The sequence below is a fragment of the Dipteris shenzhenensis genome, chromosome 10 (assembly GCF_047967505.1).
Source record: "Dipteris shenzhenensis isolate YYH24624 ecotype China chromosome 10, Dip_SZ_1.0, whole genome shotgun sequence".
NCBI lineage: Eukaryota > Viridiplantae > Streptophyta > Polypodiopsida > Gleicheniales > Dipteridaceae > Dipteris > Dipteris shenzhenensis.
This window is the reverse complement of record NC_141605.1, coordinates 5,381,848-5,453,936: the sequence shown is the minus strand read 5'-3', so window position 1 is coordinate 5,453,936 and position 72,089 is coordinate 5,381,848. Positions and strand designations below refer to the sequence as shown.

Here is a 72,089-nt window from a genome sequence, read left to right as displayed (position 1 = left end):
TGCAGAGGGATGATACACATGTTGAGGTTCAAGTTCGTGGTTCTCATGTGGATGATGTTCTTGGGGTGCACTGTCGATTTATCGATTACCATGCACGTAGTATCATCGCTACACGCAACCTTCTGATGGAGAGCAGGCCTTCAGGACAATTTACTATAAACAGTTCTGGTGGTTTTATTACAAAGTTTGAGCCTTTACTCTAGATAGGACAGGAATTTCATATACTTTGCACTACTGTGCTTTTTTGGTTTGTGATTTGAGTCTGACAGATAGACTCTAGACTGAGGTTGTTTTATCTACAGGTATTTACTGAGTGCTACACTTTCAGTTTTCAAAGAACTACTTTGTTCTGCTTGAAATGATGTTACAGCAACATTAGTTTACAGCCACACATCAATGGAACTTTTTCAGTACTTTGGTCAAACTGTTTCTAATAACTCTGCAGTCTTTTCAAATGCTTCTGTATAAAGTAATATTTTTTATTGATGTATGGAATGGATCTGTCATTGAACATAAGAATATAAAGCTTTTTATTTTGAAGTTCTTTAAAGTGTCAAAACACTGTTGCAAAATTCAGTGTGTTTACTTACAATTCCAAATAGTTTGAAAGACATTTACAGTAGCTGCCTTTTCTTTGCAAAAACTACGCTGTTCTAAAGATGAAATTTCTGTATTTATTGTTTCAATATTAAGAGGAGCCTGCTCCAATTATCTTGAAACAGAAATTTTTTCTTTTAAAGCTCGATTAAGCCTGCAGAATTAAATCAGACCTGTGTATGGAACTTTGAACAAGCCAATTGAACTATGATGTTTTCTAGTGTTACAACAGAGTTTCAAGTTTTGTAATTCCATGAGGACATTAAATCCTTTTCTTCCATTGTTTGAAACACAGCCAACCCATTCTTTTGTTGCAAACACTTACTATGCATCAGCACAGCAAATGGCTATATATTCTATGGGTAATGGTTTGGAGGGACTTCGGTCTTTGATATTAATTCTATGAACATTTGATAGCTTGGACAATGGTTGGCTCATTTTTCTTTAAGTAATTCTGTCTCTAACCAATCCAGTGACGAAATTTACTGAAGCATTTAATTGCTTGGAGAATGGTTCGCTCATATTTCTTTAAGTAATGCACAGTCTGTAGCCAATCCATCCTGGCAATCTGCCTACAGACCGCAACTACTCGTGACTTCTTATTCAAGGACAAATCAGTTTCTAAATTGACCAAAACCAACTCATTGAGGGAACATTTCACAGCATTCCTCAGAGGACCTCAAATCATACATAGGTCTTCTAGCTTGCACTTGGCATCCTGATCCTTCTTTGACTAGATTCTTGCTTCATTGACTATGGACATTGCCAATCTTTTAAGAGACTTTAATGTCCAAGCTAATCATGTTTTCAACAATCAATATCCTTTAAACACGAACATTTTAAAAACCATTAAAGAATTCTATCCTGCTCATGATTATGATACACTGCTTGAACTCCTATACGAAGATGTCCTTCAATCGATGCAAAAAGGAACAACTATTTGGCAAATGTTATGGACACCAAATAAAGAATTGCAAAAGAGGTTACTAACTCAACAAGAAATTTCTCTCCTCCAAAATTCATCAACCTCACTAGCATTACTATTTGATTGCATAGAAAGATTTTCTAGCATATTCCAGCACCCTTTCACTATTCAACTAAGCAAAGATGCTACTATAAAGAATCTTCTTACCACACAACACAACCCTACAATTTTGTTATCACAAGGTGAGTCTGGATGGTTAATTGCACCTTTGCTCCCCACCAAAGTAAAGCGTGCGTACATACAATGGTCCACACAGGAGGAGAAAAGTTTGTGTGATTTGATTGCAAACAAAGCAAGAATCTCAGCTGAAAAATTGGCTATCATGTATGCCCAAGAACACCAACAAACAAGACACTCGACCAAAGCAATCTCAAACAAAATATACAAGTTGCGATCAAATGAAATGAAAACACAACTGACATTGTTGTCACCATCTTCTTTAAATCAAATCGGCCATACTTCCAGTTCCCCAAGAACTGAGAAACCTTTACCAATGAATCTCAACCTACTCAATATCGCAAGAGGAAAAGATCCACCAACTCACTCATACAAACATATATTCTGACAATAAACAATACACCGAAGCTCCCATGCTCTTCTTGTGTTTTGCCAATAAACAACTGACTCTTACTGATTCATTACATGCATTCCTTCATACCTGTACAGCATTGATTACCAATGTACCTATGAAAGGAGAACACTTATGCTCCCTTTGCTACAACACATACAAAGCTGGAAAGCAACCGACATTTCATGTGAGAAACATGCAATTAACGTGCATATCAAAATGTGTCTCGCTACTTGACAGACTTGAAGAGCACTTGTTTCCATAAGGATTCCTTTCGCACAAATAAGGGAGTTAACATACGAAGGCCAGTACGGCCTGCATGGTAGTGTTATTAATGTGTTTGCAGATGTTGAAAGAGCTCAACATTCATTACCAAGGTTTATAGACGACAATGTTGTGGTTATGGTTGCTATCAAAAGGAAATTACAATATAAACACAACTACATGAGTGGCACCGTTCATCCATCTCTAACCATGCATGCTCTTCTTGAGTTGTTACAAACTGCTATGTACAAGGAAAACAATATAAATCAAGTATGGATGGAGCATATTTCCATGATGCAACAAATGGAAAGTAATAATGAAAACATAGAACAAATTGAATCTATTGATATTAACACAGAAGATGATGTTGACACAGACACTTTGATTCATGGCATATACAGCAGCCCACAAGTTGTTGACTACGACGACAAACCTTTAGTAATCGCACCATCTGAAGGATTCCCACACTCAAGCTTATTCAAAGGCAAGCACTGCGAGGAATTGGCCTTCCCTGCACTGTTCTATTGACACCCACGCCTATACACAATACCAACTACAACACCCTACCATCAAATCGTTAAGTGGGAATTGATGAACAAAGACCATTGATTTGCAATGAACATTGAGAACTTGTTCTTCAAAACAATGAAAGTTCTTGTCAAACAAGTGCTTTCATCAACATGGGTCCGTTCAAGAAAAGGTCAGCTTAGGGATAGAGATATAAGGGCCAAGGAGGCATTGCTAGATACAAATATTGAGAAAATCCTCCAATCAAACATAGGATACGACGACTTCACACGTCTACATATGTCAGCTGACTATAAACAGCGCTTGAAAAAAAATGCATTTGCCATGCTGAGACAATTAGGAGCACCCACCTTCTTTGTTACTCTTTCTGCTGCTGAAAAAAAGTGGGAACCATTGGTGAATTGCTTGCAACAGCTACATGAACAGCATTGCGCACACAAAAAAGACGATGTACCAATTAATATACGTGAATTGATATGCTCTGATCCTGTCACCACCGCCAGATACTATATGCACAAATTCCAAGCGATGAACACATTGCTTCGTCGAGAACCAAAAATACTAGGCCACATACAAGATTACTTCTTCATTACTGAGTTCTAAAACAAGGGAAGCCAACATGACCACGACGTACTTTGGGTCAATGAAGCTCCTTTATATGGCCAATCAATAGATGATGCTATTGAGAGTTTCATAGACAAATACATTTCCACAGACGAGGAAAAATTGCAGGAGTCACATCGTGAGTTCCAAACACATAGACATAGAAAAACATGCACGAAATGTAGCAAGTCTTGCAGGTTTGGTTTCCCAAAACCATCGATGTGAAGGACAATGATTTTAACCCCTCTGCCAAGAAACGACGACCATACTTTCAGCAAGAGACTATTCAAACAAATTTCAACGTTACTCTTGGAGCAATCTGTATCAGAATTTTATTCTTAAAATAAGAGTCACGGAAAAGGAATGCGTGACCGCGCTTCGAAGCAATCTTTCACAACCCACAATCTTGCTACAAAGAAAATCGTGTGACATTTACACTAGCAACTTCAACCCTCAGATGTCAAATCTATGGGGAGCAAATACAGACATGCAATTCATTCTAAATCCTCATGGGGCTGCATCATATTGCACTTTGTACATCACCAAAATTGACAAAGAAACAAACGATGCTGTCCAATAGGCATTCAGGCAAAGTTCGAGATGCAAGCACCTGCAGCTGAACGTATAAGAAAATTTGGGAACACAATTTTGAACACACAGCACATTAGCTCGCAACAAGCTGTGTACCTAACATTATCTTTACCTCTAAACAGCACAAGTAGAGAATTCGTATACATTAACTCAAACACAGCTCAAGAGCGGGACACTGCTTTTAAAAAGATGTGCACAATTGGAGAGGATGGAACCTACGGACAATAACATTTTCTTTGATGACATAATAATGAAGTATATGAAATGGTCGCTTGCATTGCAGGACATTTGCCTTGCAACTTTTGCCAGCAACTACACATTGAGAGGAAAAACAGAAAAACAAAGGAAAAAATTAAGGATTATCCGCTTCAATAACTACAATAAAAACAAGGACCCAGAGAACCATTATAGGGAATAATGTCTGCTATATCTACCATTCCTGAGCGAGGAACACAAACTCACGGACAATTGCACAAGTTGGCACGATTACTACAACGAAAACATAGAATTAATTTATAGCAACTACCTTCTCTTCAATAGAATCATATTATGCCCTACGAACGAATCAAAATCAGCGTCAATAATAGCATCAACATCATCAAACATTTCTCAAACACCATCGGTACACAAATATGACATAGGCATTGATATCACGTCAAACCCAAATCAACGACAAAACAATAAAAACAATCAAATTAAAATAGACATTCTTTCAAACAACACTTACTACGCAAATTTTAGACAACTCAACCAAGAACAGAGAATGATTGTCGACGACATTATGCTTGAAAAAAGAGTAAATCCCAACGAAAACATACATCTGTTCTTATTGCAGGAACAGGCAAGACATTCACATTGATGCTAATTGTACAGGCTTTGCTTCGCAATTACTTCCACAAACAAACAAGCAATATAGAAACACCAAGAGTACTCCTACTTGCATACACAAGAAGAGCAGCATATCAAATAGGTGGAAGAACAATCCACGCTGCACTTCATCTTCCCCTACTAACCTCCAGCTACACAAATCTCTCAGGGGAGAAACTACAAGAGCTATCTCTACAATACAAAGATGTCGAATTAATAGTTCTCGATGAAGTTTCACTCATTGGATTGAATACTTTTATTGCAGCAGACATGCGAATGAGAAATAAAACACAACCACTTAGAACCATTCGGAGGCATGGATGTGCTCTTATGTGGCGACCTCTGCCAAGCAAGCCCCACAAAAGATTCATGGATATTTAGGCAGCACACGTCGTCATTTGCACTAATAGCGAATTGCTGGAAAGATTACATTAAATACTACGAATTGCAGCAACCAATGCGACAAGAAAATAAACACTTCCTCCAAATACTCAATAGAATTCGAATTGGGATTCAAACGTCAAAAGACCTTAAATTACTAAACAACAATTTCTTAAGGGAACCACACAACAAAATAGAAACACCACACCTACTTTACACAAACGCAATGAAGGATACACACAACAATCTGGTCTTTCAAATGCTACAAACACAACCTCACATTTTCAAAGCAGTAGACATATGACATAACACATGCAACAAAAAATTAGCAATTCCTTAGGACCCCAAATCCACGGCAGGATTGCACACTGAACTGAAACTAAAAGAAGGCATGATAGTAGAAATATGTGCTGGGAACCTAGATGTTGCTGACGGAATCATGAATGGAGCAGACGGCATCTTCAAGAATTCTAATATCCAAGAGGAACCATTTGTCGTGTGGGTGGAGTTCCAAAACAAGAACATAGGAATAAAAGCAAGAATGCAAAACAGGAACTTATATGAAAAAGGAATCAATACCCAATGGACACCAATACTACAAATTAATAGAGAATTCCAAATTGGCAGAAACCACCTGAACTTCGTTTGCCGAAAACAATTTCCTATTCAACCAGCTGCAGCTAGAACTATACATCGTGCACAAGGCCTAACAATGGAATCACTCGCATTTGATCCAACAAAGATAAAAAATCATGGTCTCACTTATACAGTGCTCTCGCCTGTGCGTGACCCTCAGAATCTATTTCTATTATCAAAACTGGAGGAAAAGTCGATATTACTATCCTGAATGAGATAAACAAGCTGCAAATAGAAGCCCGGTGGAAATTCCTGCATACACAATTTCAAAATAAAGACAATGACACCATCAACATACAGTCATTGAACACAAGATCGGCACATTCGCATGCTCAAGATTTAATAAATTCAAAAAATTTAATGTCTGCAACTATCATTTGCCTGCAAGAAACACACCTTCAAAAAGCTGACGACATACAAATTCAAGACCTCACATCCTTCACATGAGTAGGAATTTCAACATACTTCAAGCAAAACATATCTGTTCAATACACAAACGAATTCTTCAATGATGGATGTCAATGCCTATTGACAATTTTCATAATTGCACGGAAAAACAAAATTGCAATCGCAAATACTTACAAACCACCACAAACAAACATCAAATCTTTACTGAAAACAATCGATCATGTATTGCAACAAATCCCTAACCAAACAATCACATACATTGTCGATGATCTTAACATTGACTACAACAAAAAAACTAAGGCAAAACAAACATTAGATGAATGCATGCAATCAATAGTGGAACTACCTAGACAATCAGTGGAACTAACTAGACAATCAATACTGGAACTAACTAGGCATATTGGTCAGATCACTCAATTCTGTATGTGGAGACACAACAGATTTAAAACCAATCCCACTTCCACAAAATTTAGGGCAGGCCTGATGAATTACATTCACCTTGTTCCAAGAGGGAGGTTTGATTTGAAGCTCTTGATTAGACAGGAGCAAAGTTTGAAGCTTGGAATCGTGAGGACACAGATCGCTTGCAAACGTTTGTTGAGATCGTGCTCCGACCGGCACCAAGCGTTAATCGACGCGCAGAGGTGTTCAGTTATGGCTTTTCTAGTGCAAGATCGAATTAGCCAAGAATGCTACGATGAGACGCTCTTGATCTCCACGACGAGAGGCACAGAAACAAGTCAAATCGCAAGCAACAAGCTTCCATCCATGGCCTCCCAATCCTCATCCCCTCTTCTCGATCCTGCAAGCTCCAGCCTTCCCCTCTCTTCTGCTTCCAAGACCTTTGCCAACCTCATCCTCTGCATCGTCGAAACTGGCGTCCTCGGCCTCCCCTACACTCTCAAGTGCGTTGGATGGCTCCTTGGTATCCTTATCCTCGCTTTCAGCGGCCTCGTCGCATACTACGGCATGATGCTCATCGTCTGGGCCAAACGTAGGCTTCAAAGCACTCGTACCGACCTCACCATCGCAAGCTACGGAGATCTCCTCTTTTACACCTTCGGCAGGGCTGGAAGAATGACCGTCGATGTCCTGCTGCTCTTGAGCACGATAGCCTGCGGTATCTCCTATTTTACTTTCATCAGCCAGAATCTAGCATCCATAGTCTCGACGATTCAAGGAACTGGCGATGTGGTTGCAATCGAAGCGAGTGGCCTGCCTGCTGCCATCGCGCCTCACATTCAAAGTCAACTCGAAAGTCTTGCACTAGGCTTGAGCTGGACATCGAGCTCTATTTACGCATGGCTGATCTTCCCCTTCGAGGTAGCTCTGGCTGCCATTCCTTCCATCACCTATTTAGCTCCTATGAGCGCCGTGGCAGACTCATTGAACTTCTGCGCTCTGGTATCGTTGATGGCATCGGATGTTGTGGCTATCAGAACGGCAGGTTTTCAAGCACTGAGAGCGATCGGGGAGTGGATTCAAGTACCTTCAGCGTTCGGAGTGGGGATCTACGCATTTCAATCAGCCGGCATGATGATTCCGATCGAAGCGGCGATGCAGAAGCCGGCCAAGCTTGGAGCAGTGCTGGGATTGTCCTTCGTTCTCAGCGGGGTCTTGTACTGAGAACGGGGTCTTGTACGTAGTGTTCGCAGGGTTAGGGTACGGGGCTTTCGGAGACGACACGCAGCAGATCATCACGCTGAATTTGGAGGAAGGCGTGGAGGCCAAGTTGGCTCTATGCGTGGGGCTCTTCTTCGCGTTCCCGTTGATGTTGAATCCGATGTGCGAGGTAGTGGAGAGGCGATTCTCCAACAGGAAGCATTCGCTGGTGTTGAGAGCGCTGGTGGTGGGATTGATCTGCTTGTTGGCCACGACGGTGAAGAAATTCACGGATTTCCTTTCGCTGGCTGGGAGCAGCATCTCTACTTTGCTCGGGTTCATTATCCCTGCAGCTGTGCATCTCAAAGTCATTCAGGAAAGTGAGCAGCGGGTTCCCATCCTGGAAATTGTCGCCGATTGCTTCCTCATCGCCTTCGGAGTGCTGTTCGGAGTGGTCGGCACAACGATTTCTTTCCTGAATCTCCTCTGATCAAAGACTGCAGCTTGCCACAGCTTTGATAATTAGGGGCAATGCCACATATACCTGCAGCATGAATTGGTAATGAGAGAAGAAATCGTGCTTCCAAGCGGTCAGTCCTAGCAGCAATCGGAATGACTCAACGGATTGGTGATGTTCACTCAGTCAGGTCCTGTCCTGGTGGAGTTGAATCTCCCTTCTCAATCTGCTCAAGGCATTGGCTGGCACTCTAATTCTCTCTCTGTGTCAATTGCACGGAGAAGAGGGATTGCTGTTCGGAACAAATTCTGTTTGAACGAAGGCTGCTTGCCTTCATAGTAACGTGGTAATTGAGGGCATGCCACAGATATATGCTTGGTATTAGCTCTCCTTGGTCTTTAGGAAGGAAGAACAATGAGGGTTCTCTTACCACTCGCAATTTTGTTTGAGGAGGAATCAAGGTTCCCCCCACTGGGATGAACGCTTGCGATCCAATGACTTTCATGCCACAAATTATGTGAATCACGAAGGAGGAGTTCACAGATTTTTAAGACCCTCCATTCTTGTTTCCCCAAGACTTTCACACCAAATCACCATTTGAGGGTGACTTGGGTTGTTGGACCCCCCCATACCCAAGCATCCATTACTCCACCAGCCCATGTTGTTACTCAGGCCAAATAGCAAGCAGCTCCCCTTTTGAGGTCAAGTTGCAGGTGTCTATGCCCTCACCATCTACTAGAAAGTTGCAATTTGTTTAGAGATCCATTTGTAGTCCCCTTTCCTTGCATATGTATGATGTTTGACTATAGAGAGAGGAGTGTCAGGTCCATCCCCTCTACCATGCATTGACAAGCACATTGGTAAGAGACTCACTACCTTGTCGATCCTACCTAGCCCTTGTCATAACTTGTTACTACCAAAAAGGTTGACTCATTTGTATCCCTATCCTCTAGTTTATTCCCTCTCAAACAAAATCCTCGGGTTCAAAGACATATCACAAGGGGCAAGGGGGTGTTGTTCCATGTACTCCCTAAATAGTGTATTTCCACACTAGCAAAAGGCAATTGAAGACAATTTAAAAAAGAGTATCCAATCACATCTCACCAATAACAAAACAGTAGGGAATGAAACCAAGTTATCATTTTCACTCCTTGGCCATGCCAATTGCCCCCTTCACTCTTGCACCTAATGTTGTCCACTCATGCATTGCCAAGGCCACTTGTAAAGAGAATAGGGTGCATGATTAACTCTAATTAAGTCCTTGTATTAAGAGCATGATTTTCTAGTTTCTTCCTCTAGATCTCATAGATTTCTCATGGATATCTTCTTTAATAATCACTTTCCCTTTTCTTACTCACTTTTCGAAGTTATTCTTTCTCACTTTGGACTATCATGGAATGAGGTTTTTAGAAATGAAAAAAACAAAAGATTTATCTAGAAAGGAAAATGCAATATCTACTTCCTTGCTATTTGTTCAAGGTCTTGGAATTTGAAGTTGCTGTTGAATCGATCCCTCGATCCCTTTTGATACTTGAACCTACCTCTCAATCTTGATCTTTGAGCATGATAGAGCTTTGATTTGAAATGGAAAATTTTAGACAATCTCTTCATAAATGAAAGGAAGAGGGGTGGAATGGCCTTTGTTTGTGTGGTAAATATATCGGCTTTTATTATTAAAATCCCTTCAAAATCTAGCCATCTTAACAGGGCAAGTTGCTTGTGGCCTATGCCAAAAGACAAGCTTAGCACTTAATAGACATATCAAGCCAAGGATGGATTCAACTCCCTTATATGAGACCCCACGCGAGTCCTTTCTCCCATCAAATGCCCCCAAATTAGCACGGATAAATATTCTTCACATGGCCAAATACAACTTCTTCTCTTAAGCCCACCCTCACCCCCTGACAAAACACCTAATTATTCTGAGCATTCAAAAATGCCAACAAGAGTGTGGCACAGATATATTGCCTAGCAAGCAAGCAACAACCCCTTGGTTACCAAGACCACCAACTTCCAAATAGCCACCAGACTAGCCACTACGGGCCAAATACTTCTTGAGATTGAACATGACCATACTAGGTGAAGCACATCCTACACAACTTTCTTGCATAAGGGCATAAGGACTAAAATTTGACCACCGAGCCATTTTGGAAGCCATGTATGCATCACTTTCCACATCAAGAAGCTCGCTTACCTGCCTGACAGCCCTTCCAGATCTCCATAGTTCTTTGTTTCCATCATGTAACAAATTTCCTTAACCTCCACTTTTCATTTAGCCTCGCAAGCAATGTATGACTTTCCATTAGGTTCTTGTAAAACGATTGAGCCATTAACTTCCCCAACCTAGTGGACCCCAAGCACCAATTGTTATCCCTCCACGCTTCAGAGCACACACGATTGGTTGACCGACTACCCTTAAGCAACCATTAGCTAAAACCTCCTCCACCAAGGTAGTCTCCATGCCACATAGGCTATACCGATCCCTAATAGCATATACAGGCAACAGGCTCTCTTGCTATCCCATAATTGTAACGAAGTCCTCACACCTTGCAAACCTCAGGTCAATCCAGGCCCATGCTCTACCTTGCAAAGTCACTGCCCAACTCCACCATATCCATCCCAAAAGGCTAGCATCCCCATGTAATCATGATCTACCTTTCCGCACCTACCATTTTGTAGAAGCCAAATCCCAACTGGTCCAAGGATGCAAGAATGTAGTCCCATTTTGGACCCAATTGTAGGCCTGATCAAAGTTAAATCCTAGCAAAAGACACTTTTGTCTTGTCTTAGCAACAAATAAGAAGACATTTAGGATGTTTTCAAAGACGTCTCTGGATCTCACAAATTCATTCTACACCCTATCAACCATAGTCAATGCACAACTCTCTAATTCTCTATTTTATAAGATGTATTTAACGTGGAGATGGGCTTGTAGTTCCTAACTTTCAACCTCTTTTTCCTTTTAGGGAAAAGCTTAATCAGCCCATCATTGCAGAGACCTCTGAAAGCTTGCCCATAGCCATCACCTATTTGACCATTTCCATAAAGTACTTTTTCAACACATGCTAGAATGCACTATAAAACTCTATAATCAGCCCATCTGGGCCTAGTGATTTATCATTTTATAGCTTCTACGGTGCTCCCCAAAGCTCTTCTTCTGACAACTCTCTTTCCAACCTAGCCCGCTGACTTGGAGAGAGACTCTAGGCATAATCTCAATCTTTACTTCAAAAAGAGCAACATTCTTCTCTCCCTTGGCACCCACAATACTAGCAAACTCCTTACAAAAGACCTCAGCAATATGCCAAAGCTCCAAAACAAGATTACCTTCCATAATCCGGTCCACCACTTCCATGGATGGGTTTCTCTTTACAACTTGAAAGAAGAACTTTGAAGGGTAGTCTCCCAAAGAAAACTAGTGCTGCCTACTCACGATCTTGGTTCTCTACACACTTTCAAATTCAACCAACTTTATAGCATCCTCCAATTCCACAATGAGCTAAGCTAAATAGGGATCTCGAGGAGAGATATCCAAGGCTTTCAGCAGTTCACTCCTACAATCCACAAACCATTTGTTAGCAACTTTTTTCCAGATCTAATTCTAGTGTCTCATAATCTGGCCACGTGTACCACAATCCCAATTGACCTATCCCATCTAACACATGGATCAGGAAACCCAGATAAGACTTTAGCCCATTCCCTTCGGATTTACACATAGAACCCTTCATTGCTATATGAATACTTCTATGAGAGTAAGAAAAATGAAACTATGGAAAACAAAAATATGGAAATAGATACGCATCTCGTTATCCTTCCAAATCTTGTTAAGCCCCAATCAACTTCTTTTGCTTCCTATTCAATCGTTGGTCTGATAACTTTGTGGTTCAAAAGAGATTCCTCGCCAAGCCTCTCTTTCATAGTGACCTCATCATATGCAACTTAAGAAAAGCAATTAAGTAAAAAGAAAGAAGAAGGATAAAAGATGTATCGAGAGATGCCTTGGTCATCTCATCACAACGCGTGTATGCTTGATTGTGTCTACTAAGTTGATAAGAGAAATTGTCGATTGTTGTCAAAGTAATAACATGCATATAGTGCATCTATTTGTCCTTATTTCATCTCGCAGCTCTCGATTCTTGATGTAGTCCTATTTCTTTCTTCCAAATTAAATAGCCGTGGTCTTTCGCTTAGGAGAGCGACATCCATGTTGCAACAATTTTCATACGACTTCCATTCTTGAAATCACATGATGCTACTATTACTTCAAATATCATTGATTCGATAAGAATATGAATCTTTTCTATCCTCATGCCCTAAGATTAAGTCATCTCTGGTCATGGTTGTTCATCTTCCTATCCAAAGACTACTTCTACCAATTCATTGAGAGTAAGCAGTGAAAAGAAACAACCATAAATTTCTTACCTCAAGTCAAAATATAGTGATACAACCACTCCAAATAACCGGCACATACCCTCTGAACAAACTTCCTACCCTCTGAACAAACTTCCCTGGGCCATTTTTGTCAATCACAATTGTAGCGTTGATTTTTGAAGCATCTTTGATTATTTTTGCATACAAACTCAAAACCTAGCAATCAAGTAGTCAAAATGATCAAGAAGAACATTCAGAGAACAAACGTGTCATCATATTGGAGAAAATCATGTCACTTGCCTCCCATAGTCATGCTAGAGCATAGCTAGGCCCTCATACCACTGTTACAAAAGTTGAAATTAGACGATCACAAACTCACAATTTACCAAAACCATAGAAACCAAGAACAAGGAAACAAGTGGGGGAGAGAAGAGAAAGAGAGAGCGACACTGCATGGGGTCCAATCTGCCCCCCCCTAGATGGTGACTCTTGCTTCCCCATTTAGAGTATTTATAATTGTAATTCCAAAATGCAAAGAGCCAATAATATTACATCAAAATTATCCCTTGTCCACAACATAGCTCCACGATCTTAAAATATCACAAGGCTTAATAAGCCCTCATCCACAATTAATAAAATAAATTAGCCCACGGCTTAGTATTCATTACTTTACAATATGGCCCATGGCCTTTGGCAATCATTCGATACTTCAATCAATCAAAATCGCATTCACCATATCTATTCCTCATTATCCAAATCATCATTTGTACTCAAGCCACCAAAATTTTCTCTTTACTAAAATTTTGTGAATAAATTAAAGTGGATAATAAAATGAGTGAGCTGCATGAACACAGGCGCATTTGAGTGAAATGGAGTGCATTGATAAAAAGGCATATGCATAATGTCGTCGACACACAGAATAAACCCATTCTAGCAAATGCCACTTTAGCATGAAACTATGAACCACATCCCACTAGGCAACGTGATTGGAAGTCAATTAAACTAATTGATTGATGTTGATACACCATCATTACACTCATACCTCATACTTCCTCACTCATTAGCAAAATATATACTATACCATCAATTAAGCAATCACAACCCTCTAGTTCCTCTATGGAAAATGCAATCGACCTGTAACACATTATCAACCACCAGAGAATCAGTGTCAAATATGAGTATTTCGAATGTAGTGCTTGTGACCTCTCGAAGTTTCTCCCATTCCAATTGATTGCACTATCAAATATTAGTCCCCCTTTAGGTGAAATTGGGACCCTCATGATTGCACTATCAAATATTAGTCTCCTTCAGGTGGAATTGGGACCCTCATGGGCTATGTAACCTAGGAATACTATGCTACATCATCAACAATCTCACTTTCTCACCTTACCCCGCCATTTTCAAATTATGACCATTAAAAAAAACTTGGCAAACTTATTGAAGGTCCCTTGAAAACCCTAAGCAATGATCAAAAGCAAGAAAGATCATGTTTGGTTTAGAGATAACAACTTTGTGAGCCAAATGTGAATGTGAAAGCATGTAAGAATATGAACATTGCAAAGACCTAACCAAAGAATTATTGACAGCCATCTAAACTGAGCCAATGGAATTGTCACCATTGAACATCATAACTTCAAAATAAACCTTCCACAAAAATCTACCCCACTTGTAGCTACTTTTTCCCCACGTAATACTTTTAAAATTTTATATACTTGAGTACTAAGCATCCCTAACAACATTTGAATTTTTAGACCTAGTTTTCTCATACAAGTGAGGAGATTGCTTAGGAATTTATTGTGGGTTGGGGAAAATGGCTTGGTGGACACTAGAGCTAGAGTATCTTGGGACACTATCATCCATCCTATAGCACGAGGAGGTTTGGGTATTCTACATCTTGAGATTTAGAGTAGATTGCTCCTGATCAAGCTTCTAGTGAGAGGTTTGAGTCCAGGTGACTAGCTCTAGAAGCAATTTTTCCTACATAGTATTCTACAGTGTACTCCTGGGACTAGTCAGTGGTGGTCAAGAATTGTCAGCTAGATATCCTTGGTGGATCATCATACTTAGCGTACTTCTTCATCATTTATATCTGGGATTATTTTTGTTCGAGACTCATTTGTGTAGTTCCTTCCACAGAGAGGAGATAGCTAGACAAGCAATTTTCCATAACACCTTGGTACAGTATCAAGGTGTTTAGCAGTGAGCTTAGATCTAGACTAGCAAGATGGCATGCCCAGGTTTTACAAGTATTGGATATTGGTTCAAGGAAGGTCAAGAGATCACAGAGGAGACTATTATGCATACTTATGGACCCCTCCCACATGTCACTACCACTAGACCCCAGATTATGAGAGCCATTCCTCGTCCATGGAGAGAGTGTCATTGAGCCTCAGGAGGATCCTCAACCTATTTTCAGTTAGTTTGGATACTTTAGTGAGCTTGGCATATGTGTAGGTGTGAGAGTAGGGCCAACACCTTTCTTATATTATGCAAATACTTCTCACATACTTATGCATATGTAGCCAATAGACTATCAAGATCTTTACTAGTAGAGGATCACAGTTATAGACTACTTGGGGAAGAAATGGTCACTAGATCTCTCCCAATCAGCTATCAGAGAGGAGCCTAGTTGGAGACATTGGATGTTTCAAGGAAGACTTTTAGCAAAGTTGGATTGGGGTCTGAGGGAGTGGTCTTGGCTAGTGCCCTTTGCTTAAGATCCTTCCTTTTTCAGTATTTGACAAGGACTTGATATAAGATCTAGCACACAGATATTCATAATAAACCCACAGCACGTAGTCATAGGGGATTACTACGTAGCTTTTTTGGGGATCAGTAAAGCTAAGAAAGTTTCATACCTTATCTAGCTTACAATTCATAGGGGCATCCCAATGGCTCATGGTTATAGCAAATGGGTAGACCTTCTCTTTGTATGAGATGTCAACATGCCAGAGGAATCTTGCAAGCATTGCTTATGGAACTGTCACATTGCTAGGGTGGTTTGAACTATGTTGTAAGATTGTTCTCTTATGTCAAATTTGAATCTTTTATTATGACATGGGGAGTAGCTATATGGCATAGAGGGTCTAGTGCGTTTGCTTTATATGAGCCTCGGGCTGGTGACCATGCATTCTTCATGCAACGTTGCCTGAGATGTGGTCCTATAGCATCATAGAAATGTAATATTTTTTTTTAATTCCTATTCCACCTCAAGATTCCTTCCCTTCTTCACAAGCTTGCTTGGCTTGGTGGGTGGTATCCAGCATTACATTGTGGTGGATTTGGTGTTCAAGATGTGCACATGTTTTAGGCAGCCAATCATCTACTTCGGCTCATATATTGGCCTCTATTTGGGCAGACCTTATTTTAACCATCATGAATCAGTGGGAGAGACGTATTGGATCTTCTGTAGTAGCACAAGAGATATTGATCTCATTCATGAGGACTTGGGATTGTTCCCTTTTTCTTTCATTTGACACCACTTGGGATGTTGTGCCACTATAGACCACCCCCTTAGCTTTCTAGTCCAATTGTAGAGGTCAAAGGTAGAGTTCTTACTCTCCTAACTCTTGTATAGATTCTTTTCTCTTGCCATGCTGCTTCCATCATCTATCCCCTTGCCTTGAAGTGTGGGAAGCATTGAGATCACGCTCAACGCCACCCCTTTGCCTCCTTGCTCCCTACCTAGTCCTCTTAGCATTGGACTCTCTTGTTGCCATTCATTGTGGTGGTTGGTCGACCCTTTCCTCTTTCCCATTTAGATGAGCCCTTGGTCCTCTTGGTTGCCGCCCTTACACACTATTTGACATAATTCATCTTCATACTTGGGCATTGCTCTTGCTCCTCTTGGTCATCAGCACTCTTTGACCACGCCGATTTGCTTTCTCTCCAGACCTGGACTTGGCTTAGATGGTCTGTAACTATTTTGTTTTGGGTTCAAGGGCAACAAATCCCTCTACCTTGCACTGTTATTTATCTCCTCCCTTGTTTCCTTTGGTAAGGGCATGAAGCATCTTCTTCCCCCCTTTTTCAATCAACCCCGGTTGCAACATTGGAGGGATTTTGATACTCCCGTCAATGCACCGAGAAAGGGATAGGTAGATTCTTTATTTGCAAGTGTTCAGCCATGCTCCAACTTCTTCTGCAATAGTTGGTAGGGGATTTTTATTGTTCTTGACAGGCTGGGGATTGATTGTTTCTCCCTGCGTATGCCATTTCCTAGTTTTTTTGTGGAGTAGGTGGGATGGAGATTCCCACCCCTACTATAATTGCGTCTTGGCTGTTTTGAATGGAATATATTATTGTTGTATAATCAAGTCTCCAACACAGACATGATGCTAACACCTGATCCTCCATCAAGCAGCATGTTGGAACTTGCTTAGCCCCTTAGCATTGATGTGATCATTGCAATGTTCTCATCATACACTGGTCCTTCCAAGACATCTGGCTACAGGTTGGGTTGGGCGGCACAAATTGGCATACTGGCAATAGTCGGATCACAAAACATCGATGTTGCTTTTGATGGAGAGACCTCCATTGGGATTGGTCTAGCCCACTCATTGGATCCAAAAAGTTGTTGGTGGAAGATTGGAACAAGGTCCAACAGTTGCTAAACTGACATCATATTAACCTTTGAATCCTTCAAAATTCCTCCCACATTTTGAAGCTGGCAACAAAAGCCGAGTCACCACTCATATCAAGCTTCATTGTCACATTCTTGGCCACAATCAATCCATGCTGGGTTAGTACCTTTGTATCGCTGAGTAGGGACCTTTTTGTATCTTACGTATGTTTGAATTACGGAAGTACTCCAACTAGAGGTTGCATTTCTTTGACCCACTCTGTCACTGTGGCACAAACCTCTTCTTACTCATTCCTTCCAATCGATTGGCTCTTTATCTTTCTTGATATAACACCCATTTAGCAATGCAAGACTCAAAGGAATCCTCATTGCCCTTGTCATGGCATTATTCGTGGCAACATCATTAGTGGACCTTTCATCCAACTCATCCCAAGTGATCATATGCATTGCATTTAGATGAGGAGCAAGAACCAAGTTTATTTGGGCACAAAGATGCTCCTTGTCTTCCTGATGTCATTCGTACAACTCACTTGAACTTACCATGACCAACAATGCAACAATAATATAACAAATAATCTACCCAAGGGAGCTACTATTAGAGGTCTATTGCCAAGGGGAGTAGGGAGGGTTGTCAACTACCTATGGGTGCTGACAAGAGCCCCAACTAGAATTGAGACAATAGCAATGGTTAGAATGCATTGGTCACGTGCATTGCAATCTGACATATAGCACGCCATAGGTGGTTGAGCCCACATTCTTTAGGGCCATGCTCATTGTTGTGGAATTTGCTCCACCAAATGCCATGTTAAATGTGCAAAGTAGCCCTTGAGGAGACGACGAGCCTTGGCACCGACTCCTCTAGAGTCACCATGTCAACCTTTTTACTTGGACGTCTTGCAACTTCTTCCTAGGACCATCCCCTCTTTTTCTTCACTTGCAAAAACTTGTTTGAACCATGTGAAATTCAAGCTCTAAAGTGACCTAAGATACATAGTTTATAGACACAAATATGTTGATAGAAATTTGAGTTAACAAATTTGAGTTAACGGGAGAAATGTATATGCATGTTTTGTACCCAAGTACATTGTAGTGAGATGTGCCTCTCTTGCTTGGGCTTCTTGTTCAGAATGTTAAATGTATGGTTTTGATTTATTATGCCTAAAAATGATCATGTAGCCATTTGAAGAAGAATCATAGGACATATATATTATTTACTTAGTGGTATGGTCATGACCTAGATAAAAAAGATGGGGAAGGTGACATCAAGAAAGGGAAGATCAAATTTGGGAACATCTAGAGAGACCGTATAAGGGAGAGCGACATGCATTGAATTGACTAAGGAGACAATATTTTACATTGCTAAAAAGAATCTCATTCATAGGTTACCTTGTACCCCGAGCAAAAGGATAAAGATAATTGGGAAGATAACATCAATAAAGATTAAATTTAGGGAATTGCTAGACAAATCGTATAAGGGAGAGCCACATGCATTGAATTATTTAGGAGACAGTCTTTTACATTGCTAAAAAGAATCCCATGCATAGCTTACCAAACTCTCAACTAGAATCCTAATACTGAGCCAATTTATTATTACATCGCTTGAGACATTTCATCTTCATTGGTCTTCATTCTTTCCAAGATGATGAAAACTCTCATCATTTAGCATAATTGGGAACTTCGATCCTAATCAAAGGTCTAGCACAATTTATCAAGACATTGGCAGTCGACTTTCATGCAAGTTGGGATCGTTGTCACATTACACACAACATGTAAAGTTTGCCACCTTGAAATTACTTTTGTCTCAAAAAATAAAAGTAGACTAATTCCACTTCATGCTGCCTGAACTTCTTTCAAACCTAGGCATAGTAGGGGAACTTGAGGTTCATAAAATCTGTGAGAAGCTTGATGGCCAAGGTGATGAAAAAGGCATCTACAAGGCTCCCGGGACATGGTGAGATCCCTGAAGACCTTTCATTATGGAAGTCATACATCAGGGGTAGTTATTTCTTCCAGAAGTCAAATACAAATTCAACCTCAATAACTGCCTCAAGATGTGCTAAATGGCTACCAACAGATTCTTGTCCCCTGTGCATGCATGTAACAGGGCAGCTATGAACCAAAAATGAGCTATTCTTCAGCTACTGCTTTCTGACCCAAGACAGGGATGTCTTCATAGAATTTCTGAAACAAAATGCAATGTAACATTACAGCACTGATCTTCAATACTTAAAACATTGACAGATCAAAATTTTGACAACATACCCCTTTATTACTGTAATACCACAATTTATTGATACCAGTATCAACCACCTGCAATAAGCGAGAACCATATCATCAGTTTGACAGGAAGTAGTGCAGTCTTCTTTGAGATTGCCCTTTTCTTACAACAGAAACTTGGAAGATGTGAATAAAGATATACAAAAGAAAGAGACATATTCTCACGCACAAGGAAAATATCTGTTGGATGATGTATAACAGTACAATTTATAAAAAATGGCCTTTACTCTTGCATTTCAATTACAAGCTCACACCATTTTGATGACAACCTCATACGGATTATACTAGGCATGCAAAGCAGCAGTAGGACAAAGCGCATTTGTACCAAATCTCTGGACTCTTAATGCAAGAACTCACTTGTATAGTCTAGAGGAACTTCTATCTTCAGTCGCGTTCTCAACATGCTCCTGAGAGCTTTTACTAAGGAGCTGATGGAGCAGTTCTTTGACAAAGTTGGTGGGCCACAGCGTGTCATTGAAAGGGGGTGTTGGAGAAATAGGGTCAATGCCCCACCTGTAAGCCCCCAAATGAGGAGACCTCAGGGGTTTGACACCTCATCATGCATATGGGCTGTAGGGAGTGGGGGTGAGGCTGCCATATGGACAGCAGCATAGCTGCCACATGGCTGTACCTAGGACAGGAGTCTGAAGATACCTGGGCTAGTACAGCAGCAGGTACAAAAGGAACTACAGCAGGTACACATGAGTTGGAGCAGTGCACAGCATCCCAAGAGAAGAAGGGCTGCAACTGTACACCAGATCTGGAGCAGCAAAAGTAGATGCAGTCGGGAAGGTCCGGCCCTTAGGAGCAGACCAAGTCTGCAGCAGAAAAGCTGCTAGGTCAGCAGGTGGGACAGCATTGGTTGGCTGAAAGACTGGTTGGATACTCTGTCAGATCTGGGTCAAGCGGGTCTGTCTAGTCCAGGTTGGCCAGATCCATTTCAGGTATTCACAGGTGCAAGTTCTGAACATCCCCTGCACACTGCAGCCTGCAGACTAGCACCCTGCAAGAGAGCAGGGTGTGTGAGAAGGAGAGAGTGAGAGAGCAAGAGAGCTGAACGTCAGATTGCAATAGATGAAGTGAAGTAGTACAACAAGAGGGAAAGGTTTTGTCTAAGTGACAAAACCTTAACCTTCACTAACCGTAGTTAGTGAACTAACTGTGGTTAGGGGGAAAAACCTCAAATGCGAGAAAAGTGCCCCTAACCTACTTATTACATTACATTGGTCACTACTAGAATATAATAATAATTCTAACACCCCCCTGCAGTGCCAATGTCATGTACAAGGAAATGATCAATCACCAACAAGAGATAAGGCACTGCGAAATGCCTCAAACTTTTCACGTGGAAGTGCTTTGGTGAAGATGTCTGCAACATTGTCATGTGTTGACACATAGATCATACTGATCTCTCCTGCATGCAACTTCTCTCTGACATAGTGATAGTGAACCTCAATGTGCTTCATGCGAGCATGAAACACATGATTCTTTGCCACTCCTATAGCACTCTGACTATCAGTGAGAATCGGAGAAGGACCCTCCAATGAAAGATGAAGATCAACAAACAAACGATGCAGCGAAACACATTCAACTGTCGCTGTGAAAGCTGCCCTGTACTCAGCTTCACATGAGGAGGTAGCCACTGTAGATTGTTTCTTGCTCAACCAAGAAATGCAAGCATGTCCTAGAAAGAAACAATTCCCACTGGTGGACTGCCTAGTATCATAGTCTCCAACCCAATCTGAGTCACTGTAAGCATGCATCTGCAAGTCACCCCCCCGGAAAACATCAAGCCAAAAGACTTTGTACCTTGCAAGTAACGGAAGATGCATTTTACAGACTGCCAATGCATAATCTTTGGGCTGTGTATATACCTGCTCACCTGAGAAACTGAGAACTGAATATCAGGTCGTGTATTGCAGAGATAAATGAGGCATCCAACAGCCTGGCTATAGAGTGTGACATCAATTGATTCACCCGCATCATGCATTGTAAGCTTCAGCCCCGGCTCCATGGGAGTGGACATAGGCTTGCAATCATGCATGTTGAATCTGTCCAAGAGCTTTTGAACATACTTGGACTGAGACATAACAATGCCACGTTTCTCTTGAATAAACTGGATCCCCAAAAAGAAATGTAACAAGCCCAAGTCTGACATATCAAATGTAGCTTTCAATTGGACTTTGAAATCTGCAATTACTTCCTCATTTGATCCGGTGAGCAGCATGTCATCTACATAAAGAATGATGACCAAAATATCCCCCCCATCCTTCTTGATGTAGAGGGTGCTCTCAGATGGACTATTGTGCAGCCCCTTGCTGGTTAGAAAGGCATCAATTTTTGCATACCATGCACGTGGGGCTTGTTTCAGCCCATACAAAGCTTTATTCAGCTTGCATACCTAGTGATCATTTCCTGAAATTTCAAAGCCCGGAGGTTGTTTGACATAAACCTCTTCCAACAAGTCTCCATTAAGGAAAGCTGTTTTAATGTCCAATTGATGAACATTCCATTCAAAATTTGCAACCATTGCTAAAACTGACCTGATGGTGGTCATTCTGGATGTAGGAGCATAAGTCTCCTCATAATCTATGCCCTTTTTCTGAGCATATCCTTTTGCAACTAGTCTTGCCTTGTACCAATTAATGGACCCGTCTGACTTTCTTTCGACTTTGAAAACCCAACGTGTACCTATGGCATTCTTACCTGGTGGCAAATCCACGACATCCCAAGTCTGATTTTTATGAATGGACTGCAATTCATTGTGCATGGCATTCATTCAATGCACATCATCCTTTGCTTCTTCAAATGTCTCAAGCTCCTCCTCATCAAGAAGAGTACCTGCATAAGCTGATTCAACTGTGAAAGAGCCCCCCCCATGTGCCTTACTGCACTACGAGTTCTGCCAGGCAATGGAGCCTCAAGCTTACTCTCCCTGAGAGTCTAAAGCAACCAATGCAGGACTGTTTTGGCTGCGTGTATCTCTTGAATTTCTTGCCAGACAACTTCATCCACACCCTAAGGTTGTACTAATTCAGCTGGGGGCTGAATCTGTACTTGTGGATTTGGCCGAGGTTGCTGTAAATTCTGAGTTTCAGCAGGGGAATCTGGTGGAGGTTGCTGTAAATTCTGAGTTTCCCCTCAAACACATCATCTGAAGAGGCTGGAATCTGAAAATCAGCATGTGTATATGAAGAATTTTCAGAGAATATAACATCTCTACTAACAAAAATCTTGCGTGTAGCAGGATTGTAGAGACGATAGCCTTTGCTTTGTGAACTATATCTCACAAAAATGCATTTGAGTGCCTTATCTGACAACTTGTGTCTGAACTCCACAGGCACGTGGGCATATGCAACACAACCAAAGACTCTGAAATGGTCCACTGAAGGCTTTCTCCCATGCCATGCCTCATAGGGAGTGATTGTCTTCAAAGCCTTTATAGGAGCCCGATATAGTAGACACACATGAGGCCTTCCAACCAAAACCTGTGAGGCAACTTCTTACTTGTGAGCATGCATCTGTCCATTTCCATGGCAGTGCGATTCTTCCGCTCAGCTTTGCCATTCTGTTGAGGTGTAAACCTCACTGTAAGCTGATGCATGATGCCTTTTTCTTTCAAAAATGTCTCAAATTCATGAGACATATACTCCCCCCCTCGATCTGTTCGAAGTGTCTGTACTTTGAGTCCTGTCTCATTCTCAACCATAGCCACAAAGTGTTTGAAATGCATGAACACTTGCCTTGAGACCATAGACAAGTGTAGTTGGTAAAGTCATCTATGAATGTAACGAAATAGAGATAACCCCCAAAAGCAGGTGTCCTCATGGAACCGCAAACGTCACTGTGAATAAGCTGTAGTTTCCATGTAGCTTTCACTGCACCATCCTTTTTGAAGGGAAGTCTTTGCATTTTGCCAACAATGCAGCCTTCACATGCATGAGGAGGAGGCGACTCCAAGGGAGGCAATGCATCAACCATATCATGCCTCTGAAGTGTCATTAAGCTGCCATAGTTCATGTGCCCATACCTGGCATGCCATAACTCCGCATTTTGCATCGCAGCAGTGGGAGTGCTAACTGATAATGCAAGATGGGATCTTTTTTCATATAGGTCAAGCTGAAAAAGACCCCGATACAAAGTGCCAGACAACATCAAAGCATAGTCATTTTCTTTGTCTCTGACTGCACACTTGTCATCATCAAAAACAACCTGAAATCCTCCTCTATTGAGTGAGGACACTGAAAGAAAATTCTTCTTTATCCCTGGCACATGAAGTACATCTAAAATTCTGAAATCTGTGCCATCAGTGGATGTGAGAATAATGTCTCCCACTCCACACACTGAATAAGAAGAATTATTCGCACAAGTTACCTTCTTCTTGGTGGGTGAAGAATGCAAAGTTACAAACAGACTCTTCTTGGAAGTGATATGCTTTGAAGCACCACTATCAAAATACCAAGTATGAAGTGTCTCATCAACACTAAAGGAGCATTCATCCTTTGAAGGATCGTAACTGCAAGTCAAGAAAGCATATGGGTCATCATCATTAGTGGCTGTAATATCAGAACTACCGGCTGAAAAATCTGAAGTGCAAGATAGAAAGGCATAGTGCTCTTCAACCAAATTGGCTGCAACATCTCCTCCATCATGAGAATGTGGAACTGATGCATCTGACACAGCCATACCGGAATCCCTTTTTTTCTCTTTGGCTATGCGCTTCTTGCACTCTCCAATATAATGACCTGGCTTCTTGCAATAATGACAGATGCTCTTCTTTTTCTGCTTATTTATATCACCCTTTGCCTTATAAGAAGGCTGCCCAGAATCAGCTTTATGCTGATGTGTGGGCTGATTGGCATGTGGCTTTTGCTGCCCTTTACCCTTGGGCTTGAATTTGGAGAGCATAGCATGCTCGCCAGCCTGGGTTGCCATATTTCTGTGAGTTTGTTCCTCCTGCAACAGAAGTCCTACCAACTCATGAAAGGAGAGAGGATTGCTGCCCCCCCTCAATGACAAATTCAACAAGGTGTGGAAACCGAGATAGGACTCAAGAAGAGAGTTCAGAGTAGTGGTGATCATCTCTGAATCCGGAATGACTTCATCAATATTCAACAATTGTTCCTCGAGGTCCTGAAGCTTTGTGAGGTGAGAATTCATGGAATCTCCCTCCTCCATATGTGTATGGGAAACTTCTCGCTTCAGAAAGGAAACCCTGGCATCATTTCTTGCTACAAACATACTCTCTAGTATTTCCCAAGCTGCCATAGATGTCTTGCATGACCGAATATGAGGTAGAATGAACCTCTTGACAGAAAGAGAAATTACTGAAAGAGCTTGTGCATCTCTAGAGTCCCATCTTTTATGTTCTGCTATGGGAGCTCCTGGAGCGACTAGCTGTATCTGGTCTTGCTTCATCCCCATTGACATTATCCCAAAGATGTCTGCCAACCAAGATATTGCGAACCATGAAACTCCACAAGAAGTAGTTGGTGCCATCCAACTTATCCTCCTGTGTGAGAACCCCGAACACCTCATTCTTGAGTTCAGAGTAGTGGTGATCATCTCTGAATCCGGAATGACTTCATCAATATTCAACAATTGTTCCCTGAGGTCCTGAAGCTTTGTGAGGTGAGAATTCATGGAATCTCCCTCCATATGTGTATGGGAAACTTCTCGCTTCAGAAAGGAAACCCTGGCATCATTTCTTGCTACAAACATACTCTCTAGTATTTCCCAAGCTGCCATAGATGTCTTGCATGACCGAATATGAGGTATAATGAACCTCTTGACAGAAAGAGAATTTACTAAAAGAGCTTGTGCATCTCTAGAGTCCCATCTTTTCTGTTCTGCTATGGGAGCTCCTGGAGCGGCTAGCTGTATCTGGTCTTGCTTCATCCCCATTGACATTATCCCAAAGATGTCTGCCAACCAAGATATTGCGAACCATGAAACTCCACAAGAAGTAGTTGGTGCCATCCAACTTATCCTCCTGTGTGAGAACCCCGAACACCTCATTGGAGTTGTTCTGAGCCATTTATACCAGAAAATATCAAAAAATACAGCAGACTGACCAAGTGAAATCCCTTCCTGGGATATAAAATGAACCAGTAAAATCTGCAAATAAAAAAACTGCCCACAGTGACAAATACTGTCACAGCCTGTCAAAGGCTCAGAATGCACTTCAATTATCCTGCAAATGCTCTCCAAAACTGCCCAAAAACACTGCAAAATTTGCCAATGTCTGCAATGTCACTCAAAATGAGTCCAAAATTGCCTGCAAACTCCCGAATTGCTTTTTCACTGCAAAATTGCAACCCACTTGCAAAAGCCCCAATTTCTTGAGGGAAATTGCATCCAAAAGAGGGCAAATTAACTGAAAGCCCCGATTATGCAAGAAATTGTAGTGCAAAACCAAAAGCCCCAAATTTTGGGGAGAAATTGAGCTGAAATTGGGGCATATTCACAAAAAAAGCCCCAAACTTTACCAAAAAGGCCCAAATTTCTCCAAATGTGGTCACAATTGCCCACAGAACTCCTTGAATACACAGCCAAACAATGGCTCAATGCAAAAAACCGTCTGCCAAGCAACCAACTGCAAATGTCTGCCCACGAATACAAAGTGCCCCAAATTTTACAGCCAAACAATGGCTCTGGGCACTAATTCCTGGCAAAGACCACCTGCTCTGAAAATCTACAAATGTACCTGCAACTTTACGAAAACCTGCAACTGTACGGAATGCAGGACTGTGTACGAAATCCGTACAGTGTATGAATACCTGTACGGTGGCTGGACAGCACAGTACAGCCACACGTGCGGCGCAGCTGTATGGTCGAATCTGCAAGTACGGAATGCGAGTAGGAACTTAAGGTTGTACAAAGCTAACAAAGCGTACGGATGTACGGACTGCGCTATACGGAAGCTGCTGCAACGTTGTACGGAAAAACTGTCGATCCGTACATTGTACGGACTTCAAAGTGTACGGACGAATGTTGCGCCGGATACTTGTACGGAATGGCAATGCATGCTGGTACGGGGCAATACGGACGAAGTGACACCTGCAGTACGAAAGTCCGTACGTTGTACGGATGGAGAACTGTACGACGCACGTACAATTGGTTGTACGGACGACGAGCTGCTGGACAACAAGCAGGAAGAGCTTGCGAGCAAGGAGCAGGGAGCTGGGCAGGAAGCTAGGAGCAGGGCTGAAAGAAGTTCCAAGTATTTGGGTGGAACCCTTGTGCACCACATTGCCTCGACTTATTGATCGAGAACATAGGTGAAATACAATGGGTTGATTCCATCTTTTGCATCGCACGAAGCATGGTAAAATTTGTGAAGAAGAGGCCAAAAGTTTTGAGCATGTTTCAGGCCAATAGCAATCTTGAGCTACTGCAGCTTGCAACCACTAGATTTGCATATATGTATATTCTGCTTGAGAGACTCCTGTGAGTTCACGGGGAGTTGGTACACACTGTGTACTCAAATGAGTGGCTGCAGTGGGATGTGAGAGAGAGCCGTAAGGCAAGAGCTTTTATTCATGCTGTCATGAGAGAGGAGTGGTGGGTAGAGGTTGAGGGTTTGATCAAAACTCTGTCTGATCTACACAGTGCCACATGGGTAGCACACAAAAAGGGCAGAGGCTGCCACATGGGCAGCACACAGTCTGCCATGTGGGCAGCTGTCAAAACAGGAATCCATGGGCCTGCAAAAGAGGTGCACAGGTGGCGGCATAGGCAGGCTGAAGGCACACAGGTGGCAGGCTGTCTGGCAGAGGAGATGGCGCAGGAGCGCGGGGCAGACCAGCAGATTGGGTCGGCCACATGGAGGCCAGGTGGAGCAGCAAATGGGGCTGCTAGTGGGCAGTGGCATGCCTTATATAGGGCTGGGCCCTTGCCTAGATTGGAGGGCCAAAGGCCCTAGAAGTGTGGGCCAAAGGGCCCCGGTTTTAGAGCCCTCAAAGGGCTGGACCAGCAGCAGACTGGTCGGCCAGTATGAAGCAGACTGGTCGGTTTTTATGACAGGCCCCTAGCCCTATAAAAGGAGGGCCTCCAGCCCTCATAAATTATCATCTGGAGCAGCAGAGCCTCAGCAGTCTGGAGCAGCAGATCAGCACTTATAGGGCCTACATCCAGGAGGTGTATACGAGGCTGAAGAGCTGCAGACAAGCTGAGTTAGGGCTGCACACCTTGGCTGACATCCAGGGCAGCAAGGTGTAGAGTCAAGTCACGATGACCAAGTCTACAGCACACAGGCTCGAATCTAGAGATAGCCAGCAGATAGGAGAAGGACCTTGTGGTAAGATCAGAGGACCACACCATTGGTGGGACTCTGGATATATCTCTTTTGTATTGTGTCCATAGCTTTGGACGGAAATATATTAGTTTTGGTGTCTTCTATATCTGGCCAGTTCATTGTCTATTGATGAGTCTGCACATCTATGTGATGCACATTAAGTAAAGAAGTTTGTGATTCCACACCCACACGCACACTGTGTGAGCTCCTGGGCATTACTATCAGTCTTCCGCTGTGCGTACCCTCTATTGGGTCTTTTCTAACATGTTCGATATCAATGGCGAAGCAAAAGGTGAGAAACTAGGCTGAATCTGCCCCAGCTTGAGGTATTCTTTCAGTGTCTTCACAACCTCCGCTTCTTCGGTAAAGCTTAATCTATAGGGAGGCCTATTTACATGCTCTACCTCTGGGATAAGTTCAATCCATGAGGCAAATCATCCTTAAAACAGTCAGAGAACTCTGCTATCTGATCAGTCAACTTGGTCATCTCCCCATCTTGGATAACATCAGTGCTAGCCAATGGACCATTAAACAGCTCTACCGATGCTGTACAAAGAAACACAAACTCTTCTTGAGTTTTCCGAACTTCCATAACCGAAACTGACGGTCCCTGGGGTAAATCCTTTCACCTCGTAAGACATACAGCGCATCATTCAACTTGAACTGATAAATATGCTTTTTCCTATCTATGGCTGGATTCTTCTTAGAATGCCAAGCCTTGGCCCTTACCCAGGGCTATATCTACGTGAGGCAGTTGGGTCATTTCAAAGTCCAGCTTCTCCGCATAGTCCTGTATTCGAAGTTCCAACTGGGTAACCCTTTGGTCCCATACTTCAGTTGAACTTTTGGCTCCCATCTTGACTGTATATGCATAGTAAGATGGGCTAGTCTTTAATTTCAGCCTCTTTACAAGCTTGGAGTTAATTACATTGTGTGTTGACGCCCAGTCAAACAACACAATGACATCATGATTGGCTACCTGCCCCTTCATCTTAATTAACTCCGTATCGCTAAAGGTTGTATACCCCGTTGCTGTAGGCCATCCTCTGGTGGTTCTAGTGATGCCCTATAGGCCATGGTATGTGCCTTGTAGGCATAAATAAAGACACTTATAGTGTTAGTGTCTTTTAGGCCACATAGGACACTTAGTCCTATGTGACACCTAGGACACTTAGTCCTAGGTGTAGGTTCTTGTACCTTGTACTCTTTAGTTTTAGATAATTCAAGTGTGACGTGATGAGACTTCTGCGACCCTTTCATACCTGCACTCTCCCTCTTTCGTACGATCCATCAGTGGTATCAGAGCCACGTTCGACTCGTGCTCCTGCCCCCGGATTTGTGTCGCTCACAGCTTTCAACAGCCTCAGTTGCGCTCCATCCATACAGCCCGTACGACTGTACAGACTTCCACACGGATCACCGTACGTTTCCTCTGTTTGCTGTCCAAGGCTTCCTGAGCTCTTTCGTCGCCACCAAGCGTCTCTTTGCTGTTCCCAGACTGAGGCGACTCCTCGTAGGCTTCAACTGCAGCAGTTTCGAGGTTCTACACAATACCATGGCCATCAGTCGTCACTTTTGTACTTCCCTTCAGTAGACGCCTAGTTCAAGCGACGCTTCAGTGGATCCAGGCACCCAGCTTCCATGAACCTTCAGTGACCTCTTCACAATCGTCTGCAGAGTCGTTCTGCTATCGCGACCTGTTCAAATCCCCACACAAGACACCTGCAGTTACGCACTTATTTCGAGGTGCCTAAGGGTAGTTCCAGTTACGCTCCAGTCGTTTTTGCACTTCAATCTGCTGCATCAGCTTCATGGCCCGTTATACTCCATCTACTGAGGTCTTTTTAGTCTCAGCTTTATGCTCAAGGGACCAGAAGATAATACACAATCAATATTTGCAGTCTTTTACGGCTTTTGGACAGTATTTGACTATCATGTTGGGGTAAAGGCACATTGCCACCCCTTTATTAAAGATATGACACCTATGACTGTCTTAAGACAGTCATAGGGTGAAAAACCTAATCCTAATAAAACCTATGAGTTTGTGGTGTGGCTCATCACTTCACACCCGCATCTTTTGTGTCACCATTCTCTCACTCTCTCCCCCTTGTACTTCTCCCTCTTACCTTCCCTCTCAACTCTGGTATCAGAGCCTACCCCTCCCTCTCCACTCCGTCTACCCACTCCCCCTACCTCTTTGCCCTAGTGGCCAGCAAGGCAGCAGCGCAGGGCAGCGTGGGCTGCAGCGGGGTAGTGCGGGCAATAGCAAGGGCAGCAGCGCGGGCTGCAACGGGCAGCGCAGTTAAGCAGCGCGGGGCAGCGCATCGCGCAGGCGCACGCGTGGGCGCAGGCATCGCGCCATTTCGCGCGCCATACAGTACAGTACGGACGTACGGCCGTCCGTACAGCCGTACGAACACCGTACAGGCGACCGTACCGTACGGACGCCGCCGTACGGACTGTGACAGGGAGCTGCGTCAAGGATTTTCGACAAGGAGGTGCATTTTTTGTTTTGGATCTGCGTCAAAGGAGTGCATTTCGAAATTTCTCCTTGAATCCGTACCCTGCACAGGTACAGCAAGTACATTTGTACCCTACACAGGTACAAAGGTACAAAAGTACAGCAGGTACATCAGTTTTTCTTTGGGGGAGAAAGAAAAGGAGAGAGAGCACTCTGCTCTTCATTCAGGATCATTTTCAGTTCTCCAAACTGTGTTTAGAAAGTACAGCAAGTACCTTCGTGTCCCTAGTGCTTGAGGTGACTAGTACCACAGTGTGTGGTTGATTGCACAGTTATCTTGTTTCGGGAAGGTAATGCCTTGATTTTGCAGAGGACTTTTATGCTTTTGCTGAGTGCAAATCTCAGCTTTTGGGTGACATTTTCAAAGGGCTTTTGCCTGGAAGTCTATGCAGTGTATGCCTTGAGGCAGTGTGGAGCCAGGGAGCCCACATTGGTCTTCTTTCCGCAGTGTATTCAATGACATTTCTTGCAGGTCACATTTTGTGTACGACACCTTGGAAAATCTCAGTTGAGCCACGCTTGGCCAGGGCGCATCGAGTTTACTCGGTCCCTAACTGTCCATCGTTGACAGTGCTCAAAAGATTTTCTCTTCAGTGTCTGTACGTTGGGATCTGTGTTGTTATTGTGTACACAGGGCTGTTTATGCATTGCATTGTCAGGTGAAAGTGCCAGGAGAGCACTACTTTTTTGTATGCTACCTCAGTTTTGAGGTGTTTTTCACTTGGTACCGGTGTCAAATCAAGAGGCTTTTGCCCAGATTTTGCTTGAGAGCACTTGGGTTACTGTTTGAGACCTTCAGATGCCTTTTATCCCTTTGGCAGAAGGGTGATTGCTTGGGATTTGTCCCATTTTCTGTTGCAGGTTTGTGACAGGCTGAAGTGTCTAGAGCCTCTTTTACAGTGAACAAAACAGTGTATGACAAGTGGTTTATGCATATAAAATCAATGCAATACCTCATCTGAGGTGGGAGAAGTGATCAGGACAGCAGTGTTTTATGCTTCATCAGATGATGATGCACTGTTAAAGCACCTGTGGAACAGCTGCAGCATTCTGAAATTACTGTTTTATGCCTATTTGAGCACGGTACAGTGTGTCAGAAGGTACAGTAACTGGAGGGAAATTTACTGTTTTGCTGCAGATTCTTTTGACAGTAAAAAACAGCACTATTGTGAGTGCTTCTGGCTCTTGATAGAGCAGGTTTTTTCTGAGAAATCAGAACTTTATTCAGTCATTTTTTGACTTACAGGGAGTCAGGAACTTTCCTTATCTGATATGGCATCAGGGGGAAGTGAATCTTCAATTCTGAACATAAAGAAATTGGAAGGAGCACACAATTATGCATTATGGGCAGAACAGTGTTTGAATGTACTTCTGCTAAAGAAGATTTCTAAGCCCATAAGGGTGAAGGGTGTCAAGCCATCTGACATGGCAGATGATGAATGGGAAGAGCTTGATTTGTCCGCAAGGGCAGCTATCATGCTTACTATTTCTGATACTCTTGTGTTCAATGTTCAGGCTGAAAAGACCTCTTATGGCCTATGGCAGAGGCTAGCAGAGTTGTATGCCCAAAAGAGTTCAGCCAGTAAGGTTTATTGGTTGAGGTTGAAGAAGCTGGTTGATCTTCGCATGAAGGAAGGTACAACTATGACCTCACACTTGAGTGAGTTCAATGCCATCTTTACACAGCTGATTGCACAGGGTTTGAATCTTGATGAGTTCAAGGCTACCTTCTTGTTGTGTACCCTCCCTGAGAGTTGGGACACTTTCAAGACCACCCTGTCAAATTCAAATGTCATTCTTATGTATGCTGATGTGGAGAGCTCTCTCCTTATGGAGGAGATGAGCAGGAAAAATAATATGGGCAGCAAGTCTTCAAATGCTTTGCAGGTACAGGATAGAGGCAGGACTCAGCAGAAGGGGAGATCTGCTAGTAAGTCCAAATCCCGCAGTCAGTCCCGTGGCAAAAAGGATATTGAATGCTTTTATTGTGGCAAGAAGGGACATGTGAAGTCTAAGTGCTTCAAGTTCATACGGGATCAGAAAGCCAAGAAGGCTGAAACAAAGGATGCAGGCAGTGGAAGCAAAGGCAAAGGCAAGGCCAAGGCAGATGACTTGGATGCAATGACTGTTGCAGCAGAGGATAGTGACAGTGACAGACATGATGTTTTATGCTCTTCTGCTGTAATTGCACATACTTTGGTTATTGATGGCCATGACATGCACACCTGGCTCTTGGATTCAGGTGCTTCTTTTCATGTTACTCCTCATAGGGAGTGGTTTACTTCCTACACAGGTACTCATGGAGTTGTTCATCTTGGGAACAACTATGCATGTCAGATTGCAGGGATTGGCAGTATACAGATAGTATTCCCTGATGGACGCATATTTATGCTTGATGGTGTCCGCCATGTGCCGCAAATCAAGAAAAATCTGATTAGCACTGGCTTGTTGGATGACAGTGGTTACCACACCACATTTGGGGATTCCAAATGGGTGATTACTGATGGCCAGGTTGTAGTGGCTGAGGGTTATAAGAGTGATACCTTGTACCCTCTTTATGTTTCCAGTGTGGGTAATCATGTTGTTGCCATAACCGAGCTGCCAAAGGTTTCATTGTGGCATAGCCGGTTGGGACACATGTCTGTTAAAGGAATGCAAGAACTGTCACGTTTGGGTTATCTGCCGTCTCTTTCTTTTTCAGATTTGCCTACTTGTGATCATTGCATATTTGGCAAGCATTCTGTGACTCCTCATAAGAGGAGAACTCCCCAGAATAGAGCACCGCTTGATCTAGTGCACACTGATTTGTGTGAGATGCCACAGTTATCACTAGGGGGTGCAAAGTATTTTATTACTTTTATTGATAATGCCACACGCAAAGTGTGGGTCAATTTCTTGAAGCATAAGAGCGATGCCTTAGATGCTTTCAAGAAGTTTGTCACTCAGGTTGAGAATCAGACAGGTCGTAGGCTGAAATGCCTCAGATCCGATAATGGGGGTGAGTATGTGTCACATGCTTTTGTATAGTTTTGTGAAGCTAAGGGCATTAAACAGGAACTCACACCCCTCATAATGCATCTCAAAATGGTGTAAGTGAGCGGATGAATCGAACTATTCAGGAGAAGGTTCGATGTATGTTGTCTTATGCTGCATTACCCCATGGCTTTTGGGCAGAAGCCATGGGAACAGCAGTTCACATTATTAACAGGTCGCCAAACAAGGCTTTGGAGTTGAAAGTGCCAGAGGAGGTGTGGTCTGGCAAGCCACCTTCATATAAGCACTTACGTGTGTTTGGCTGCGAGTGCTTTGCTTATATAAGCAAAGAACTGCGCACCAAACTGGAGCCAAAGTTTTTCAGATGCATCTTCATGGGTTATGGTGACGAAGGTGAAATGGGGTACAGGTTATGGGATCCCGTTAAACGGAAGATTATACGCAGCAATGATGTCATCTTTAAAGAGGATAGTGTACACAAGGAACCCGTGCAACCTGTGGAATACAGGAGGGTTATTTATGATGATGTTGGACAGCAAAGAATGCCCATTTATATGCAGCAGCAGGCTGCTGCAGATAACCCTGTTCAAGAGGGTATACAGGCTGAAAATCAGCCAGATAATTTTGCCAATGATGCACCACTGGATATGCCAGCAGATGGGGCTGTAGAACAGCCAGATATGGTGGTACAGCCACCCGTCATGCATGACGAACAGGCTGGACAGCAGCCTAATCCGGAACATTTTGTTAGGAGGAGCACCCGTGTACAACGGCCTCCTGCTAGGTTTGTTCCAGGAGCCAATAATGTGGCTGATTTTATCATGCTGACACATTGTGGTGAACCTTCCAGCTTCAAGGAAGCTATGGGAAGAACAGAGAAAAGGAAGTGGGAGAAAGCCATGCAGTCAGAAATGGACTCCCTACTTCAAAATGATACATGGGACTTGGTGCAGCTACCTGCAGGCAGAAAGGTTTTGCCATGCAAGTGGGTTTACAAAGTCAAAGTGGATTCAAATGCTTTACCGAGGTATAAGGCCAGATTGGTTGCCAAGGGATTTAAGCAAGAGAAGGGCATTGATTTTGATGAGATCTTTTCCCCTGTAGTCAAGATGACTACTTTGAGAGCAGTGTTAGCTCTTGTTGCTCATGAGGACATGGATTTATGTCAGATGGATGTGAAGACTGCTTTTCTTCACGGAGATCTCCATGATGAGATCTATATGAGTCAGCCAGAGGGATATGCTGTTAAAGGGAAAGAGCAGCTTGTGTGTAAGCTCAAGAGGAGCTTGTATGGACTCAAGCAGGCGCCAAGAGAATGGTTCAAGAAGTTTGATGCCTTCATGTAGTCCCAAGGGTATCATAGGTGTGAGACCGATCATTGCTTGTACACCAAACGGGCAAAGGATGGCAGTTTGATGCTACTCATTCTATATGTGGATGACATGCTGATTGCCAGCAAATCTCAGCAGGAGATTAGTGCTTTGAAGAAACAACTGCATAAGTCTTTTGATATGAAAGACTTGGGTGATGCAAACCATATTCTTGGTATGCGTATTATTTGTGACAGGTCCAAGGGACTTTTGTTTCTGTCACAGAAGGAGTACATTGGCAAGGTACTGCAGAGGTTTAAAATGGAGGGGGGGAAGTCTATTAGTACCCCGTTGCCTCCACATTTAAAACTCAGCAGTAAGGACAGCCCCAGATCAGATGATGATAAGGCTGAAATGGCCAAAGTTCCGTATGCATCTGCAGTTGGTTCTTTGATGTATGCCATGGTTGCCACTCGTCCGGATATTGCTTTTGCGGTGGGAGTCATCAGCAGGTATATGGCAAATCCACGCAAGCGGCACTGGGAAGCAGTGAAAGGTGTCTTGAGGTATCTCAAGGGTTACCAAAGACTTGTGCATATGCTATGGTAGGCAGGATGCATTGGTGCATGGTTTTACAGATTCAAACTATGCAGGGAATGCTAATAACCGGAAGTCTACTACCGGTTACATTTTCACATTTGCAGGAGGTGCTATATCATGGGTGTCTCGGTTACAGAAATGCGTTGCACTATCAACTACTGAAGCTGAATATGTTGCAGCCACTGAGGCTTGCAAGGAAGCAATATGGCTTACTCGGCTGGTGGGAGATTTGGGCATTACAGGAGATATGCCAGTTTTGCATTGTGATAGTCAGAGTGCTATCATGTTGGCAAAGAATCCGGTCTTTCATCAGAAGACCAAGCACATAGATGTGAAATATCATTTCATCAGGGAGGTACTGGAAGACAAGCGACTTGAGCTTGTGAAAGTGCATACTGATGATAATCCTGCAGATTTGCTCACTAAGAGCTTGCCTACAAAGCGGTTTGCACATTGCCGCCACATCATGGGATTAGGATGAGACCATTCTTATTTTATGGTCTTGTATACAGTAACTGTATATTGCTGTAATTTTTATTCTTTTCTCCCCTTAGGCACATTGGCCTTTAGGAGGGAGGTTGTTGGGGTAAAGGCACATTGCCACCCCTTTATTAAAGATATGACACCTACGACTGTCTTAAGACAGTCATAGGGTGAAAAACCTAATCCTAATAAAACCTATGAGTTTGTGGTGTGGCTCATCACTTCACACCCGCATCTTTTGTGTCACCACTCTCTCTCACTCTCTCCCCCTTGTACTTCTCCCTCTTACCTTCCCTCTCATGTCAAACCCTAATTACCAACAGAAAAATTGAGGGCTTTTGACATCTGGACCTTCAACCTGTCAATACAATATTTTGGACAAGGTTGACAACTGAAATCTTTCCAAAAATTGAAGTTTTCAGTTAACTTCAGGTTCAGGACTGTCACATTGTGCCACGTCATCACTCACGTCAACAAAATTTAGGGCTTTTGTGTTGGGAGCTAAATTTCAGCTGGTGTTTGGGACAGTAAATCATACTTTTTCAGTTTAAAGCCTTGAGGCTATACATTGGGTCACATTATCACACATTGAGTCACTTTTGCAGGACATTGAGTCAGATTATCCTTCATTGGGTCACATTTGCAAAAATTTCAGCAAAATTTGGGGCTTTTCTGCATTTGCTCTCTTTTTGGCCTATTTGCCCTCATTAAATTTGGGGCTTTTGCCAGATTTGCTGTTTTTGCAGTGAACATTGCCTGTCACAGTCACATTTGGGTCAGATCTGCATTTGCCCTTTGATTTGGGTCAGAAATTTGTAGATATTTGCTGTCTTTTTGGACAGTCACCTTTTTGCAGTGACAGCCTTGAGGCTTTTGGGTTTTCAGGTTTTTTTTCAGGGTATCACATTTGCTATGGCTGGGAACAATCAAGATTTATTTGGAGTTCTTCGTGAAGATGGTAAGTTGGATGGCACCAACTATCCGATGTGGTCTTATCTCATCAAACATATTCTTGTTGCAAAGCCTTTGTGGAATATTGTTTCTGGGGCTGATCTGAGGCCAGCCAATGCTACAGTGGTTGCCTCTACTGCTGGTCCTTCTGTAGGGGGTACTCCTCCTGATGCCTCTTCCTCTAGCACTCCTGCTGCTGCTCTTCCAACTCAAGAACAGTCAAGATGGGATGCAAGAGATGCAAATGCACATTCATGCATTGCTTTATCATGCAAGCGAATCATTATTCCACACATCCGGCCTTGCAGGACAGCTAAGGATGCTTGGGATAAATTGGCTTCTCTCTATCAGATTCGCAATGAAGCTCGTGTTGCATATTTGAGAAGGCAATTACAAGAAGTCAGTATGAATGAAGGTGAGTCTATGGATGCATACCTGACAAAGGTCAAGGACCTCATGGAACAGCTTGCCAACATTGATGAGGTGGTGCCAAATTCACAGCTTGTTAGTACCACATTGAATGGACTGCCAGATACATATCAAGGGTTTGCTACAACCCTTCGATTAGTGGCCATGGGTAATCTAGACCACTATTCTTTTCATCAGCTAGTTACTTTGCTTTTGCAGGAAGAGCAAAGTAGAGCTAATAGACAAGCCATTATTCCTAATCATGCATTTGCTTCACAGCAGACAAGAAGAGGCAAGGCTTCCAAGCCTATGGGCAAGCCAAAATCTGCGCATAGCAGCTGCAATTCCTCCCATGCATCTAAAAATACAGCAAATAAGTCAAAGAAGAAAAGATGCAACTATTGTCGCAAGCCTCGACATGACATTTCAGAATGCAGGAAGCGCATTGCTTCCGAGAAAAAGAAAGCAAGATTGACAATTAATGCCTCACATGCTATTGAATCCCATGAGCCAGAAGATGCTTCACATGCACATGCTCTTCAGGATGATTGGGCATGGGCTGTCCATTGCTCATTTGATCCCTCCAAAGCTGATGCATTCTTTACTGCTAATGGTAATTTGATAGTGGTGCTTCCAAGCATGTCACATCTTGCAGACAATTGTTTCATTCTTTAGCTGATGCACCTCGAGGGGGGACTATTACATGTGCTAATAATGCTTCATATGCTATAAAAGGAGTTGGAGATGTGCAGCTCACATCCATTTCAAGCCATCCTGTCACTCTGACAAATGTTCTTTTTGTGCCTGGCATTGAAGTCAACTTGATTTCAATTTCAGCAATTGCTACTTCAGGTTTCAAAGTGATTTTTGATGGCTACAGATGTCTAGTTTATGATCTTCGTGATGACAATGCCATAGTTCTCACTAGCACTTTGCAAAAAGGGCTTTATCACCTTGATCATCATTCAGCTGCACTTTCTATTGAAGCATTGGCTATTTCAAATTCACAGCTTGCTGAAACTCATCTTTGGCATGAGAGAATGAGCCATCTCAATTATAGAGCTCTTGCAAAGCTACATTCACAGTAGATGGCAAATGATGTACCTCAGACTCACACATTTTCCAAACATGTGTGTGAGGGTTGTCTTTTGGGTAAGATGCATCGATTTCCTTTTCAAAAGAATTGTCCAAAACTCTCACAAAGGAAATTGCAGCTAGTACACAGTGATGTCTGTGGCCCAATGAGGACAAATGCCATTGGGGGGTATAAGTATTTCATGACTCTCATTGATGATTTCACAAGATATTGCTGGGTATATCCTTTAAAGGCCAAATCTGAAGTTTTCTTATGCTTTCAGAGATGGCTGAATATGGTTGAGAATGAATCAGGATGCAAGCTTGTCACCCTCAACACAGATAGGGGGGGAGAGTATATGTCAAAGGAGTTTGATGCATTTCTGTCTTCACGGGGCATTATTCACTCATGCACTACTCCTTACACTCCTCAGCAAATCCTGTTTCTGAAAGGAAAAACAGGTCCACAATGGAGATGGCCAGATGCATGCTTAAGGCCAAGTCTTTGCCCAATAAATTTTGGCTTGATGCAGTAATGTGTGCCAACTATGTGCTGAATAGATCACCTACACGGGCATTGAAGACTATTACACCTTATGAAGCATGGAAAAGCAGGAAGCCTTCACTTTCACACATGAGAGTTTTTGGGTCTCTTGCATATGTTCATGTACCATCTCAGCTGAGACATAAGCTTGATGACAAGGCAATCAAATGCATATTTATTGGTTATAGCCAGGAGAGCAGAGGATATCGGTTATATCAACCAAATACTGGGAAGATTATTGTCAATAGAGATGTAATCTTTGCTGAACATTCAGCTTCTCCTCTTGTGGACTGCAAAGCAAAGCCAGATGTTGACATGTTTGATGCCTTTGAATCTTGGTTACCTCTGCCATCATCAGAAGAGGATTTTGACCAGCAACATAAGCCTCCTGCAGGCCCTCCACTAAGCAATAATCAGCCACAACCTCATGCTGATTTGCAGGTTTCTCTTCCGGCACAAAATGATCCCACTATTCATGATGCAGTTATTGAAGAAAGAGCTGTCAATAGACAGCAAAGGCAAGTTCCCAGATGGCTTCTTGATACATTGAGGGACAGGAAACAAGATCAGCCTTTTGCTGCCCGGACAAGATCAGGGAATAGACAGCATGGTCACTTTCTTGAGTTTGCACTCCTTGCTACAGCTTGCAATGAAGAGCCTCTGTGCCATAAAGATGCTTTTGACAGCAAAGAGTGGATGGATGCAATGAAAGCTGAGTTACAATCTATTGCCAAAAATGACACATGGGAATTAGTAGATCTCCCTCCCGGCAAGCATGCCATTGGAACGCAGTGGGTCTACAAATTAAAAAGGAAATCTGATGGCAGCATAGATCGATACAAAGCCCGTCTTGTTGCAAAAGGGTACACCCAACAACAAGGCATTGACTTTGAGGAGACATTTGCTCCCACATCCAGGATTACTACCATTAGATGTGTCATTGCCATTACAGCCCATCATCATTGGCAAGTGCACCAGCTTGACATCAAAACTGCTTTTCTTCATGGGGATCTGCAGGAAGAAGTCACTTTCAAGGCTGATTTGCAGCAGTCTTTTGAAATGTCTGTGAGGGAAAGAGAGGGGGTGGAACGTTGAGAGACACAGTGAGAGAGAGACACAAGGGAGTGTGGGTGTGTGAAAATGTGTTGAGCCACACCACAAACTCAAAGGTTTTATTAGGATTAGGTATTCACCCTATGACTGTCTTAAGTCAGTCATAGTGGTCGTAACATTTTAAAGGGTGGCAATGTGCCTTTACCCCAACAACCTCCCTCCTAAAGGCCAATGTGCCTAAAGGGGAGAAAAGAATAAAAATTACAGCAATATACAGTTACTGTATACAACACCATAAAATAAGAATGGTCTCATCCTAATCCCATGATGTGGCGACAATGTGCAAACCGCTCTGTAGGCAAGCTCTTAGTGAGCAAATCTGCAGGATTATCATCAGTATGCACCTTCACAAGCTCAAGCCGCTTGTCTTCCAGTACCTCCCTGATGAAATGGTATTTCACATCTATGTGCTTGGTCTTCTGATGAAAGACCGGATTCTTTGCCAACATGATAGCACTCTGACTATCACAATGCAAAACTGGCATATCTCCTGTAATGCCCAAATCTCCCACCAGCCGAGTAAGCCATATTGCTTCCTTGCAAGCCTCAGTGGCTGCAACATATTCAGCTTCAGTGGTTGACAGTGCAATGCATTTCTGCAACCGAGACACCCATGATATAGAACCTCCTGCAAATGTGAAAATATAACCGGTAGTAGACTTCCGGTTATCTGCATTCCCTGCATAGTCTGAATCTGTAAAACCATGCACCAATGCATCCTGCCTACCATAGCATATGCACAAGTCTTTGGTACCCTTGAGATACCTCAAGACGCCTTTCACTGCTTCCCAGTGCCGCTTGCCTGGATTTGCCATATACCTGCTGATGACTCCCACCGCAAAAGCAATATCCCGACGAGTGGCAACCATGGCATACATCAAAGAACCAACTGCAGATGCATATGGAACCTTGGCCATCTCAGCCTTATCATCATCTGATCTGGGGCTGTCCTTACTGCTAACTTTTAAATGAGGAGGCAACGGGGTACTAATAGACTTCCCCCCTTCCATTTTAAACCTCTGCAGTACTTTGTAAATGTACTCCTTCTGTGACAGAAACAAAAGTCCCTTGGACCTGTCACGAATAATCCGCATACCAAGAATATGGTTTGCATCACCCAAGTCTTTCATGTCAAAAGACTTATGCAGTTGCTTCTTTAAAGCACTAATCTCCTGCTGAGATTTGCTGGCAATCAGCATGTCATCCACATATAGAATGAGTAGCATCAAACTGCCATCCTTTGACCGTTTGGTGTACAAGCTGTGATCGGTCTCACACCTATGATACCCTTGGGACTGCATGAAGGCATCAAACTTCTTGTACCATTCTCTTGGCGCCTACTTGAGTTCATGCAAGCTCCTCTTGAGCTTACACACAAGCTGCTCTTTCCCTTTAACAGCATATCCCTCTAGTTGACTCATGTAGATCTCATCATAGAGATATTCGTGAAGAAAAGCAGTCTTCACATCCATCTGACATAAATCCATGTCCTCATGAGTAACAAGAGCTAACACTGCTCTCAAAGTAGTCATCTTGACTACAGGGGAAAAGATCTCATCAAAGTCAATGCCCTTCTCCTGCTTAAATCCCTTGGCAACCAATCTGGCCTTATACCTCGGTAAAGCGTTTGAATCCACTTTGACTTTGTAAACCCACTTGCATGGCAAAACCTTTCTGCGTGCAGGTAGCTGCACCAAGTCCCATGTATCATTATGAAGTAAGGAGTCCATTTCTGACTGCATGGCTTTCTCCCACTTCCTTTTCTCTGTTCTTCCCATAGCTTCCTTGAAGCTGGAAGGCTCACCACAATCTGTCAGCATGATAAAATCAGCCACATTATTGGCTCCTGGAACAAACCTGTCAGGAGGGCGTTGTACACGGGTGCTCCTCCTAACAAAATGCTCCGTATTAGGCTGCTGTCTAGCCTGTTCGTCATGCATGACGGGTGGCTGTACCACCATATCTGGCTGTTCTACAGCGCCATTTGCTGGCATATCCAGTGGTGCATCATTGGCAAAATTGTCTGGCTGATTTTCAGCCTGTATACCCTCTTGAACAGGGTTATTTACAGCAGCCTGCTGCTGCATATTAATGGGCATTCTTTGCTGTCCGACATCATCATATACAACCCTCCTGTATTCCACAGGTTGCACGGGTTCTCTATGTACACAATCCTCTTTAAAGATGACGTCATTACTGCGTATAATCTTCCGTTTGACGGGATCCCATAACCTGTACCCCATTTCACCTTCGTCACCGTAACCCATGAAGATGCATCTGAAAGACTTTGGCTCCAGTTTGGTGCGCAGTTCTTTGCGTACATGAGCAAAGCACTCGCAGCCAAACACACGTAAGTGCTTATATGAAGGTGGCTTGCCAGACCACACCTCCTCTGGCACTTTCAACTCCAAAGCCTTGTTCGGCGACCTGTTAATTAGGTGAACTGCTGTTTGCACGGCTTCTGCCCAAAAGCCATGGGGCAATGCAGCATAAGACAACATACATCGAACTTTCTCCTGAATAGTTTGATTCATCCGCTCACTCACACCATTTTGAGATGCATTATGAGGGGCTGTGAGTTCCTGTTTAATGCCCTTAGCTTCGCATAACTGTACAAAAGCATGTGACACATACTCACCCCCATTATCGGATCTGAGGCATTTCAACCTGCGTCCTGTCCGATTCTCAACCTGAGCGACAAACTTCTTGAAAGCATCTAAGGCATCGCTCTTATGCTTCAAGAAATAGACCCACACTTTGCGTGTGGCATCATCAATAAAAGTAATGAAATACTTTGCACCCCCTAGTGATAGCTGTGGCATCTCACACAAATCAGTGTGCACTAGATCAAGCGGTGCTCTATTCTGGGGAGTTCTCCTCTTATGAGGAGTCATAGAATGCTTTCCAAAAATGCAATGATCACAAGTAGGCAAATCTGAAAAAGAAAGAGACGGCAGATAACCCAAACGTGACAGTTCTTGCATTCCTTTAACGGACATGTGTCCCAACCGGCTATGCCACAATGAAACCTTTGGCAGCTCGGTTATGGCAACAACATGATTACCTACACTGGAAACATAAAGAGGGTACAAGGTATCACTCTTATAACCCTCAGCCACTACAACCTGGCCATCAGTAATTACCCATTTGGAATCCCCAAATGTGGTGTGATAACCACTGTCATCCAACAAGCCAGTGCTAATCAGATTTTTCTTGATTTGCGGCACATGGCGAACACCATCAAGCATAAATATGCGTCCGTCAGGGAATACTATCTGTATACTGCCAATCCCTGCAATCTGACATGCATAGTTGTTCCCAAGGTGAACAACTCCATGAGTACCTGTGTAGGAAGTAAACCACTCCCTATGAGGCGTAACATGAAAAGAAGCACCTGAATCCAAGAGCCAGGTGTGCATGTCATGGCCATCAACAACCAATGTATGTGCAATTACAGCAGAAGAACATAATACATCATGTCTGTCACTGTCACTGTCCTCTGCTACAACATTCACTGCATCCAAGTCATCTGCCTTGGCCTTGCCTTTGCCTTTGCTTCCACTGCCTGCATCCTTTGTTTCAGCCTTCTTGGCTTTCTGATCCCGTATAAACTTGAAGCACTTAGACTTCACATGTCCCTTCTTGCCACAGTAAAAGCATTCAATATCCTTTTTGCCACGAGAATGACTGCGGGATTTGGACTTGCCCGCAGATCTCCCCTTCTGCTGAGTCCTACCTCTTTCCTGTACCTGCAAAGCATTGGAAGACTTGCTGCCCATATTATTCTTCCTGCTCATCTCCTCCATAAGGAGAGAGCTCTCCACATCAGCATACATAAGAGTGACATTTGAATTTGACAGAGTGGTCTTGAAAGTGTCCCAACTCTTAGGGAGGGTACACAACAAGAAAGTAGCCTTGAACTCCTCATCAAGGTTCAATCCCTATGCGATAAGCTGTGTAAAGATGGCATTGAACTCACTCAAGTGTGAGGTCATAGCTGTACCTTCCTTAATGCGAAGGTCGACAAGCTTCTTCAACCAATAAACCTTACTGGCTGAGCTCTTTTGGGCATACAACTCTTCTAGCCTCTGCCATAGGCCATAAGAGGTCTTTTCTGCCTGAACATTGAACACAAGAGAATCAGTGAGAGTAAGCATGATAGCTGCCCTTGCGGACAAATCAAGCTCCTCCCACTCATCATCTGCCATCCCAGATGGCTTGACACCCTTCACCCTTATGGGCTTAGAAATCTTCTTTAGCAGAAGTACATTCAAACACTGTTCTGCCCATAATGCATAATTGTGTGCTCCTTCCAATTTCTTTATGTTCAATATTGAGGATTCACTTCCCCCTGATGCCATATCAGACAAGGAAAGTGCTTGACTCCCTGTAAGTCAAAAAATGACTAAATAAAATTCTGATTTCTCAGAAAACCTGCTCTATCAAGAGCCAGGAGCACTCACAATAGTGCTGTTTTTTACTGTCAAAAAAATCTGCAGCAAAACAGAAAATTTTCCCTCCAGTCACTGTACCTTCTGACACACTGTACCGTGCTCAAATAGGCATAAAACTTTTTTACTGTCAAAAAAATCTGCAGCAAAACAGAAAATTTTCCCTCCAGTCATTGTACCTTCTGACACACTGTACCGTGCTCAAATAGGCATAAAACAGTAACTACAGAATGCTGCAGCTGTTCCACAAGTGTTTTATCAGTGCATCATCATCTGACGAAGAACAAAACACTGCTGTCCTGGACACTTCTCCCACCTCAGATGAGGTATTGCACTGATTTTATATGCATAAACCACTTGTCATACACTGTTTTGTCCACTGAAAAAAGCTCCAAACACCTCAGCCTGTCACAAACCTGCAACAAAGTTCGGGACAAATCCCAACCAATCACCCTTCTGCCAAGGGGATAAAAGGCATCTGAAGTTCTCAAACAGTAACTCAAGTGCTCACAAGCAAAATCTGGGCAAAAGCCCCTTGATTTGACACCTGTACCAAGTGAAAAACACCCTCAACAATGAGGTAGCATACAAAATTCAGCGCTCTCCTGGCACTTTCACCTGACAATGTAATGTATAAACTGCCTGTGTGCACAGTAGCAACACAGATCCCAACGTACAAACACCAAAAAGGAAGATCTTTTGAGCACTGTCAACGATGGACAGTTAGGGACCGAGTAAACTCGATGCGCCCTGGCCAAGCGTGGCTCAACTGAGATTTTCTAAGTGCTGTACACAAAATGTGACCTGCAAAGAAATGTCACTGATACACTGCGGAAAACGAGACCAATGTGAGCCCTGGCTCCACACTACCTCAAGGCATACACTGCATACACTTCCAGGCAAAAGCCCTTTGAAATTGTCACCCGAAAACTGAGATTTGCACTCAGCAAAAGCATAAAAGCCCTCTGCAAATTAAGGCATCTGACCTTCCCGAAACAAAATAACTGTGCAACCACCACACACTGTGGCACTAGTCACCTCAAGCACGAGGGACACGAGTGTACTTGCTGTACCTCAAACACAGTTTTAGAACTGAAAAATTCCGGGAATGCATCAAGAAAAAAAACCTCGTTGTACTTCTGTACCTGCGTGTACTTGCAAGTACCACGCAAAAGAGCAGAGTGCTCTTCACTCTTTCTCCTTCCCCAAAAAAAAATTTCTGTGCCTGCTGTACCTGCAAGTACCTGCTGTGCCTGCACAGTGTACCTGCTGTACCCTGTACTTGCGAGGGCACGGATCCCAAAAAAAAATTTCAAAATTTATGTACCTACGAGGGCACGGATCCCCAAAAAAATGTCGAAGGTCTGGCTGAGGGTACAGCCGGTACGGCTGTACCTGTACTTGCACGCGTCCGTACAGCCAGTACGGCTGCCTGTCGCGGCGTCCGTACAGCCGGTACGGCTGGCTGTACGGCTGGTCGCGGCTGCTGCCTTGCAGCCGGTCGACTGGCTGCAGCCGCTGGCTGCGGCTGCCTGGCTGGCTGCGGCCGCCTGGCTGCTGGTAGCAGCTAGCTGCTGCTGCAGCTACGGCTGCTTGCGCGCCTGCTGCGCGCGGCGGGTCGCGCACCTGCTGCGCGTGGCTGCGCCCTGGCTTGCTGCTGCCCTGCTCGCTGCTGCCGCGCCCTGCTCGCTGCTGAGGGCACGAGGCCCGAGGGGAGAGGGAGGGGTAGACCGGAGTGAGAGGGAGAGGAAGGCTCTGATACCACTTGTGAGGGAAAGAGAGGGGGTGGAACGTTGAGAGACAGAGAGAGAGAGAGAGAGACACAAGGGAGTGTGGGTGTGTGAAAATGTGTTGAGCCACACCACAAACTCAAAGGTTTTATTAGGATTAGGTATTCACCCTATGACTGTCTTAAGACAGTCATAGTGGTCGTAACATTTTAAAGGGTGGCAATGTGCCTTTACCCCAACAATGTCAGACATGGGACAGCTTCACTATTATTTGGGCATTCAGTTTGCTCATGTTGGGGGGGGTATCATGATGTCTCAGTCCAAGTATATTGGACAGCTCCTTGATCGTTTTCAGTTTGAGGATTGCAAGCCAATCTCTACTCCAGTGGACCCTGGCTTCCAATTCTCAGCTCATGATGGGAGCCCACCATGTGATATCACTCTTTATCAGCAGGCTGTTGGTGCCTTATTTATTTATGTTACACCAGACCTAACTTGCAGTATGCAGTATCTCAGCTCAGCAGATTCATGCACATGCCCAGTTCACAGCATTGGCAGGCAGTGAAGAGAGTCTTCAGATATCTCAGAGGCACTTAGGATTTAGCCCTCTTCTATGGTGATCAGGGTTCACTTACCATGCATGCTTACACGGATAGTGACTGGGCAAGATGTTCCGACACCAAAGTGTCACATATTGGCAATTGTTTTTTGCTTGGCAATTCATGTATCTCTTGGCTCAGCAAGAAGCAACCAACAGTTGCCACGTCTAGCTGTGAGGCTGAGTACAGGGCAGTTACTTACATATCTTGGTATTCGCCAGACATCCTCCACTATTGTCTACACTGACAGCCAGAGTGCTTTGACCATTGCGCATAACCCAGTGTTTCATGCGCGTACCAAGCATATTGAAGTTCACTATCATTATGTTCGGGAGCGGTTTGTCAGTAGGAGACGTAGAGTTGTCCTATCTTCCCACACAAGACAACATAGCAGATATGTTTACAAAGGCACTTCCTCGTCCCAAGTTCGAAGTCTTTCGACAGGCTTTACACTTGGTTCCCTTTGTTACATGATTTGACATCCCTTGTACATTCATAGGTGGCTATATCCTTTTGGATGAACATGTGCCACCATGACTAGAAAATACCAGGTATTCTGAGACGTTTCCAGAGTACTTCAGCCAATCGCATGGAGGGGGGTTTGTAGGCCATCCTCTGGTGGTTCTAGTGATGCCCTATAGGCCATGGTATGTGCCTTGTAGGCATAAATAAAGACACTTATAGTGTTAGTGTCTTTTAGGCCACATAGGACACTTAGTCCTATGTGACACCTAGGACTATAGTCCTAGGTGTAGGTTCTTGTACCTTGTACTCTTTAGTTAATTCAAGTGTGACGTGACGGGAGTTTTGCAACCCTTTCGTACCTGCACTCTCCCTCTTTCGTACGATCCATCAGTTGCTGCGAGCTTTGATAGGATATTATTAGGTGCACTGTTTACTAGCTTAGCAAAGACACACATAACAAAACAGGTACTAACCTTTGAGAAGATCCCGCTAGCTAAATCTGCATCTGTTTCTTCTTTGGGACTTCCCTCCATCTCCACATCGCATTCTGATCACCATCTCATGTTGGGGTTAAGGCCTTGTGCCACCTCATATACATTTTTTTTAATTACAGGTTACAGTGTGAACACGGTTCACTCTGAACCGGTTCCACCCTAATGCCTATCCTAATATACTCTTGAGGGTTGTGGTGTGCCCTAGTCTCTGGATTCACACCCACCATTCCTGTGGTTAGTCTTACTCTCTCCTCCACGCGTTTCCGCTTCAACTGGTATCAGAGCAAGGTTCGGAGAGTGTGGTCGTTGTTGAGAGAGTCTCTCGTTCTATAGCTCGAAGCAAGCTTTGTGCACTCTCATGAAGCAAGCGGATTCTGGAGAAAGTTAGAGAGAGTCTTTCATCTTCGCCTATAGCTCGTGAAGCACGCTTTACGCACCCCCATGAAGCAAGCTTTGCGCACGCTTTGCTGCCGCTTCCTGTGATGCCCTGCAATGGCTCAGACCGAAGAAGCTCGATGATTTGAACTCCTCGTTCGTGAGGTCCGCAAAGCGGGTGAGGCCCAGCGCTTTGAAGATTTCGAAGCGTCTTTCTTCTCCGGAGCCCTATCAGCCACGTAGTGCTTGCCATGCCTTCCGTTCCAGGCGTCAAATAGCGGAGCCCTATCAGCCACGTTCCAGGCATCAAATAGCGAAGCGTCTTTCTTCTCCGGAGCCCTATCAGCCACGTAGTGCTTGCCATGCCTTCCGTTCCAGGCGTCAAATAGCGCGGAGAGCCTGCTCTCTGACTCGAGGTCTTCAGGGGAGTAAGACAAGTGATCGGCTGCCGCAAGTGCTGCTGCGCAGCAGAGCAACACACAGAGAAAGAGCGCCGAAGCCGGTCTGGCCTTCACTTTCTACGCTACAGGAGTGAATCCCCGTTCTAAAGAGAACGTCTACAGCTTTGCTCCTCTCGCTTCAACTATGGAGCAAACCATCTCATGGCTGGCCCATTCGACGGAGGTTCGATGAACCCCGCGTTTTCTTTTGGCCCGGCATTGGTCAGCTGGAATTGGGAGCACCACTGCATATTCTGGGCAGAAACTTGAGGATTGGGTGCACATCGTGGTGCATTCTCCGAATTTGGAGAAATTGCATGCAAGAAATTTGGGGCTTTTGACGCTAGAGTGCTTGTACGCACTTGTGGGTGCCTATTTGACGAAATTTTCTTCAATAGACGCCAAAACAAAGGGCTTTTGCTCAAATTGGTGTTATTGGCCGCTGTAAACAGTTTTGAAGGGGATTTACATGTCTATGTGTCAAATGCAGTGACAAAAGACGAGATTTTGCAATCAGTTTTGGAGAGTGGACAACATTGCATTAAGTCACAGCACGTGACTTTGAGGCTCTCTGTGCCTTAGGTGTATTTATTTGCTTCTACTTCAGCTTATCATTATGTCTTCAAGCAAAGAAGGCAACTATTGGAACATCGAGAAGTTGGAGGGGAATGCAAATTTCTCTTATTGGAAGAACCAAATATATAATGTGTTGGTCCAAAAAGATCAAAATATGCCTATCAAGTATAAAGGGATCAAGCCCAATGAAGTTAGTGACCTTCAGTGGGAAACCATGAATGAGAAGGCCAAGAGTACCATTCTTTTGACCATCTCAAAGAAGATCTACTTCAATGTAGAGAATGAAGCCACCGCTTACAGCATATGGAAAAAACTTGAGTCCCTTTTCGAGAGTCAGAGTGCAGCTAGTAAAGTGTTTTGGTTGAAGAGGCTTATGAAACTAAGCATGAAAGAGGGGACAGCCCTCTCACTTCACCTCAATGAGTTTCACTCTATATTCAGCCAACTCACAAATCAGAAAATGAATTTTGATGATGAGGTGAAGGCCATTTTTCTCGAGTACCCTCCCTGACAGTTGGGATACTTTTGCTACAGCCATAAGCAATTCAGCCCCTGCTTTCACAGGATTGTCATGCCAAGATGTGGAAAGCGCTCTTCTGCAGGAAGAGGTGAGGCGTAAGAATAGCAGTGAAAATAAGAATGCAAATGCATTGGCTGTGGGCAGAGGTAGGCAGCAAAATAGAGGGGAAAACCAAAATAAAGGGAAATCTCGCAGTCAGTCCCGTCCTCGGAAGGACCTTGAATGCCACTACTGCCATAAGAAGGGGCATATTAAAAGGGACTGTTTTCAGCTGAAAAACAAAGGCAAGGATAAGGAAAGAAAAGAAGAGGACAAAGATGTGAAAAGAGATGCCAAAGACACCAAGGGCAAGGCTAAACTTGAGGAGCTCAATGCAGTGATTAGCAGTGATGAAGATAATGACGATGTCATACTTGTTGCCTCCTCTGGTGATAGTTCTTTTCTTGTGGCCAATGATGGCTCATATGCACAGGATTGGCTATTAGACTCAGGTGCATCCTATCATGTTACTCCTCATGAGCAGTGGTTTGCTTCGTATGATGCAGGGAAGAAAGGATGCGTGAAACTTGGGAATGATTATGCCTGTGACGTTGTTGGTATTGGGGACGTGCATCTAAAATTCCCAAATGGTTCTGAATTTGTATTGCACAATGTGAGACATGTGCCACAGCTCAGAAGAGCTTGATATCCACTGGGCAGCTTGATGATGCAGGGTATCTCACCCAATTTGGTCATTCTATGTGGAAGGTGCTTAAGGGAAATATGGTTGTGGCCAAGGGCTGCAAATCAGGCACCTTGTATCCACTGTATGTTGAGGGTGTTGATGCTAATGTAATCCATGTGACCGAGCAGCCACACACTTCATTGTGGCATAGCCGGTTGGGCCATATAAGCCAGAAAGGAATGAAAATATTGTCTTCTTTGGGTTACTTGCCGAGACTTAATTTTTCTGATTTTTCAGCATGTGATCACTGTATTTATGGCAAACATAAGCAATCAGCCCATAAAAAGGCTGGAAATGTTAAGCAAGAAGTCCTAACTTTAGTACATACAGATGTATGTGAAATGCCCAATCTTTCTTTGGGCGGTGCCAAGTATTTTGTCACCTTTATTGATGATGCATCAAGGAAGATATGGGTCTATCCCATTAAGCATAAGAGTGATGTGTTCAAAGTCTTCAAGACTTGGTTGGCACTTGTTGAGAATCAGACAGGAAAAAAGCTCAAATGCCTCAGGTCTGATAATGGAGGGGAATACCTCTCAAGGGAATTTACTACATTTTGTGATGAGAAGGGGATAAAGAGGGAGTTGCCCGCTCCCTACAATCCTCCACAAAATGGCGTGGCTGAAAGGGCAAATAGGACCATTCAAGAGAGGACTCTTAGCATGCTCTCACAAGCAGGATTGACCCATGGTTTTTGGGCAGAAGCTGTCAAGACAGCAGTACATCTCATCAATAGGTCACCCAACCGGGCCTTGGATTTGAAGGTACCCGAGGAGGTGTGGTCCGGAAAGCCACCCTCTTACAAACATCTCAGGGTGTTTGGCTGCCAGGCCTTTATGCATATCAGAAGGGAAATACGCAGCAAATTAGACCCAAAGTCACGCAAGTGTATCTTTCTTGGGTATGGTGACAATGGAGAGATGGGTTACAGGTTGTGGGACCCTGAATCTCACAAGATTGTGAGGAGCAATGATGTGATTTTTCGAGAAGATAGGATGCAAAAACAGCCTATCAATACCATTGGAGTGAGAAGAGTCATTTTTGAGGAGGAAGGACCTTCAGCACAACCACAAAATGCCAATCAAAATGCTGTCCAAAATGGTCAAAATCAGCAGCCACCTCCGGCTTTTAATGCTCCATATTATCCTCCACATGAAGAACCACAAATGCAGCCTGAGATTCAGCAAGATGTGCTTCCAGAGCAGGCTGTACAGCCCCAAAATATGCAGGAACTGCAAGTAAATCAGCCACCTAATCAAGATGGTTGGGTTAGGCGGAGCACCAGGGTGTCTCGGATGCCTGATAGGTTTGTTCCAGGGGTGAATGCACTTGATGATTACATCATGGTGACAGATTGTGGTGAGCCCTCGTGCTTTAAAGAAGCCATGAAGAGGGAAGACGCAAAGAATTGGCAGAAAGCCATGGTTTCAGAAATGCAATCTCTTGAGAAGAATCAGACATGGAATCTAGTGCAGCTGCCTGCAGGCCAGAAAGTCCTACCATGCAAATGGGTTTATAGGTTGAAGATCACTCCAGGGGATGCTAAGCCCAAGTACAAAGCAAGATTAGTTGCTAAGGGGTTCAAGCAGGAAAAGGGAGTTGACTTTGATGAAATTTTTTCTCTTGTAGTCAAGATGACTACATTGAGGACTGTTTTAGCTTTGGTTGCTTGTCAGGACATGGATCTTGTCCAAATGGACGTGAAGACGGCCTTCCTTCATGGAGACCTTCACGAGGATATTTATATGCAGCAACCAGAGGGATATCAAGTCAAGGGAAAAGAAGGGCTTGTATGCAAATTGCAGAAGAGTCTCTATGGCCTCAAGCAGGCACCCAGAGAGTGGTATCACAAGTTTGATGCTTTCATGAAAGCACAAGGATTCAGACGGTCTGATCATGATCATTGTCTCTACACTAAGAAGACAAGAGATGGTAGTCTTCTTATACTCATTCTTTATGTGGATGATATGCTTATTGCTGGGAAGTCATCTATTGATATGAATGCCTTGAAGGCAAAACTGCACAAAACCTTCGATATGAAAGATCTTGGTGATGCAAATCACATTCTTGGTATGCGGATTGTGAGGAACAGGTCAAAGGGTTTACTCTATCTTTCTCAAAAAGAGTACATTGGCAAAGTTCTGGAGAGGTTCAATATGGATAAGGGGAAGGCTTTGAGCACACCATTGCCTCCATATTTGAAACTCAGCCAAAAGGACAGCCCTCAGTCAAATGATGAAAGGGCTAATATGGCCAAGGTTCCTTATGCTTCTGCATGTGGCAGTCTGATGTATGCCATGGTTGCTACTAGACCAGATATTGCTTTTGCACTGGGAGTGGTCAGTAGATATATGGCTAACCCCGGTAAGAGGCATTGGGAGGCAATTAAGGGTATATTGAGATACCTTAAGGGGTCTCAAGATGTGTGCATATGTTTTGGCAAGCAAGATGCACAAGTGCATGGATACACAGATTCAGATTATGCAGGGCATGTAGACAATCGTAAGTCCACCACGGGCTACGTGTTTACTTTCACAGGTGGTGCTATTTCATGGATATCCAGGTTACAGAGATGCACAGCATTGTCTACCACGGAGGCAGAGTATATTGCAGCCACTGAGGCTTGCAAGGAGGCCATATGGCTTTCACGTCTGGTGGGAGACTTGGGTTTTTCAGGGGATATTCCTTCTTTGCATTGTGATAGCCAGAGTGCTATTATGTTGGCAAAGAATCCGGTCTTTCATCAGAAGACCAAGCACATTGATGTTAAGTACCACTTTATTCGTGAGGTATTGCATGACAAGTTGTTAGAACTTGTCAAAATCCATACTGATGATAACCCTACTGATCTTTTCACTAAGACCTTGCCAGCAGAGCGGTTTGCACATTGCAGGACACTGATGGGTGTTGGATAGGCCTTGTACATTTTATATGTACTTGCTGTAATTTTTTTTTGTTTTGAGGCACATTGCCTTCAGGTGGGAGGTTGTTGGGGTTAAGGCCTTGTGCCACCTCATATACTTTTTTTTTTATTACAGGTTACAGTGTGAACACGGTTCACTCTGAACCGGTTCCACCCTAATGCCTATCCTAATATACTCTTGAGGGTTGTGGTGTGCCCTAGTCTCTGGATTCACACCCACCATTCCTGTGGTTAGTCTTACTCTCTCCTCCACGCGTTTCCGCTTCATCTCAGCCATCCAACGATCCTTATTCCGTGGATAATCTTTCCACTGATCAAGCAGAAGACATCCAAAACACAAGCCTTCTCTCCTCGCTTTCTCTTTTTGCTTTGGGGTCAAAGGAAATTTTGACCAAGCCCGCGCTGCCGTTGGAGTTACGTTTCTTTTCACCCCAATCGTGGTACTTGGTTTAGAAGGAGTCTCAATTGGCTAGGCCTGCTTGGCTTGGCCACTAGGCTGTAAGACGCTCCCTTTACTAACCCACTTCTTCTTAAACCCAGTTTTCTTCAGGTACACATACCGAGTCCAACCCCGCACAAACCCACTTGGTATGTTTTCTTTGGCATCCTCATACTTTAATTGCTTCATCTAGCGTGTTCGCATACTTAGCCCGAACTTCCATCTTGATCCAATCATTCAATCCAAAAATAATTCTTTTACGTATACCAACTGAGGTAGAGGTTCATAAACTTTCATTCCACTTTCTATGAATTTATCAGCGTATTCAGCACTGATAAATATCTTTGACGAAGGTTTCTATACTGATCCCAAGCTCGGGATGCTTCGTCAGGAGACAAGAAGTGTTTTCTAAATTCTTTCTTGCTTGGACCCCTCCCAAGTTGTCATGTGCACGGATTGGTATCTGATGTGTCCTAGGGTACACAAGACTAGCTCAGGTAGCCTGGGGAGGCTTAGGGCTAGGCAGGCTTGATTCTCGGGTTGAGTGGCAAGGGTATGAACCAATTAGAGGTCTTCGCTACTTTTGGCGCATTGGGCTCGAGTCTATATAAGGGACCCAGAGGTTTAGTTCTCAAAGAGCCGATGGGAACAAGTCTCATTCCCACGTGCTAGGCTTGATCCTAGATTGAGTCGCGGACACGCGCCTGCATCTTAGCGTAGCCCAAGGCTCAGCAGCAGAATCCCAGGCCTCTAGGCACCACCTGGTGGTATGGGGCACTAGGCTGGTTAGGCTCTGGTTGGGAGTTCGTGCCAGTAGCTCAGCTCGTGGCTTGGAGGGAACATCTCCTGATTCCATATCACATCCCGTATATGTCATGGTTGGGTGGTGAGCAGCCTGCTCAGATCCCTCACATTTGGTGTGTCCTTGTGTTTGCTTGCATATCAGAGGTTTCAGGAGTGTTGGGGTCGTGTCAATTGGTATCAGAGCCAACTCCTGAGGTAGGAATCTCTGTCACGAGTAAATTTGGACATGATTTCTCCAGGTATGGCTCAATTTCGAAATTCATGTTCATGCCCTGCAAGTGCTTGTTGGTTCATCGTTTAAGGGTTGTGGTTGCCTAGATTGGGAAAGAAGGAAAAGGAGAGAGAGAGAGAGAAGGGTGAATTCGAGGGAAGCAGGGTGGAGTGGAAGAGAGGCTGAAAGAAGGGACACTTGGTAGGGAAGAGCTTTGGAGAGGATCGTTAGTTCAAGAGGATGGCACAAGGAATGAAGGAGGAGCAAGCTGCCAAAGGGAAAGCCAGGAGCTAGGACGGAATGGAAGGCGGCGTGCATCCTTCCGGATGAACACTAGGGATGGCGGAAGCAGGAAGAGGTGCGCAGCAGATGCCAATCTCTCAGGACTGGGTTGGACGCAATTCAGGTTGGGAAGGCTAAAAAAAAGCAAAAGCCCTACTAAAAGTAGGGGTGTGCTTTTTGGGAGTCAAGACTACAATAAGCCACGGATTATGGCGTTGTTGTCGTGGCGGCCATCTCTCACGCTCCAGCTCAGCCCCATCATGCTTGCAGCTAGCTCTTCACTCGCCATCTCCGAGTAGAACCCGTCAGCCTAGGCTGGTTCACTGCAGTTGTCAGTACGGAACAACCCCCCTCTCAACGCCTTCCAGTTCGTCAGCTCGCTACCCCTCTACTTCATCGTTTTTTCCTCCTAACGCAATCCCGTGGCAATTCGCTGCTTGCTGCCTGCTCTTGGATTCCATCTTCACTGCTGTCTACCCTTTCCTCGTGTTACCCTTTCCTTTTCCTTTCTTCCCTTACTCCACTTTCTTCATGGCTGATTCAGTAGACCCCGGAGTCGCTATGGGTGATCAAGATATGAATTACCATGCAGATGATGACCAGGGCCTTTGCGATGATTTGATTACAAAGACTGCCTTCAGGGAATTCACCACTGCTCTCAATGAAAAGTTTGAGCGGGTTCATGCGAATCAAATGGGGTTGACACAACAACTCCAAAGGATTGAGACTTCACTCTCACTTTTGACTAGCTCTATTCAAGCATTCACACATGTGGATGCTTTGGCTTCAAATATCACTCCAGATCCTTATCCCAAAGATCAGAAATCCAAAACCAAGGAGGTGGTTCACACTTGGTTGCACAAGTGGCAAGTACACTTCCAGTTTCATCCTTACCCCGATGAAAAGAAGATGCAGCTTGCAGCAGGGTATATGTCAGGGAAGGCTTTATTGTGGTGGAAGGAACTCCGACCAAGCTTCCAACATGGATCGAATTTGAAGAGGTCTTCAGGAAAGAGTTTCTGAAGGAGGAGGAAGATTACGATATCGTAGGCAAGCTCAAGGCCCTGGATATGTCCAAGCTGAATTTGACTTCTAAGGTCTATCTTTAGAGATTTCGTGATTTGCAGACCAAAGCTACAAAGATGGATCATGCCACCTTGTTAGGTTCCTCTGTGGATGGTTTGCCTGACTCATACAAGTTACAGATCAAGAATAACAAGTGTACTACTTTGCAAGAGGCCATGAACTATGCGTGCATCTATGATGATACCATAACCAACGCAAAGGAAACCACTACTGCCGACACGAGTGGAAAGAACAAGAGGAGGTTCTTCCAGTCAACAACTGGTACCGGGGAGTCGAAGTCAATAACAACGCCTCCAAGAAGAACTCGACTCAGACGAAGAATGGTCGAGCCCGTTTCCTACGCACCTTGAAGTTAAAGAAAGGACATTGCTTTATATGCGAGAAACGGAGCCACACGCAGAATGATTGTCCTAAGCGCAAAAACCAGTTGCAAGCGCCGGGACCAAAGCTCCATGCGGGACAAGGTACCAAAGCTAAGGGAGCTAACCAAGCTTTGATGACAGGTAGTAAATGTCATTACCTACCCACTTTCTTGTAATTGCACTTTTAATAATTCGTTATTTGGCCCCCTTGACCTTTTCCGAGTTTATGGAGATGTAAGGGACCAAAGAGTTCACATTCTCTTTGACCCGAGCAGCTCTCACAATTTTGTTAATTACAAACGAGGATGGGACGCCTAGTGATCACACCTATGAGGTGCAACTTCCAACTGGGAAGCAGTTTTGGGATCGCAAGGTCGACGCACTTTTCCGAGTTTATGGAAAAGGGACCAAAGAGGTCACATTCTCTTTGACACGGGCAGCCCTCACAATTTTCTTAATTACAAACTTGTGCAGAGGATGAGGCTGTCCACAACACCTAGTGATCACACCTATGAGGTGCAGCTTTCAACCGGGAAGCAGTTTTGGGACGCAATGTCGACGCACTTTCTATCCGGATTCAAGACTACATAGCTGCTCTTACGTGCTATGTCATGCACTTGGAACATGTGGACTTGTTAATCAGAATAGAGTGGTTTAAAACCCACAATATTCGGATTGGATGGAAAGAGCATACACTCTCTTTTTTGGATAAGGACACCCAATTTTGTATTCAATGTGATAATATTCCCTCTTCTCAGGGACCTATCGAATATAATAAACACTTCTCATTATGCTGTGTATCATTGTGTTTTGATTCTGCTTTCTTCATTTGTTGTATCTGTTAATAACAAAAATGATTTAAGCGTGTTTGAACACTGTGAATTGAGAATGTTGTTGGATGATTTCATGGATGTATTCCTTGCTCAACTGTCGAAAGATTTACCTCCACAACGGGCAATAGATCATCGCATAGATTCAGTACCTGGGGCTCAACCTATTAGTATTCCACCTTATAGAATTAGCCAACTTGAGGAGGATGAGTTAGCTTCACAGCTACAAGATCATCTATATATGGGCTATATTCGCCCAGTAAATCACCATGGGGTGCACATGTCCTCTTAAGAGAGAAGAAAGATGGTTCGTGGAGAATGTGTGTAGATTATAAACGATTGAATAAAGTGACAATTAAGAGTCGATATCGTCTTCCTCGTTCTGATGATTTGATAGACCATTTGGCTAGAGTGAAGTACTTCACTAAGATTGATTTGTGTACGGGTTATCACCAAATCCGTATGTATGCTAAACACATAGATAGAAGTTCCAAACTAGGTATGGCCACTACGAGTTTCTCGTATTACCTTTTGGTTTGACCAATGCTTCTCCTACCAATGCTCCTGCTACCTTCCAGCAAATGATGAACAATTTGTTCCGAGATTTTTTGGGCAAATTCGTTATCGTGTTCTTAGATGACATCTTGGTATATAGCCGAACGCTACAAGATCACATTGGATACCTCCGGATTGTCTTAGTTATTCTAAGACAACATAAGCTCTATGCCAAGATGAGCAAATGTGACTTCTTTATGAAGGAGATCATTTACTTAGGACAAGATTTATTCTGAAGGTATTAGCATTGATCTAGATCGTATCTAGAAGATTTTGGAATGGCCCATCCCTCAGACAGTGAAACAATTTCGTTCTTTCCTAGGATTTACGATTTTTCTACGGAAGTCTGTGCGTAATTATTCGAACATCACGACACCCTTGACCAACATATTGAAAGGTCGTGCACGCAGGTCTACCTAGCCGATCTCTTGGAATGATGCATTGAACAAGGCTTTTGAAACCTTGAAGTTAACTATCAAGGAAGCTCCTATTCTTGCATTACCCGATCCTACCCAGCCTTATGTTTTAGAGGTCGATGCGAGTGATTTTGCGATTGGGGCAGCTTTATTCCAAGAGGACAAACTTGTAGCTTTTGAGAGTAAAAAGCTAGACGACACCCAATATCGTTGGTCCACACTAGAAAAAGAACTATATGCAGTTGTGTATGCTCTAAAGGTTTGGAGACACTACTTGAATGGTTCGAAGTTTCTTGTATTGACAGATCATCAGTCAATCAAGTATGTGTGTGACGGATCTGAATTAAGGGGACGAAAGACTAGATGGGCAGAGTTAATGCAAGATTTTGATTTTGAAATACGTTATCAAAAAGGTTCCATGAATGGTGTGGCGGATGCCTTAAGTCGAGTCAAGTTTGTAAATACTATGTCATTTACGGAAATATCCTTAGACCTATTTCAATCCTTGAGGGAGCTTTGCGCAACTGATAGTCATTTCAATTCTTATTGGCAGAAAGTCCAGGATGGGAGCTCCATGACTTAGGGATTGTGCCATCTACGATACACGCGGCGGGAGGTCAATGGATGATTAGGAACGGCTTGTTGTTCTGAAATGGCTTTAAAGATATGTGAGCCAGATGTTTTGGATCTTCGATCCAAGATTCTCTTGAAGTGTCATGATGCTCCTAGTGCTGGACATCCAGGTATACATCGGACTCTATCTCTTGTGAAACACACCTTTCATTGACCTAAGATGCGTGCATTTATTAAAAACTATGTGGTAGGTTGCTAGGTTTGTCAAGTTACTAAGGCAGATTGCCTTAGAAGCGCGGGTTTATTACAGCCATTGCAAATCCCGAGTAATAATTTCCATGGACTTCATTTTCGGTTTGCCTAGAACACGCAAGGGTCATGACTCCATTTGGGTCATAGTCGACCGTCTGACAAAAATGGCTAGATTCTTACCTACTAGATCGACCATATCAGCTGTTCAGTTGGCTCACGAGTTTGTGGACCACTTGTTTAAGCTATATGGTTTGCCTTCTAACATAGTCAGTGACAAGGACTCAAAGTTTACAAGTAACTTCTGGACACTTTTTTTTGAGAAGTTGGAAACTACTCTAAGTATGAGTTCCCCAGATCATGCACACTCTGATGGCAGTACAGAAAAGGTCAACCAATTGGTTGAAGATATGCTTCGGGCATATGTTTCTAAGAGATAGTCTTCATGGGAAGATTATCTCCCCATGATAGGATTTGCTTATAACAGTGCAAAGCATTCGAGTACTGGTTACAGTCCTTTTATGCTTATGTACGGGTTTCAACCTAAGTCGCCAGTGATACTGCAAGGACATTCTTGCAAGACATGCAAGAAATGTTGCAGTTTGCCAAGGAGTCTATTAGAAGTGCCCAAGCTTGAGACAGATTTTATGCTAATAGACATCGTTCACCTAGAGAGTACTCTGAAGGGACGATGGTATATTTACGTATTCCCAAAGAATCCAAGAGCCTAAGTACTGGTTTGGTTCCGAAATTATCCCCCAGATACTATGGTCCTTTCAAGATTATTAAAAGAATTGGACCAGTTTCATATAAACTAGAATTGCATCCTGATGTCTAAGTACATCCAGTGTCTCATCTTAGCAAACTGAAACAATTACTGGGTGCGGATGATCAACTTGTTTCTCCTCAAGAAATAGTAGAAGTTACAAATTTGACTTTTATTCCACACGAACCTGAGAGTATTCTTAAATTTCGTGAAAGACAGATTCGTAATAGAACTATCACGGAATACAAGCTCACGTGGAAGGATCGTGTTGAGGAGGATGCAACTAGGAGACATTACCGGACCTCCAAGGGACATTCTCGGGTCTTTAAGCAAACTCAAGAGTGAGTTCTTAGAGGAGGGGAAAGTATGTCATGTGCACGGATTGGTATCTGATGTGTATTAGGGTACACAAGACTAGCTCAGATAGCCTGGGGAGGCTTAGGGCCAAGCAAGCTTGATTCTCGTGTTGAGTGGCAAGGGTACAAACCAATTAGAGGTCTTCAATAGTTTTGGCGCATTGTGGGCCTGAGTCTATATATGGGGCCCAAAGGTTCAGTTCTCAGAGAGCCCATGGGAGCAAGTCTCATTCCCAGGTGCTAGGTCAGATCCTGGATTGAGTCGCGGACGTGCGCCTGCATCTTAGCATAGCCCAAGGCTCAGCAGCAAATCCCAGGCCTCTAGGCGCCACCTGGTGGTATGGGACACCAGGCTGGTTAGGACCTGGTTGGGAATTTGTGCCAGTAGCTCAACTCATGGCTCGGAGGAGACATTCCTGATTCGAGATCGCATCCCATAGATGTCATGGGTGGTGAGCATCCTGCTCAGATTCCTCACGTTTGGTGTGTTCTTGTGTTTGCTTGCAGATCAGAGGTTTCAGGAGTGCTGGGGTCGTGTCACAAGTAGATTCCTATGATGATTGATCAATCTAGTATCATCTATTATCCATGAATGATGCTTCAACAATCAACATGTGTCATGAACTAAGTTCTAACTTCTAACTTCTAACAAGTTTGAAGTTACAACAATCTGAAGTTTGAGAGGGAGGATGGAGAGGTGAGAAAGGATGGAGAGGTAGAAGGAGGATGGGGAGGTGAAAGAGGATGGAGAGGTAGAAGGAGTCGGAGGAGGATGGGAGGTAGGAGGAGGATGGAGAGGTAAGAGAGGAGAGGTAGTGGAGGGATGGAGAGCTGAGAGCAGGCTGAGGATGGAGAGCAGCTACCAGCCTCAAGGCTGGAGGAATGGAGAGGAGAGCAGGCTACGGGTGCCAGGGCCCGAGAGGCTGGAAAGCAAGAGGATGGAGAGCAGCAACACCGGAGGCACCGAAAACGACAACAAGAGGCGACGAATCGGCAAAAAACGTTTTAATCAAAAGAAGGAAAAAACAGTTTAATCTCAGTTGGATCCAACTCTCTTGGGAGCCATAAAGAAGATCAAGGACCAATATAAGCACTATTGAGAGCCCGAAATTGGGAGAGAACATATAAAAGCACTGTTTAGAACCCAAATAGTACACAGGGGCATATAAAAGCACTATTTGGGTTCAATATATCAGTGTGATAGAAGGATTTCACTGTTCATACAACAATACACTGCTGTAACCAAAATACCACCCTATAAGGGTGAATATCAGTAAGTCTCCCTCAATTTAGCATAGATTGGGAAGTATGCGACTGTAGTACCAAAAGCCCCAAATTCCAGTCTTGCCCTAATTTTGCAGGTCAAATTTTTGAGAGAAAACTTGAAATTTCCCACTTGATTAGGCGATCCTTATGCTAAGAATGAACCAGAGCCAATCAGGTGTAGAAATTTGTAATATTGCACCTGGATTGCAAGAAATCGCTAGAATATTTGGCAAATAGCTAGCTGTTGCAACTGTATTTCGAATTTCTCAGTAACAAAAAATCAGATCACTATCAGACTTTATCAACTGCATCCATGGAGCTGGGCGACCATAGGCACTAAAGCTGACCCGAAATGGAGTTGTAATCTGAAGTTCGCAGCAGTTCTTCTATTCCAGACAGTCAAATTTGCTCATAACTCCTCCATTTGAACTTAGATCTCCACGAAAGTTTAGGAGCAGCACCTAGAGGCTATGGCGACCAGAACAAGCCAAATATGACAAAATTTGGTGCATTTTACCAGGAGATCGTTGACTGACTGTTAGTTCCACCTGCGTCTGGATTATGACTGCAATTTGGGGTCAAAACCTAATAATTTCATGATTCCAGCACATCAGGAAATCAAGAGTTTTCCATTGATGCAAAAAACCCCAAAATCTTGCACTTTGACAAATAGGGCTTTTTACAGGCTAACACGTGGCAGCTGTTGACAGAGACACCTTCCTGCGACAAATTTTTGCACAGGGTAGGGAAGAGGCTCAAGAATCCATGCTCCAATTTTCAGGCAAAAATGGAGTATTGACCACTAAATCCCAAGAAAATGGCTCTGATACCAATGCAACTAGACTAGCCTACAGCCAGCTAGTTTTAGCTTAGTACAACAGCCTAGGTGTGAGGAATGGACAGCAGTGAACGCTAAATGTGTAGAACAACAAGAGGATATCAGACTTTATGTGCAAATCACCATGTGTACCTGGATTATGTGTTGAGTCTTCAGCTTGTGATGGGCTGCACAAGCAACAGGGCTAAGAAGGAAGATTCCTAGGTTAGGAGAAGGCATCCTAGTTCAGCTTAGAGCTATTCAAGCTTCAGCTGTAATGAGTGACAACAGTTTGCATTAAGAAATAAATTGCGTACATAGTACAACAGAGCCCCCTTTTATAGGTGTGGGCCTGGCATCAATTACAAGTCTACTTATGGGATGGCGAGCCGAAGATTACACGTGGCAACTTATGGCCTCACCATTAAAAGCCACTTATTACTTAGCCATTTAAAGGCCAATAAAACCAAAACTGCTAAATAAAATTAGCCTTTGCTACACATTGGCTGAAGCAAAATTGCTTTGCAATTCTTAAAGCTCCTATTTAGGTTGAAGCTTCACAAGATCTATGAAGTAGCACAATCAACTAACCATCTAATCAACGTAGCCTATAACATCTTACAATCTCTCATCTGTCAGCCCATCCGACTCTAGGTGAAAGGAGATTGACAAGTGCAACTGCATACCAAAGTCCGTAAAAAATACCCGCAAGAACAATGCTATGGTCGTCCAGCTTTTTGTCTCAAATCCCAATGAGCGCCTAATTTTCTAAAATTCACCTTTTAAAAGAACACTGATGATGACCGCCTACAACTGAATCATGAGCTACGGGCAATAAAGCTGTCAGGTGTGTGAGAAGAATACACAGCCTGCTTTTGAAAAACAGCCAGCCATCATGGATAACAAACTCCCCAAGACAATGGTTATTCATGACCTTGAGCCAAAATTACCAAACCCGGGAGAATCATGGTAATGATTCTACAGATAGTAAAAGAAGGCTCATGAAGCACACCAAACCGTTTTGACTACAAGCATTGGCAAAAATATTCTCCTTTCTGAGATAATACCTCTATACTACTATTCCAATGAATCTGGTGCTCTGAACACTGACCACTGGGCATGGGCATAGTCTATAGCCACCTGAGACACTGATGATCAGCCTTGATGGTGAATGCCTGCCCATACGAGAATGCTTCCACACCTTGAGGGCATGGATAACTGCCAGCAACTCCTTGTCGTACTTAAAGTCATTACCAATAAGTTCCCAACTCTCAAAAGCAATCAGAAGCCCATCTTGCTAAAGAACTATGCCGATCGCATACTGGCTGGTATCAGTAATAAAATCAAAGGGCTAATCCTACAGTGCCATAAAAAGATAGGGGCTGATGTAACTGCTTTCTTCAAAAGCTGAAATGCCTTAAAGCTGAATCTGTAAATATCACCTTCAGCCTACGTCAATTGAGCCCTTTAAGGAGATTCGTGATCAGAATCACATACTCTGAAAGCTTGCAAATATGCTTGCGATAGGCCTGACATAAACCCATGAACATCTGCACCTCGAGTTGTCTAGGGAACCTCCCATTGATTTTGGCAGGATCCAAACTGATTCACTAGCCTTGACGATATACCCAAGATAATCTCAACAAAAAAACAGACTTTTTGGTATTAATATACAAATGATTATCTTTCAAAATCTGTAACACCTGCCTCAAATCATCCTTATGGTGGGCCCCATCCTGGGATGAATGTGACATCTTGGTTCCTTTTAAATTGGCATACCAATCCGACTGTCATGTGCAATTTCAGGACGACTATGTGTCAAGCATATCACTAGTTGCTTTATAGAGGTATGCATCCACTTCCACCGAAGTGTAAACCTACTTAGTTTCCCATATGGATGTTGTTTTGCACATTGAACCTTTGCAAAACTTCTATTGAATACTCCTAGATCTTTGCCACACTCCCAAGCAATAATCCATCAACCCCAACTATGGCATGTCATGATTGCATACCCAAGCATAAGCTGCCCTCTGGGTTTCTTGCTGACTGACAAAGAATAGCGCATACTAATATCATACATCAAATTTCCAAAGTACATAAAGCAAGCCATACCTGACAGGATTACATGGAAAAGACTGTACTAACCCCTTTTTTAAGCTTTTCCATATCAAAAAATACTTAGGCACGGAGTCGCATCAAAATGCGTGCTCACTCTAACGAGAATTCACCAGATAATCGAAGCATATGCAAAACCTCCATCTCTACAACTTTTTTAAACGTTATGACAACATCTGTGATCGTAACTAAATTCACAGACGTGAAACTTGGATTGAAAAACATGGGGTCTAGATTATTTGTAAACACCATACGAACATTAGCAGTTTCTTTGGCGCATTGGTAAAGCGATGGAAAAGAAGAGCACAACTGCCTTTCTATTAGATTATAGTTTCACACCTAGGAGGAGCACATTCTTGTGAATCCAGTCGCTGTGCCTCCTCCTAAAATATCCCGTTCAACACGGTATTATAATAGGACTCATTTGGACACATGAAAAGGTCACACAGGTACATCTAATCGCTAAAAGTGCTTGATCCATGCCGGCTTTCTCATTTTTCTGTCCGCATTGCATGTTCAACATGTGCTGATCAAGAGGATGCATGGTTCACCACCAAATCCTCAGGCTCAGCGATTTCTAAGGAATCCTCTGGTCTAAGAACGCAAGTGTAAACTACGAACAATAAAAGGAAGAAAAGGGACCTACACGCTCTCCGACGAAGGCACCTGCAAGGATGAAGGCAACGTAGACGGAATTCCTTCTGGTGACAAGTTTGAAGGCGGCATCGAGGACGCCTATCTTGGATCCTTTGGGTCTGTCCATAGCAGATGTTTGCCCGCGTGCCTGTATGCCTTTCGACAACGCTACAGAAAACAGGATCGCCCGCTCTACGCTCTTCCCTCAAAACAACGTTTACGCGTTGCCCTACATATGTCAACCTTAAGGGTTGACTTAGATTATAGGACCCCATGCAATGTGAAATGTTCTCGGATACTTTTTCGCACTCACTCTCCAGTCATTGGGGCCTTGCTGTGGCTCGCTATGTGAGATTATTGCCACTCTTTAGATGTAAATGTAAATGTAAATGTATGCTATGAAGTGGTCTGTCCAATACGTGAATGAAGTCACGGTTGCTTGTTATGTTTGTCCATATGTTGTCCAGTTGGAAGCCATATACGTTGAATTGTAGTTTTAGGTTGAATTACTCCATCATTTGTTGAAGGTTTGTCGATTCGGGTGTGGTTTTGCACATGTCGATGTTGAAGTCTCCTACTAGTATCGTAGGTGCCTTTGATGAGCCCATGTTTGCTAGTATTTTTTGGAGGAATGATATGAACATGTTGTATCTCCAAGTGGAAGCCATATACGTTGAATTGTAGTTTTAGGTTGAATTGCTCCATCATTTGTTGAAGGTTTGCCGATTCTGGTGTGGTTTTGCACATGTCGATGTTGAAGTCTCCTGCCTTTGATGAGCCCATGTTTGCTAGTATTTTTTGGAGGAATGATATGAACATGTTGTATCTTGGAGATGGTGATCTATATATATTGAAAATTGTGTATTCTTGATTGTTTGTTGTGATGTTGATGCATGTAATCTCCATTCCTTAGTCATTGTATGTAGTGAAACTATTTATGATGGTGGGTTTTTTTAATTATGGTGCAAGTTTCGAAGTGTCAGTAATTCTCGATTATGTTGAAATTTTCGACTATGTGTGGTTGTCCTAATTTTGTTCTTGTTTCTTGCAAGCATATGACATTCGAATTCATGAGAAATGTCTTGTGAGCAATGTTCTATGCATGTTTTGGGAGAGACCTTGTGTTAAGTGATTGAATGATGAGCTCAGAATTGTTGACTCCCTTGAGGTTTAATCCGTGCAATGTTTTCCACGTCGCTTTTTAGTTTAGCCTTGCCATCTCATTCTTCACATTGTCTTGGACGTAAAAGTTATCATTTTGTAGTGGCTCCAATAGGTATATCTTTTGTATTTTCCTCACACCCGATAGCGCTATGTATGCAAGGTGATGTGCACGCATGCTTTTCTGGCGAGAATGCTACCTTGTCCATAGTTAGCCCTTGTGCTCTGTGGATTGTTCTTGCTACTACCGGTTGTATGGGATATTGTTCTCGAGTGAGCATTCTAGTCCTGGATGACCCAATTTGAACTTCTTTTGTGATTCTAAAAATGGGAGTCCAATCTTTTTTTATTTGCAGCTAGAAAGCATGTATGTTTGCATTTCCGATATGCATTCCAATTTGTTTTATTGGCAAAAGTATCCACACAATGTCTTTGCCCATGTGAGTGGATGCTACCATGAAAATTCCATCCACTCCATTAACCAACCCATCTTGTTGGTTGACATTGCTAGAGCATAATTGGCAACGCATTCCAAGTCATTCTCAAGACCTAGGAGTGTTTAACAGGTTTTGCTTAGTAGAAGTCCCCGCATGTAATGACATCAACATTCCCAAAGTAATCATCGTGATTGTGTTTGAAACCTCTCATTCTCAAGTCTACGAAGTTTAAAGTTTTGTTTCCCACCAAGGAGATCTCATCAAAGACAATGAGCTGGACTTGCAATGACGAGTAAAGTGTGCATAGTGTGTCTAGCTTATCTTTTGATAATGATGTTAGATTGTTTGTATGTGTGGGCAATTGCAAAGTAGAATGGATTGTGTTGCTGTTGATGCTAAAGGATGCCTTGCTTGTGTATGCAAGCGTTAGAACTTTGGGCAATTTGGGATCTGTATTTGGGATCATGTGATTGTAATGTCACAGCAACCCTTGCACGATAAGGAGTATCAAGTAAGTCTTATGTATTCCTGCTCCTCTCATGAGAAACAAATGTATTGTCTTTATGGGTTGTATTCTCTTACGTAGGTAGCATGGTGTTGTCAAACATCTTTCGTTGTTCTTTGTTGAGGGATTGAAGTTGATGGAAGTGGTTGGTTTTTTAAAGTTACAACAAATTGATCATTCCTTGCCAATGGATGCATGTCCAAGTTGATGTCATATAGGGAATCGTTCCTTGTCTCATCATCCTCACAAGGAACTATGTTATCTTTTGTTCCCATTTGTGGGCTCCTTAGAGTGTCCTTCAGTTTAACGCTCTGCTTGTAACTGTAACTATACTTCACCTTCTTTTCACATTTTACAAGTTCTATCAACCTTTGAATTCATTGATCTCTACTTGAGTGTGCTATTGTGTGATAAGTGTTTGCAAATATAAGCACTTCCTACAATGAACATGGAAAGTGTTGCAAGTGTGAGAACTCTTAATGTGGATGCAAAATTTGTGGAGAATTTCCCGCATAATACATGCAATTTGTTTTGCTTATCATATTTGTTAAACTATCACATAACAACAATAAACACTTTCAGGAATTGCATATGTATCAAAATGAAGGAAATAATAGCCTCAGAAAGTGCTAACGTAAGAGACAAAAAGAACATGCTCTTCAACGGCCCTAACTTTGTAAGCATATATGAAGGCATAACCAATTAGGAGTATCTACGTTACCTACACAACACCGACTCCCAATTGTCCCCATTTAATTGCTTTGCATTCTCCACATTAGTTGACACATATGCATTTAAAATTGAAATGTTTCATGAGAACTTTCATACAGCATACAAAGTATAAGAGATCAAACTCAACAGAGAGGAATTTAATGCTCCAAATTATGTCCAACATTCTAGCTTAACTAGTTACCCATGCAAACACAAACAATGTCTTGCAAAGAGGAGAAAGTGGACAACAAAGATGGAAGAATGCCTGAAGCAAGTATTTGTACAGGGTAGAGAAACCAATACACAGTATCATGAAGACCATGCAATGTTTCTATCCCTCTTACAATATAACATTGTCTTCAGTGAAACGCAAGGTCGCACAAATTAGAAAAGTTGGAAATGAAGTACATGATCAAAATCCATCAGTGGAACAAGGTACCATCCAGTGCAACAAATAATCACATATTTCCATACCTCTAAGAACTCAAAGATGAACAATTCTTATTGCTGATATTAGCCATGAGAAATATACAACATTGTTTAGAGGTTGCTCCAAATACCTAAAGTCATACAAGAAGGAATAAAAGACATGCCTTCATATGATTGTCTCTTGTGTTTTAAAAAACAAAGTGTGCATGTAACAAAGTAAATATTTCATTGGGTGACGAGCAAAAGAACACATTATAAGCAAACATTGAAAATAAGGCATTTTAGGATATGCCATGATTGTAGAATGCAACTTTCTTCCGAAATACTTTACATTGACACAAATTGCATTGAATGAAATTATGTCCCCCTTGTATATGCTGAATGAAATTGAGGAGTAGCTCGTAGCTCCAAGGTTGGCTATCACACGAATTAGAGAGATGACCTACAATGGGCAATTAGGGGTAACAAGAAGTTTTGTGAAGTGTTGGCAGATACAACCAAAGCTCTCAACCAGTGCCCCCACGATTTGTCGATGATAAGCATTTGATACTAATTGAAATAAATAAGAAATAAGAATACAAATCAATGTATGCAAATGGTATGGTTTGACTATTGACCCTCACGATACACTAATAAGGAAGCCATTATATGTTGCCAACAATGTCACTATAGACAACGAGTGTTACAAACACGCACTAAGTGGAAGATCACTGGAAATTCAATCTAATGATGACCATAGCACCTAATGCAGAAGAAGACATTCAAACCGACACTTTGATACACAATCTGGTAAGTGCAGAACAAGTGATTGACTTTGAAACACAAGCTACTTATGTGGCTCCCTCTAAGAATCAAAAGCCACTCAAGCTTTTCAAAGACATACATAGCAAAAAATTGAACTTTTCAACACTTTACTTCGGATCTCTGAGAGCAATTGGCAATAAGAAGCTAACATGCTTGGATAATGTCAAATGTAAAATAACACATAAATGCTCAAGGTTTTCCCATAATGTTCTCCAAATCCACCAAAGTTCCCATACATTAGATAATGCAATCAATATGGGTGCATTCAAGGAAAGGTATGTTGCAAAACAAACAACTTTATGCCAAGGATAATACATGCATAGAACAAAACCTGTGACTAGGAATAGGATACAAAGACTTTGAGAGCCTTCATAAGGCCCCTAACTATAAAGATACACTTGCCATGATGCATCGATTGGGTTTGCTAACCTTCTTCGTCACATTTCTTGTGCAAGGCGATTGTGGGATCCATTGAGGACAACCTACAATCACAATAAAGGTGCATAGGCACAAATGCAATCAAGTGAAGACACAAGCCAATTGGTAAGGCACAACCCTACATTGTGCACCAAATACTACGTGCATAAGCTACAGAATGTGTTGTCTCTAATTCTTAAGGATTGATCATTGATTGAAAATGTGGTGGACTACTTCTTCATCATGGAGTTCCAAAGCAGGGGAATCCAACATGAGCATGGGATTTTGTGGGTAGAAAGTGCACCGACATATGACTCTAGTAGCATTGAGGAGGTTATAACATTCATAGACAAGCACATTATGTGTGACAAGACCCTCTTAAATAACAACATGAGATAAATACAGATGCACATGCACATGGCAATTTGCATTAAGGGGCATTGTAAATTGTGTTGCTTCCAATACCTCGAACCACCGCTGCATGAATCAATGATACTTACCCCTCTGCATGGTACAAAAAGAACAACATATTAACAAGTCCACAAAAAGGTTTAGCATGAACTTGAGACCTTGGAAACTGAAAACAATATCTCCTTATTCGAGTGGCTCGCTCAACTATAAATAGGCCTGCCAACATATGTACTTTTGTTGCAATCCACAATAACAAATCCAACACTATTTCTTAAACGTGATTCTAAAGACATCTTCACAAATGCATTCAGCAAGAAGATTAGTTTTTAATGCCAATCAAACATGGACATTCACTTCGTTATGCATCCATATACTGCAGCCTCCTCCTATATGTCATACATCACAAAAATGGACAACACAATCACATGAAAACTTGCATGCAACAGAACACGCTGACGCAAGAGAGAATGCACAAAATGGGCAATGCGTTCTTGCATACACAACTACCTTCATTTATTACCCTATCATTGCCATTACATAGATCGACAGAGAATTTCAATTTATCAACATGAACGAGAAACAAAAAAGGACATTCATTCTAAAATGTAGAGACAAGCTACTCGCATTACAAAATGATTCAACAGAGATCTGGTGCAACACTATTATTGACAAATACATTAGAAGACAAAACATGGACAACGTGTGCCTCTACACATTTGCTTTGGAGTACAACGATAACAACACGTGCAAGAAATGAGTTAAAGCGAAGATCATTAGGGTTGTGAAGTTCAACAAATATAGAGACCCATACAACTACTATCGCAAGCAATTGCTCCTATACTAGCCCTTCATAAAGGATGCGAGCCAAAAGCTCATGACCCATGGGATGTGGAAAAGAGCCTAATATGAAAGACAAGCAACAATAGAGGAATAAGCAAAACCCATAGATTGAAGTTGCATTAAAAAGAGAGGAACTGTACAAAGAACTTTGAAATCCCTTACATTGGCAGGAATAGTGGCTACTCTTCTTCCAACAATGAAAGCGGTGACCAATCCAAACATGCTTATCAAAAATTGCCCTTCAACCTTCTTCTTGAACAAGTATGACTTGAGCAAGTGCGTGTTCTCATGGAGACAATTTGCAAAGGGTCAAGGGAGTTTGAGGACCTTGTCCACAATTGCATCCTTCAAGATGACATCAAGGGAAGCTCCTTCTGTAGTACTTATCATGGCCTTCACCTTTGACACTTTGATCAAGGAAGTTGATTTGTCACAGGAGTCCACTTTTCTCTTCAATTCACAATCTTGGATCTCCCCAAGAAATTCTATCAAAATTGATTCTAGTGATGGAAAACCTGCCAAATATCTACACATAATAGGAGTCATTCACACTCAAAAGTAGAGGGCAGAAGTTTAGAGCTACACAAGTACGAGAGCACAATACTAATGTTGATTAATATACTATATAAAAGAGCAACCTAGTTCCCGTATCCAATTTGTTGAATATGGGTGTTGAAAGCTTGTGAGAGAGTGACTGTAAGAGTGGGATCCTTTATGGGCATGATTATGGTAATGTCCAGCATATTTAGCATGATGGGCTGCATTTTTTCCTTGTAGCCAATTTTATGCAAGATGAACTATGCCTCACCAAAAATCTTGAACTTCTCTGCGACTTTTAGGAAGTTGGAGCACTAATTGCTCTAGAATGTGAGCTGCTTGCACACAAATGTGAACACAAGGGAATGTTAATCACCCTTGACTTAGAAAATAGAGGGGAATGAATAATGCTAAAAATCAATAGTCAAAATCTTACTGTGATCATTTTGAATCTTCTAGAAGCTTGCCATTCCAACAATAATTCCATTCCTCTGGTATATGACACTCCTAGTTTGATGACTCTCACGGCCAAAGTGGCTAGGGGTAGTTGGCTTCCCTATTGCACTTTTCTTTATATTCTCCAATTGATCCTTTTGGATATATCTCAGGCACAACATTAAAGGGTGGAATTCTTTCCACTTTAGTGGACGAGTCAAAAGTGATTGTGTAGTTTGTGGTACCACCCTTGTTTCTTGGGTTCTTTGAGCACACTAAGAATTTCATGACTCTAATGTAGTTCCCAACCTTCAAGACTTTCACAAACTCA

At 43.0% G+C, this 72,089-nt stretch overlaps 1 protein-coding gene and 1 pseudogene across 2 annotated transcripts; one reads left to right on the top strand and one right to left on the bottom strand.

Moving 5' to 3' along the window:
• Positions 1 to 6,911: 6,911 nt before the first annotated feature.
• On the top strand, positions 6,912 to 8,525 carry LOC147897309 (amino acid transporter AVT3A-like; annotated as a pseudogene).
• A 10,683-nt stretch (positions 8,526 to 19,208) lies between these two features.
• On the bottom strand, positions 19,209 to 65,380 carry LOC147897308 (ubiquinol-cytochrome C reductase UQCRX/QCR9-like family protein). Of its 2 annotated transcripts, none has more exons than XM_087380558.1 (3): positions 65,082 to 65,380; positions 19,703 to 19,750; positions 19,209 to 19,525 (listed from the first exon to the last, which is right to left on the bottom strand). In XM_087380558.1, the coding sequence occupies exons 1-3, from the start codon at positions 65,196 to 65,198 to the stop codon at positions 19,505 to 19,507; spliced, it is 186 nt and encodes a 61-aa protein (XP_087236684.1). In that variant the 5' UTR covers positions 65,199 to 65,380; the 3' UTR covers positions 19,209 to 19,504. The 2 variants fall into 2 exon arrangements, with proteins under 2 accessions (XP_087236684.1, XP_087236682.1); XM_087380556.1 differs by having other exon boundaries at positions 19,209 to 19,621; positions 65,082 to 65,376.
• Positions 65,381 to 72,089: the final 6,709 nt, after the last annotated feature.

What these genes read in the sequence shown, in the direction of transcription:
- LOC147897308 (XM_087380556.1), bottom strand. Translation starts at nt 65,198, where the DNA reads ATGGACAGACCCAAAGGATCCAAGATAGGCGTCCTCGATGCCGCCTTC. An exon ending in GTGCCTTCGTCGGAGAGCGT is followed by an intron (nt 19,751 to 65,081) that starts GTAGGTCCCTTT and finishes CGCTTATTGCAG; the next exon opens with GTGGTTGATACTGGTATCAA. An exon ending in GGTATTACAGTAATAAAGGG is followed by an intron (nt 19,622 to 19,702) that starts GTATGTTGTCAA and finishes ATTTTGTTTCAG; the next exon opens with AAATTCTATGAAGACATCCC.